The sequence below is a fragment of the Diceros bicornis genome, unplaced genomic scaffold (genome assembly GCF_020826845.1).
Source record: "Diceros bicornis minor isolate mBicDic1 unplaced genomic scaffold, mDicBic1.mat.cur scaffold_451_ctg1, whole genome shotgun sequence".
Taxonomy (NCBI): domain Eukaryota; kingdom Metazoa; phylum Chordata; class Mammalia; order Perissodactyla; family Rhinocerotidae; genus Diceros; species Diceros bicornis.
Genome location: NW_026691319.1, coordinates 98,533 through 160,670, shown reverse-complemented (window position 1 = coordinate 160,670; position 62,138 = coordinate 98,533). Strand labels below are relative to the sequence as shown.

At 40.3% G+C, this 62,138-nt stretch overlaps 1 protein-coding gene and 1 long non-coding RNA gene across 2 annotated transcripts; both read left to right on the top strand.

The window, feature by feature from the left end:
- The first annotated feature begins 3,067 nt into the window (after nucleotides 1–3,067).
- LOC131402990 (uncharacterized) lies at nucleotides 3,068–19,227 on the top strand. Its single transcript, XR_009219121.1, has 3 exons — nucleotides 3,068–3,217; nucleotides 10,924–11,071; nucleotides 19,170–19,227. It is a non-coding gene; the product is annotated as an uncharacterized LOC131402990 (long non-coding RNA).
- A 6-nt stretch (nucleotides 19,228–19,233) lies between these two features.
- LOC131402989 (centrosomal protein kizuna-like) lies at nucleotides 19,234–38,459 on the top strand. Its single transcript, XM_058537428.1, has 5 exons — nucleotides 19,234–19,328; nucleotides 20,455–20,520; nucleotides 35,168–35,272; nucleotides 36,458–36,548; nucleotides 38,364–38,459. The coding sequence occupies exons 2-5, from the start codon at nucleotides 20,496–20,498 to the stop codon at nucleotides 38,404–38,406; spliced, it is 264 nt and encodes an 87-aa protein (XP_058393411.1). The 5' UTR covers nucleotides 19,234–19,328; nucleotides 20,455–20,495; the 3' UTR covers nucleotides 38,407–38,459.
- The last annotated feature ends 23,679 nt before the right edge of the window (nucleotides 38,460–62,138 follow it).

Sequence of the window (62,138 nt, the reverse complement as noted above, 5' to 3'; positions counted from 1 at the left end):
GAGATGTCACGTAAAAATAAAACTAGCAATTGTGAATTTCCAGCTTCTCTTGAAAACTAGGAAGATCGACGTCACTGAGACACATTCCACTGCGGGAGCTGGGAGTGACTGGCCCTTTGAGTGAGGCACACACCCCAGTTTTTCGCGAGCCCACCCCACCAGCTGTAGGCACTTGACTTCCCCCCAGCTGAGCCGTGAATGACTGTTCTCCCTCTCTGCCACCCCCACCACTGCTCTCCCACTTACACACTCTTCCCCTGCCGTCTAGAGCACAAGTTCAGTCTCCTGGCTGTGGTCTGGGTCTCGTGTCTGTCCCCTCACCAACTGCATCTGTGCACGGCTGCCAGGCTAACCCTCTCAAAAACACTGCTTTCAAGAAACCAGCCATAGCTCAGAAATCCGCAAGATTTATTACTATTTTCTCACCCGAGTTTCATATTGAATTTTATTTCCCATTACTATCTTATCACCACAAACAGCAACCCCCACCTGGCCAGACTTGTGTCCTTGCTGGTCCCGACACCCCTCCTACCATGGCATTTCCTCTCACCTTTGCCTGTGCCGCCCCTTAGCTTAAAGGGTCATCTCCCCTTCTGTCTAAATCTTGCCCAGCTGAAGTTCCTCCTCCATAGTCAAGCCCTTGTGATGCCAAGGAGCTCTCTGTCTCTCTACTGCCTCACAACTCCTGATTGCCTTCCCAGTGATTATGTGCTCTCCTTTGCTGCTCTGAAATTGGCTTACCTCCGATGGGCCTGTCTTCCTTTTCTTAAGGGCAGGTGTTATTTTGTGAATTGAGTGGTGACGAGATAAAGCCTTCCAGGAAGAATTAGGAACCAGATTTTGCCAAAGGAAAAAGAAGTATTATAGGTACTGTAAGTCATATAGGCCAGGAGTCTGGAAGGATTTTTGTTTGTTTGTTTTTTAATTTATTTTTTAAATTATTTTATTGAGGTCATATTGGCATATAACATTGTATAAATTTCAGGTACACAATATCATATATCAGTTTCTGTATAGATTGCTTTGTGTTCACCACCAATAGTCTAGTTTTTATCTGTGACCATACATATGTGTCCCTTTACTCCTTTCACTCTCCGCCTACTCCCTTCCCCTCTGGTAACCAGTAATCTGTTCTCCGTATCCACGTGTTTATCTTCCACATATGAGTGAAATCATACGGTGTTTATCTTTCTCTGTCTGGCTTATTTTGCCTGGTATAATACCCTCAAGGTCCATCTATTTTGTCACAAATGGCATGATTTTGTCTTTTTTTATGGCTGAGTAGTATTCCACTGTATCTATATACCATGTCTTCTTTATCCATTCATCCGTTGATGGGCACTTGGGTTGCTTCCATGTCTTGGCTGTTGTGAATATTGCTGTGATGAACATAGGGATGCATAAATCTCTTTGAATTGTTGCTTTCATGTTTTTGGATGAACACTCAGTAGTGGGATATATGGATCATATGGTATTTCTATTTTTAATTTTATAAGAAATCTCCATACTGTTTTCCATAGTGGCTGCACCAGTTTGCATTTGCACCAGTTATGTATGAGGGTTCCCTTTTCTCCACATCCTCTCCAATATTTGTTATTTCTTGTCTTGTTAATTATAGCCATTCTGATGGATGTAAGGTGAAATCGCATTGTAGTTTTGATTTGCATTTCCCTGATAATTAGTGATGTTGAACATCTTGTCATATGCCTGTTGGCCATTCATGAACAAAATGAAAAAACAACCCACCAACTAGGAGAAAATATTTGCAAATCATATATCCAACAGGGGGTTAATTTCCAAAATATATAAAGAACTCATACAACTCAACAACAAAAAACAAAACAACCCGATCAAAAAATGGAAGGTTTTTGGCAGCAGAGCTCAGAGGTGAAGGATCCAACACAGGATGTGGCCCAGAAGGACTAAGAATCTTAGGCTTAGAGTTTAGACAAGAGCTTGAGACACGGCAAGGAACTGGAGCGCCCATAGGGTGGCCTAGGGTCCAGAATAGGGCTTGAATGGGGGGTGGGGGGGGGTGGGGGTGGGGGACGGACATGACACGACATTTGTATTTCCTGCCCAGGATAAAAGCCTGCTTCAGAGTGAGGGTGCCGAGCCTACACTTGTCACTCACCCTCTAATAGACAAACAGAGCACATCTCTTTCATCCTTTTGATATTAGGCACATGGCCATCAAGTGGATCCAGTAACTTAACCCACTGTTGTACTAACTACAAGTTAGTAAGATGTTGCTAATTAACACATTGCTTTACAAGTTGCTTCATTTTCTTTTTGGAGTACATGTTGAATATTCCCAACTACGTATGTCATCAGCTTCTTTAAAGTAGAAATACTGTTTTGTCTTTGATGTCTTCTCCTATAGCTTTTTAGAATCATGCTTTCCCCCAAATAGACATGTTTTTAAAGGAAGTTTCTAATCAGTCTCTTTGGAAGCTACTATGATACCGTGACAGACCTAACCTAAAACAGTGGCCAAATTGTTAGACTAGACCAGTCCCCCAGTAGACTGGAAATAGATAATGAAGGCTAAATCCCTCTTTCCCTCCCTTCCTCTTCTTACTAAAAATAAAGAAAATTGTATTGCAGTGGGATCTGAATGGAGAAATAATAGTCATTTTTCTGCGTTCAGAAATAGAGGACATAACCAGTATCCAGCCAGCAGTTTTCAATTTCTTAGCAGTGACGATTTAAGTAAATTTCACATGAGTTGTGGAGATCTAACTTTGTTATGATTGACAATAGAAAATTAGCCTTTTCTGCTGTTAAGATTATCTAGCATTCCTATCAGTCAGGTGGAATGTGGAATGAGATTGCATAGCTGTCGATTTGAAGGTCATTAAAGTCTTCAAAGGGTTAAAAGTTACTTCCACTGATGGATTTAAAACTGCCACATACACACAAACAAGGTTTTCAAAATGCCCCATTTTACATCTTTGTCGAGAGATAGTCTGGTTGCTGCATTTTTGTGTCTAGATTATATTACAGATATGTCAATAAACCACGAAGAACCTCCATAGATTCTAGAAGCTGGGCCATCTGTGCTTAAATAAACATCTCATGCAGCACCTGTTTTATTTTATAGGCTCTATAATCACAGTGACATTCTGAAAGAAGACCTTGAAGCCTGTGGAACAGCTGTCCTTCACCAGCCTCCGAGACTCTTACCTGGAGGTGGCAGCCATGAAAAGCAAGTCAGGTATTATTGGGATGAAATTGCTGCTGTGGAAGGATGGCCATTCTTGTTCCCAGATGCTTCCAAATGAAAACAAAACACTAGTCCACACGGTCACCACTGGGATAGACACTTGTAGTTGTCAGTTTAACTGTTTTATGGACTTGACCATTAACTTCTTTGTAAATGTATTTGTTTCTAATTGTTAATTGGATATATCCACTCAATCCCTACTCATAACAACGTTTTAAGGGCTTACTTGGGGGGAGGGAGCACAGGTAGCCTTCATCTGGTATATTAGCATACCTTCGTGAACAACCCAGGATATAATCTAGTCTAGCCACCACCCTAGAGGGATGTCATTGGCAAGTCCAAACCCCAGATGGATTCCTCAATTTCCAAGGTCATGCTGGTGATACAGGCCCCCAATCTAGAAGATACAGGCCCCCAATCTGCAAGTATGGTCTCTGGACCAGCAGCATCAACAAGACCTGGGAACACGTTTTCCCCACCCAGGCCTCACTGAATCAGGAATCTGGGGGTAAGACCCAGCCATCTGGGTTTTAATGAGCCCTTAAGGGAACTACCCTCACTCAGGTTTGAGAGCCACCACTTCAAGGATATCCCTTAAAGGCCATAAAGCTAGGATGAGAGAGAGAGGGGGTTAATTATTTGCAGGGTAGTTGGCACATGTGAACCATGATTCTTGTACATCCTTCCTGAGTCAATCAGAAATCTGTTCTCTACCCTCTACCCACCTTTTAGGTAGTGTGGGTTTCTTTTCATGGCCTCAGAAGCTTTGTGGCATCTGAGTGACTTATTGAGGTCATAGAATTACATATGTGTAATTTGTGTAATGGTTTGTCCAGCGTTGGCACCTGGTCGGTGCCTAATTCATGTTGCATAATTGTTGCCAGTGACCTAACTCTGATTTTTATTTTGGGGACTGACTATATTTCCTTTTATTAAAATATATCCCCACTATTTACTAGCAGAGAACAAATTATTTCTCGAGCATGGTCAGCAGATGAGTGTCTGTGAAAGCCCACCTGAAAGGACCTTGTTTCGCTGAGAGTGAGAGGGGCTTTGGGTCTGGTTATCTTATATCAAACATCATTTTCTCTACCTTCAGTGTGCCACATAGGCTGTTTTATGTTAATGATTTTCTTCAGAGTAGAATTCAGCATAAATCCCATGAAGGCGTGAGAAGTCAAGATGATGGTTTCTAAAAGGGCCTTGTCACAAGAAGACTTGGCCAATCATATGTTCCATTTAACAGAGCACAAGATGAGGTTCACAAGTCCTGAATGTGTATACATTACCTTCTGCATCTGTACTAGTGATCTCCAAACTGTGGAAAATGCTGGAAATGACCTTCCTGGTCAGTAACTTTTCAACCTGAAGCAGTAAAGGGCAATGCAAGAAAATCCTCTTTCCTGTTTTTTTTTTTTTTTTTTTTTTGTGAGGAAGATCAGCCCTGAGCTAACATTCATGCCAATCCTCCTCTTTTTGCTGAGGAAGACCAGCTCTGAGCTAACATGTATTGCCAATCCTCCTCCTTTTTTTCCCCAAAGCCCCAGTAGATAGTTGTATGTCATAGTTGCACATCCTTCTAGTTGCTGTATGTGGGACAAGGCCTCAGCATGGCCGTTCAAGCGGTACGTCAGTGGGCGCCGGGATCCGAACCTGGGCCGCCAGTAGCGGAGCGCGCGCACTTAACCACTAACCCAGGGGGCCGGCTCCCCCTCTTTCCTGTTGTTTTATCATGCAAAATAAAAAACAGCAGTCTCAAATACTCCTTTACAAGGCGGTGGAAGAAGCTGTCTGGGGTGGAGTCTTTCTGCACTCTGTAGGTCATTTGGTGATTATGTGTTGTGAGGCTCTGTAACCAGGCCCCTGTTTCTTTCTCACTGCTTTTTGTATCTGTTGATATACTATTTTGCATAAACCACAGTTGTGGTATGTGGCGTAGAAAGCATATATGCATTTGTAATTCTCTGTGCAAACTGACTTGTTAGACTAAATGATTCATTGTGTGACTCTCTTAACCTACGCTGCCAAACTGTGATTGTGGGTGATGAGATAAAATATCTACATCTACTAGACTAGACATTTGTATAGTTTCTCAACATGCATAAGAGAGCATTGATTTCCATTATGAAAGATTGCATTTTGCATGACTGTTGGTCTACAGTTATGTATAAATCAGCTTTCCCTAAGAAATGATCCTTCTTTATGACCAACACAAATTTTAAAATTAATATCTGGAGGCTGCAAGACTGCTTCTTTACCACAATCATTTTTTTAAGCCAGATAAAGAAGTCAGGAATGGTTACTAATGTCAGTGTTATGTTCTGTTACGATTAGGATTGCCCTTTTATGCCACATTGTGTGTTGTGACTGGGGGTGCTGTTTAATGCACACTGATTGTCACTGGTTCACTGTCTAGCCTTGGAAAAAGTGCCAAGTGTTTATATGACCTTTGAGAGATAAGCAGTCAGGTCTTTAAATACAGATTCTTTCTAACGAGTTTTATTTATTTATTTATTTTTGCTGAAGAAGATTAGCCCTGAGCTAACATCTGTTGCCAGTCTTCCTCTTTTTTTGCTTGAGGAAGTTTAGCCCTGAGCTAACATCTGTGCTAATCCTCCTCTATTTTGTATGTGGGTCACTGCCACAGCATGGCTGATGAGTGAGTGGTGTGGATTCACACCTGGGATCCGAACCCGTGAAGCAGGGCTGCCAAAGTGGAGCACGCCAAACTCAACCACTAGGTCACCAGGCCAGCCCCTCTAACAAGTTTTAATCATGGCATCGGGCTCCTTGCTGCTCTTCTTGCTCTAGCCACCCTCTGTGCCCCTCAGCACCCAGGAATTATTTTGGGCACTCCCCTAAGTGATATATTCCCATCTGCTTTGAGATCTCCCCTGGACCAAAGCAGTCAACTGGTCAACTTGATAAACTATTTCAGAAACACAGATTTGGAGAGAATGATCTACTTTTGTTCCTTAATTGTTAATGACACTGATGTCATTAGAATTCTAAGCCAGGCAGAGTAGGAAGGCTCTAATGGGTTATGAACTCCTTAAAGCCTGTTGAAGAGAACTGTGTTTGGTGTGGCGGCAGCCCTGCTTGTGCCCCTGACCCAACCATGGCTGTCGAGGTCTATCTCTTTACTATAATCTCATCTGCAAAATGGGATACCTGCCCCACAGCGTACTCTAAAAGATAGTGAGAAGACTTCTGAATTCCTGCTCACAAAGTGAAGCATCTTAAAAGGAAAAAGAACAAAACCGTTCCTATCATCATTATTGATTTTTGTTATATCAGGGATTAAGTGTTCAAAGACCTTCATATGAAAAGTTTACTGTTATTAGGTGGAAGACCAAGTTGTTATTTTAGACAATCGTGAATTATTAAAATATAATTCATGTCATTTGGGGTAATTGATAAAAAATTTGTTCATTATTGCCTTCTGGAAAACATATTTTAACATAAAAATGATTACTTAAGTAATTTTATCGTATATGAAATCCATATTGAGAGTACTCATTATTTTATTTTTTTTCCAGGTGCAACTAATTAATTGTCTCTTGTTAGTGGCTACTTTCAGATACAGTTGCCCAATTGTGCTCTCAAACTCATGCTGAAAAATTGAGTCAGCTTTATATTATTTGGATTACAGTATGTAAAAACCTCTTTATTTTATTCTGCCTATTATGTTCAGAATAAAATTCAGGGTACTTACTATTTTGTCTGCATTTAAAACTTTGGTCAAGTTACCAATCTGTTGTAAATCAGTTGTAATTAGGAAATGTTGGTACATTTACTTAAATTGCAGTTTTCTGATTGGAAGCCATTCCAAGTGTATGAAGTTAATTATAGACTGTTTAAAGTCTATTCTTTTATTATCTTTTTAATTAAAGGAGTATATCATTTAGCTGACATTGAACTTTGTTTTTTCTCTGTGGCATTGATGTTATAAATTTTCCAATGTAAAGTAGACAAAAGAGAAAAAAAAAACTCCTTTAAATCCTTTGTACCTTGGGCCGGCCCAGTGGCACAAGCGGTTAAGTGCTCGCGCTCCTCTGTGGCAGCCCGGGGTTCGCTGGCCAGGATCCCGGGCGCACACCAGCGCACCGCTTGTCGGGCCATGCTGTGGCGGCGTCCCATATAAAGTAGAGGAAGATGGGCACGGGTGTTAGCCCAGGGCCAGTCTTCCTCAGCAAAAAAGAGGAGGATTGGCATTGGATGTTAGCTCAGGGCTGGTCTTCCTCACACACACACAAAAAAATCCTTTGTACCACTTTGCAAATTTTCTGATTTGGTGTGTTTATGTAGAAACATGGGCAAGACTCCATGCAAGGAGAGCCATGGCTGTTGTACTCCTCACCCAATTTGTCCTGAAATCAATCTGCACGAAAGCCTGGTTTTGTGCTGTAAGTGTTGGCTTAACTGTTCAGAAGTCACAGACTCTAGATGCTGTACCTCCTTCCATAGCTCATTTGCTATTTGACCCCATGCAAGTCAATTAATGGGTTTTGTCCTTTTGTGAGGTATGTATAATAATTATAGGAAACCTTAGCTAGTTCTTTCATACCAGAGCCCAAAGGATGGTTACAGTTGGTGGGGACATTAGTAGCCTCTTGCCTTGGCTTTGCCTCTGCAGAAGTCACGTGTATCAGTCACCAGCGAGACGGTCTCTGATAATTCAGTCCATCCCAACTACTTGAACTAACTTAATTCACCCTACTTCAACTTGTTTCCAAGTTTAACTCAACCTAAGTAAGCATCTTTTCAGACCAGAAGCACAATTGATTTACTCATTATGAGAAATGTAACGGCTGAATGGACTAGAATTTGCTGGTAGCCTGTGATTGCATTTTCCCGGTAGGGAAATCTCTTGTGAAACCAAATGTAGAAAAAGGTTGCTTCATTTACATAGAAACAGAACAAAGGAATTGGGTGGCATTATGACATTGGTGAGGTCTAGACAGAACCAAGAAAGGCAAGTTGCTGAAGGGGCTTTCTACCAAACCAGCCAGAAACCTTAGAATCATTCTGGGAAGTTTTTAAATAAGTTCAAGGATTCCGATGACCCATCCCACTTTATTCAACTCTTGGGAAAAACTAGAGTTAGGTCAGGCAAAGATTATAACAATTAAGATTTATTAAAGAAGGTTCTGAATTGTACCTAGACTTACTTTTTTTCCAAATATTTTCTTATGAAAATTCCAAACATACAGAAAAGTAAAAGGAACTGTGTAATGAGCATTCATATACCCACCACCCAGAATCTACCATTGACATTTGATTGCACTCCCATATGTCTGTCTCTTCATATTTCCATCCATCCATCAGTCACAATCTCTTATTTTTATGCATTTCCAAGTAAGTTGCAGACATTAGTACACTGTTTTTTAACTTTTTACTTTGAAATTTTTAAAACATTCACAAAAGCCACTATAATAACATAATGAAGTCCCATGTACCCCTCACCCAGATCCACCAGTTGTCAACATTTTGCTAGTCTTGTTTTATCTTTCCCTCATCCACACTTTTTTCTTTGAGTAGTTTAAAAGAGACAACATATTTTACTTATAAATACTCACAAATACTTATATCTCTAACATATAAGGATATAATACATTACCATTTAACAAGATTCTTTACTTTATCTGATACCTATTTCTTGTGAGTTTGTCTTGATTATCTCAAAAAAGTCATTTTACATTTGCTTTGTTTGTATCAGGATCGAAATGCTATCACCTGTAAACTGCTGGTTCAATCCAGATACATGATTATACTCCAGCCCAGTTATTTTGGCAAGACAACGTCATAGGTGGTGCTTGTACTTCTTCTTTTTTTTTTTTTGTGAGGAAGATCAGCCCTGAGCTAACATCCGATGCCAATCCTCCTCCTTTTTTTTTTTTTTTTTTGCTGAGGAAGATTGGCCTTGAGCTAACATCCATGCCCATCTTCCTCTACTTTATATGGGATGCCGCCACAGCATGGCTTGACAAGCGGTGCGTTGGTGCACGCTCGGGATCCGAACCTGCGAACCCCAGGCCACCAAAGCGGAGTGCGCGCATTTAACTGCTGCGCCACCGGGCTGCCCCAGTGCTTGTACTTCTTATTACACCCCCTCAGGCCGCATGTGATATCTGGTTGTCATGTTGTTAGGAAGACTGCTCTGTGGGTTTGAACATTGATAGACTGATGCTTCAGTATAAAGTTTACTGTTATGCAGTTTCCACAAAATTATGATCATTTCCTAGATGCATTCATTAATTTGGACTTACAAAATGGTGACTTTTCTAATTTGTTAATTTCTTCTGCATTTATTAGTTGGAAGAACTTTTCCCATCAACTACTTGTTAATTGTAAAATGCATTTTTTGACCACAAAGGCAGGATAAATGCTTGATTCTATCCCTTTACTTACCAATTTTCAGAATATCAAGTTGTTGCCCTAGCAGTCTCCAAAGGTTTGTTTATTTGTTTATATTTTTAATTTTGGTGAAACACACATAACATAAAATTTACCATCTTAACCATTTTTGAGTGTACAGCTCAGTACTGTTAAGTACATTCACATTGTTCTGCAACAGATCTCTAGAACTTTTTCATCTTACAAAACTGAAACTCTGTATCCATTAAATAGCTCTCCATTTCTCCCTCACCCAGCACCTAGCATCACCATTCTGCTTTCTGTTTCTGTGAATGTGACTGCTCTAGGTGTCTTATGTAAGTGGAATCATAAAGTATTTGTCTTTTTGTGACTAGCTTATTTTACTTAGCATAGTGTCCTTAAGATTCATCCATGTTGTAGAATGTGACGGGATTTCCTTCCTTTTTGAGGCTGAATCCAAAGACTTTTTATTATTTTTAAAACTTTTTATTATTTATTTTTTAAATGAACTTGTAGATTTTTATATATTTGCTGTGTTTAAGTCCATTGCACTCATTGTTCTTTTTGGTGCTCAAATTGTCCCATCTTTGGCCAGCAGGAACCCTTTCAAGATGGCCTCTGAGGCCTTTTGACATGACTCAGTAGTCTTTGATAGCTTCCATGCTTTCTGGTATGACAAGGTTTTCCAGGCTCATCTTGTACATTTCCTGCCCCAGAACTAGAACAGGGCATTTCCCTAAGGGAACCTGGTTCCTTTTAGTATCTAAATACCGTAGTCTAGGCAGCAATATAGGCTTCCTTTTAACTCTTTCCTAATAATATCTTAATTTTTAAAAAATTTCATAGTAAGTATATAACAGGAATCAACTGTTGTTGAGATGGAAATGTGATTTGTTTCTCTTAACTACACTTAAGAGGAGGCTGACTATCTGTGCAGTGATTTGAAACCATGGCCGCGCATTAGAATCGCTCTGTGAGCCTTAAAAAATCCAAATGGCTGGACCACACCTCAGGCCAATTTTACTAGACTCTGTAGGGGTGGTATTAGGCACCTGAATTTTGCAAACCTCCCCAGGTAGTTCCAGTATGCAGCCAAAGTTGAGAATGCTCATCTAGCAATGAAATCATAACCAAAATAAAATTAAAAAAGAAATACCAAGACTCTGGAAATTCCCTTAGTCCAGAATATATTAGGTTCTAGACTTTTCTGGATGAACTGTCTTTAACCAACTTGATTAAGGGGCCTTTGAAAATATGGGAATCTCATAAGTAACCCAATACTACAAATTTCTAATGTGTCTCCTATTTCTGTGTTATAGATCTGAACAAGCGTCAGCCTCAGGCTTGTTGAGGGCACAGTTGGGTCAGCACATGGCCACCTTGAAAGAACGTGATAATTCTATCACAGAAGAGGTAGCTAAGAAGTCTGAAGTTTTCCTAGTCAAAAACGTGGACCAGAGGACAGGGGTTAGTAATTTTTATTTTTTTTAATAAGTTTCAAGATGTACAAATTATTCATTTAAGGAAATAGTCATGTTCTTAACAATGGTTAACATATTTGAAAAAAGATTAAATAATAGTGAGGTTTTATGGTTGGTTTTAACTTTCTGCTCTCAGGCCTTTTGCATAGTGTTTTATGTAGGAATCTCAACTCCTTACATAAAGTTGATTCAGGTTTTGGAGCTAACCTAATTAAGCATATCTACCCCAGCATTTTCCAAGGAACTTAGAAGCCTCTTGTAGCATCCTGGTTTTCTTTCTCCACTCCATCGAGACCCGGGAAACAGAGCCGTCTTCTGTGGCTGGTGTGTGGGCTGGTGGGCGAGAAGGTCCAAGGGAGTGGAGCCTTGTTGTGCCGGGTCCAGCCTAGGCTAAGGAGTTTGTGTTTAATTGAGTAGATCTTGAAAAGCCGGTAGAGCTTTTCGAGCGGGGCTATAATAAGATCTCTGCTGCGCCTTGGGGAGTTCTGTCTGCTTGGAGTGGGACTGAGACGGAGAGGAGCGAGCCCTGCTGTGGGTCAGACAAGACAGCAAGGGGCCTGACTCAGGAGCTGGCACAGAGGGGAGTGTGAGCTGCTGAAGAGACAAGGGAACCGATGGAGCAGATTCCCAAGGAAGGCAGGATGGGCTCCCACCCAGGAGCCCAGATTTAGAGCGTTTCCGTCGTAGTCCTTGTCATTCCCTGGAAAAGCCATATGTTCAGAGAGATGGCCTTTCCTTTCCTAAATTTAATGTCTTGTGAACGTGTCTAGTTTCATGTATGGTTTCTCATCCTTATATGTAATATAGGGTTTTCTGGCTTTGATCCTTTTTATTTTTATCATGCACAAAGTTCGAGGATTCTGCATGTGCCCCTCCCGGAGGCGCGGCTTGCCATCTCTGCACTGAAGTGACACACCTGTGTGGCTGTGCGGTCCAGAGCCTCGGCCATCACCCCTCAAGCCTCTCAGAGCACCTTCAGTCCTTCTCAAGCCCCCCTTTCTTTGCCCCTTTGATTAAAAGAGAGTAGAAGTGCTTTTTTAAGCATTTCAAACATACAAACAGAGAGTGATAAAATGAACCCAGGAATCCCATGCCTACCAGCCCAGACTCACATGTGTCGTTACCATTGCACCCTATTTATTTCAGACCTGCTCCTCATCTTCCTTCTCCTCATCTTCCTACCCGTCCTCCTTTTCCCCCTCCCTCTTGGCTTCTCTCTCTCCCCCTTTCACGCACCTTCCCTCCCTTCTTCTGCTCTTTCTCTCCTCTTCTTCTCCCCTCCTTTTCTCCTTCTCCTCCTCTCCCTCCTCTAACCTCCTTCCTCCCCAATTTCTTTCTCCTGAAATAAATTATTATGGAGATACAGCCCCTGTGCGCTTCTCCTCAAGCCCATGCCCCTTTTCAGAGGTAATCTTGTGCTATCCTTCCCACACATATTTTCATTTCACTGCACTTCCTGTGACTCAATAAATAACCTATAGTTTTGTTTTGTTTGAGGTATGATACCACTTGTGTGAATGTTCTTTGAGAAAGAACCATGTTCTTGAGGAAAAACAGAACCTGTGTTTTTTAGATCCGTTCCACACCTATTGATAAATGTAGATCTTTTTTTTTTTTAGGTCAGGAAGGTTAGCCCTGAGCTAACATCTGTTGCCAATCCTCCTCTTTTTACTGAGGAAGATTGGCCCTGGGCTAACATCCATGCCCATCTTCCTCTACTTTATATGTGGGATGCCTGCCACAGTATGGCTTGATGCACCTGCCATGCATCTGTCCACGCCTGGGATCCCAACTTGTGAACCCTGGGCCGCTGAAGCGGAGCAGGGAAACTTAACCACTATGCCACTGGGCTGGCCCAATAAATGTAGATCTTAAGAAGGATTTGTTTTCCGGTTTTGTTGTCCATTTTATCTAGTACCATTTTGTAACAACATTGTATTCCATTCTTGTTCACTCAAGTAGGTCACATTTCAGCCGTGTCAAGGCTGAAATAAGCAGTGGTCTACTGCCCTTTCCTATCTAGTCATCTTTTTTTAAAAAGGTGTTGTTTATATTAGAAAACGTATTCCCAGTTCCAGACAACCAATCCACTCATAATTTTTCAAATAATAACTCCATTATTTTTTTTTTTAAAGGATCTCTCAGTGTTGCTTGGTTTTTGTTTTTGTTTTTTTAATTTTATTTATTTATTTTTTCCCCCAAAGCCCCAGTAGATAGTTGTGTCATAGTTGCACATCCTTCTAGTTGCTGTATGTGGGATGCAGCCTCAGCGTGGCCGGAGAAGCAGTGCGTCGGTGCGCGCCCGGGATCTGAACCCGGGCCGCCAGCAGCGGAGCGCGCGCACCCAACCGCCAAGCCACGGGGCTGGCCCAATAACTCCATTATTAATGAGAAGGGGCTGCCCAATTAATAACTTATGAATCAAGTGCTATTCTGCCTCCCCTCGTAGGTTTTTTGTTCCCTTTTAAATCATCCTGATCTCATCTTAGTGACAATCATAAAAATTACCAATAAATTAATCACAAAATCTGTCCTTAAAAATCGAAGTAAGCAGGCAGTTTCTGAAACTGTTAGGTTGTGACTGAAGAAATGCACAGCCGTAAAGAACAATGTTACCAAAATGACGTGGGCAGGGCAAGCCTTGCAAACTTTAGAACAAAATGCTTTTGTGAGTTCTAGGACTGTTTTGATTTACATGTCATGCTTTTACTATTAGCAAAATCAAGTATCTTTGGTTGTTTCCCTGTATTGAAACAATATACACCTTTAGTAAATAGCATGAGTTACATATTTCTCTGTAGATAAAAATCTTAAAAATAAGAGATTTTCAAAATTTAAGAAAGTTCTACTAAAAATTACTTGGCTAAGAGTCTAATGAAGCTCAGAAATATTTACTTTGATCTCTTGGGTAAATGGCTAAGTAAACAGTCACATGTAAATGATGTTTACCTGTGGGTCCCCTTGCTGTCAGCTAGAGTCAATCCTGTCTCTTGAGTAAATACATCATTAAAGCCGCTGCAACTCGGATTATGTCCCCTTGAGACCAGATAAGATCCACAGCACCCGCATACCCTATTAGGCAATTACATAATTGAGCTGCAGGCTTTTAAATCAGAAAAATTTATAATTACTTGATGTGGGAAAAAAAATGAGTTGGGTGCTTCATTAAAACACAAAGTGACTTAATACTCCTTCTCTCCTAAGTGATGTCTGTTTCCACCCAGGAGAACTTCTCCAGGGAAAGCAGAGTGGCTTACTGGTGGCACTCATAGAGTGCCCCCACCACACATACCAGCAAGACACATGACTAGTCACAGAAATCCCTTCATCTCTCCCTAAGGATCGACTGTTCTCTTGATCTTCTCTCTTGAATACTCATTTGCTGGCTCATATGAATACTTTCCGCTTTCTTTTAATTGCTGCACAGATAAAATCCCCTTCCTATAACTTAGACATACCTTAGGTGATGATGCTTGCATTTCTCTTTAAACATTGAAAAATTACTTCTGGTGTGCAAGAGGAAGGTTCTTGAGGAAAAAGTCAGTTAAATCTGTGTATTAGGGGAAATTGTCATCTACTGTCTACATCCGTGGTTTTTAATTCTCTTGCTTTTCTGTATCTGCATTAATAGCACTGATTTACATATAGAAGGAAATGTAATTTTATTAAATGCTTTCACATTCGCTTTCTGTTTGTATTTGTACCATGCATCGCAGAAATCAGATTCCTTTGGAGCTAGCATGTGTTTTTCTTAAAAAACTAGCAGGAAAAAAAGAAAACCAAACTTGGAATATTAAGGTAAACAAAAAGGAGAAAATAAAATTGCCCGTTGACGTTGTGGTGTATGGTTTTTAATATTTAATATATTGGCAAACATGGGTTGTACTGTTTGTGTCCATAGCTTCTTTTTTTCCCACTTGTCACAAGTGAACTTCCTTTCATACCCATCACATGTTCTTCTACATCATTTCCAACAGCTGTGCAGAAACCCCTGCGTGGATATTCCACTGTCCCTTTAACCAGCCTCTTGTTCAACATTTAAGTTGTTTTTAATTTTTCCTGTAGTAAAAAAATTTCAAAGAACATCTGAGCAATTCAGTTTGTACAAATATCCATGCTATTTCCTTAGAATGAATTCCTAGATGTAGAGTTGTTAGGTCAAAGGGAATGTGTGTCTTTCAGCCTTTTGCTCTGCACTGCCAGATCTCACTCTGGAGGGGTCATCAAAGTCACAAGGAATGGAGGAAAATATATATATATATAATCTGAGCTCTTTATGAAACTGGGTGCTATCAACTTTTTTTTTTGGAGCACCAAATTGAGAAGTGCAAATGACATCCAATTTTTTTGTTCATTTGACCTTTGTATTACCATTGAGGTCAAACTTTTCCCCTACCTGTTTGTGAGCCATTTGTGTTTCTTCTTTTATAATTTGCCAGTTCATGTCCTTTGCTCATTTTTCTATTAGGTTAGTAATGTTTTTTCTTGTTGACTCGTAAGAATTGTTTTTATATAAATTCGTACAATTTGTTGCAATATTTTGAGCAGTTTGATTTTTGCCTTTCATTTTTCTTAATGATATTTTGGACACAAAGTCTTTTCCGTTATTATCTTCATCTGTCTATTTATGCATTTGAATATCACAGTTAAGTTTCTGGATATAAATTAAGAGGCAGCCTAGATGACTCTTGGGGTTCTAGACCTAGCAGGAACCGTAACGGACCTTTGAGAAAAATTCTGGTAGAACTGAGCCAGTAATTCTAAGTGTCCTGCTAAGTGTAAATCATAGGACGATTTGTCTTTCTAAGATGTGAAATATGACCATCAGTCATTCTACAAATAGTGTGTGCCTTGGCATTGAATTTCTAAGCCTTTTCTCCTGGCTTCTGGGAAGGCAGAAAAGTGAGGAACTAGTTTGTTCTATTGACTTAGGCTTCAGACTGCTGAGAACAGTGAGACAGTCCCCAGTCTCCCTCCTGGGCTCCAAATGTATGAAATCAAAGAGAGCCTTTATTAGCTAACAGATAAGTTGAAACCCAAGCATAGTCTATTCATAAGCACCATCAGGAGGCCCATGGTAAAACTGTTGTCTGGTGGCATTTTTCAGATAGAGAGCTCCAATTTGCAGAGCCCATTCAGTCCCAGCATGAGCTGTGTAAAGCAGCTTGTTTCCTCTTCTCTGGGCTTTTGTTTCTTTGTAGGTATGGGTTAGTGTTGTCAGTTTCAGACTGCAAGCTCCTTCAAATTGGGGGCTTCCTTAGAAATATGCCTGGCTAAAGCATCTGCAAACAGTACATCCTGAGAATGTATTACAGATGTTTTTCCTGACTCTGCAGAAGTTGTTTTTGACTAGAAACCTCTAACCATTCCTTGTCTGAGATTGACTTTTGTTTCTGTCCCTGCTTATCATTATTACCTGCTTATTAGGGATTTATATTGTGGGTTCCCTTATGAATGACCCATTGGGCAGATCTGCTGCTCTCTTTGTTGGCTCTGTGGTCCAGTAAAGTGAAGCCAACCATTCTCATGTAATTTGACCATCCATCAAAATCCTTATAAAATAAAAGACTCATCTTTGAGAAATTATCTCTAGGATTATCTTAAAAGATGAGTCCTTTTATAAACATCTCTATCAAAAAAGTAAGAGAAATCCTAGAGATAAGAGTATTGAGTAGTGAAGATAAATGGGATAAAATATATGAAATAAATGAAAACCTGCAGTATGCCCACTACTTTATTTACCTCACCATGGTAAAAAAAAAAAAAAAAGAGGGCAGAGTGTAGAACTAGTAGCAGTGGTGGTATTCTTATCAAGCATACAAGGACTTATTAGAAAGACATTTGGAGGATTATTATAGCATTTTATTCTGTGTTCTTTTGAAACCCAGTTGGAACCCAGCTAAAGCAAAAGAGGGTCTTAATATGAAAGGGGTGCACAAAACAGTGAGATAAATTGTGTGTCATCATTGAGGGCCCAGTTACAAGTAATCTGAGTCATTGACAATCCAAAACAGTTTCCATTATCTGCAAATTCTACAGTAAAAAGTGTAGAAAGTCCTTTAACAATTTTATTCTTAAAATAGGTGTTAAAACAGTGGCTATTATGAAGTCATGCCAAGAAATTATTAGTTACAGCTATTGCATAAGGTAATACGACGAAGAAATGCATATTTGAGGCTCTCTCAGAATGTTTGAATTATTTTAGGAAAAGAAAATTATAACTTTCACTTCAGAATTTGGGTCAGTTCTTTTTGTTCATATTCTAAAATGCTTTTCATAGATCCAGGATGATTGGGCACACAAAATAGGAGCTTTTCTCTCTGTGGAAACAGACAGACTAGAGCAGGAGAGGTGGAGATCTGGAAATGAGACAGGCCACAGTGGTCCAGCTTGCGTACTGACAACTGAGAGATGGCAGATCAAGGAGGTGACACTCTTCTTCACACCTGTCTTCCTGGACAGATTCTGGAAGCAGATGTAGTACAGTGGTCCATGTAGGCAGCTGGAATTGAGGCATTATGGCAGCCAGTGATGGGAACCAGCCCTGGCCTGAGCTTCGAGGGCAGGACTCTACACCTGAACCCCAGTGTGCAGAAACAGGGATACAATGCAGGTCATCCCAACAGAGAATTATCACAACTCGAGTAAAAGTCAGGGACTACTTTATGTAAATAGAGGAAGAGCTCCTGGTTACTAGAACTGGACCACAGACAGGTGCTGGCTACAAGGCTAACTTGACACCAAGTCCTTCGGCCGAGGAGACTAGAATTCCTTAAATCCCCTGAAATCAGCTGCTCCGGCCCCTAGGATAGGCCGTGGATCCAGGTGGCCAGCTGGTCCAGGGGAGGGCAGAGGGCAGGAGCCTTGCAGGGATATCAAGGCCGATGGCAGTGGCCTTGTATGTTCAAAGCCAAACTTACAAGGCAAGATCTTCCATATTCTGCCTCTGTGATTCTTCCTGTCAGGGCATCTTCATGAGGAGAGATGATTAATCTTCCCCCTTGTTCACTAGAGAATTATGTTGTTACCCCTTCGCTCTCAAACTAAAGATGACCTATGAGGCTTTGTCCAGTTTTGCTCTTCATATTAACTTGTAGAGTCTCGTGTCCATTCTACAGGTTGAGTTGGACATTTCCTTGTATTTACTACTGTTGCCAGAGACCAGGGAAAGGTCAGCACCACCACCGCGATTTCCTCTCCCAGCTGCCTGGGCAAATCACCACTTCCAAGTAGGAAATGAGAGAGAAACACACTCTGGCAGTGGGACAATGTCATCATTGGTTGTTTAACTCTTGTTACCAGTACAGTTTTATTTCTTGGGGGAAGAGTGTTGACCTAGAAATTAAGAGACATGGGTATTTACCTGTCCTGTTAATTTTTACTTTTTCTCTGCCTCTCAAGTTGGCTGTGATAAAATCTGTGCCCACCTCCCTGCCCAGGACACATGAGGCGATATGGGTAAGACAGTTTGGTGCCCTTTGAAAACAGATAGGCAGTGTGGCTAGTAAGTTTCCTGAGCTCCCCAGCAGACTTAGCAGCAAAGTGCAGAGTGCGTTTATCCTTGATTGACAATTATGCTTTAAAATAAGGGCAATTCTCTTTTTGCTTAGTGTCTCCTTCTCAGCCACCAAGTTTTTCTACAGTCTTCTCATTTGGGGGAAGTTCAGGGGTCATTTCTGGAAGGATGGGGATACTGCAAGGTCACATTTTTCCAGATCTCTTTCTCAATCCAAACCAACAGCATTCATGCAATGAGAGAGTCGATCTTGGATAAACCAGCCCAGGTTCACAAGAGTGGTCACATTTCACATACGTACTTCACAAGTAGAACACTTCAGCATGACATAAGATTCAGGCCACAAAAAAATGTATTATTACAAGTGTAAGTTGTTGTAAAGAATTAAATTATGCTGCAAAATAATCAGATGTTATTTTATCTTGAAGACATTTTAATTTCAGTTAAATGTCAGGAAGCAAATTAAATCCAAAGTAAAGCTTAACCTAAAGTTATGTCTGAAGGCTGGGTCTTTGAGACCAACGGGAATGTGGCTAGAGTTTATTTTTATTTCTTTTAAACACTGTAGGCAGCAGCGTTATTGAAAAAAGCCCCTACAGAAGAGTGTGACGATAGTTCGGCCGTTCTGAATCATCTTGCAGCTTGCCATCTATTCTGAATGACAGTAGTGGAATAAAGGAAGCGAAACCCACTCTATGGCTCAACAGTGTTCTTACAAGGGAACAAGGTAACTGTTGTTAAAGGGTCTGTCCACAGCAAAAACGCATTCAGAGTCAACGCAAACACCCTTTCTCAAGGTGTACCTATAAAATAAAGCAGACTCAAGAACACTTCTAATTTTAATATGTATAATATGTTATTTGTTTTATACCACCTTCCAATAAATATATGTTTTCATTTAGTCTAACAGGAATAGGAAACCTAATTGTAGATCTGCTGTCCTGCTGAATTTCCAATAAAATAAGTTTTTATAAATTGAAATCTTAACAGAACTAACAGCACTTGGCAGTAGATAATTATTATCATCCCACAAAGATGAAGATGATTCTATGAAAATGAGTCCATCAAGTACTTCACATAGAGTACTGTGATGTTTTTGATATCACTTAATAGAATTTACTCATAATTGGTAAACATTCTTTTTAATTATATTAGAACCTTTTACAAGTTTAAACAGATGATCAAGAATCAGAGTTTATGCCCCCCAAAACTTAATAACCAATTTTTAGTATCCAGAAATTGTGATGATTATTTTTTTTTAAAGATTTTATTTATTTATTTTCTTCCCCCCAAAGCCCCAGTAGATAGTTGTCTGTCATAGCTGCACATCCTTCTAGTTGCTGTATGTGGGACGCGGCCTCAGCATGGCCGGAGAAGCGGTGCGTCGGTGCGCGCCCAGAATCCGAACCCGGGCCGCCAGCAGCGGAGCGCGCGCACTTAACCGCTAAGCCACCAGGCCGGCCCGAAAATTGTGATTATTTTAACGTTATTGTTAAGACATGCCAATAAACCGCTATAATGTATTCCCAGGAGAGCTATGAGTTGCTCAGGATATTCAGAAGTTAATACACATGCACAGGATTTGAGGCTCGCTTGTTTTAAGCCCCAGTCAAATTTGGTAGATGTCAGGCTAAATCATTTTGCATGAAAGCAACATAGAGATACCTTAGTTTTAGAATAGGTTTCTTTTTAGGAACAGTACTATTTCAGACAAGAAATAAACTAAGCAAAGAAAGGAGGTGGGGAAGCAGTGAAAATAAAAGGAATGGCAGTTAAGAAAAAAAAAAAGCAAAGGCCTATTCCGTAAATATAACCTTGAAATACACTTTTATTATCGTGTGTTTGATTTTTAGACGTTTCAAGTGGCTGCGGAGACGAGAGCAAGGAAGAGAGCATGGCAGCAAAGATTCCAATCACAGGTAAAGTTATGGTTGCCTAAGAGTTTCAAACACAGGATTCAACCTTGTTTTATAATCAGAACATTCTAGGTTAGTGGTGTGTGGACTCTGCTAAGAGCAAGTATATTCAACTACTACGTGCTGGAGGGGACGATTAATTGTAAGAGCATGACATGTGCGCTTACATTAACATAAACTGAGGTGGAAAATAACCATGCCTATTGAATTCTTCAGATCATGTTACACAGTTACACGTGTGAGCACCCCATCACATAGCCTTTCAGCACCTGCGTCTGTGTGACAAGGTCAGTCTCCATGGGGAACACCAGTCATTGTGTGGCCAACTACAGCTGTTTCTGATTTTACTCTTTTCTTTCCTGTGATAATTGAATGTGTCTCATTAAAATAAGAGCAGGAAAAAAAAAAATGCCAGACAAGAAGCTTGCTTGTGCCTCAGTTACAAAGCCCATGTGATAATTTAAAAATTTTAGCAGTAACGTTTCATCAAGACCTATTAAGATTTCTGCACATGTATTACGCTTGTTTAGCTGGAATCTGAATATCATTACGTTTTTAGTTTTAGAATATCAACAGCAGCAATGAGTATTCTGAACAGAGTTCTATTTGTCATACATCTAAATTTACTAGGATCTCATTTTGTAAAGTGGTACACTACTTCATTATAAATTCAAAGGTCTGACTTTAAATATTTATACAAGTAACCGCACCACTGCAGTGCGGTACTGAGGCACGCATCTGCACATGTGGTCGTTTTGTTGTTTATAAGCGGAAAAGAATGGCTTTCTTTTATGACAATACAATTCATAGCCTGATGATTAATTTTTTAAACTCATGTTTCTGTGATGAACTCTGGTTTTGAAAAAAGAGTTTATAGTAGAGCAATTATTGTATATGTTCTGCATCAGATAATATTTCATTCCGAAATACAGAGGTTTTCTTTTCTTTTAAACATTTTCCCAGTGATATGTTTATTGCATTTTTATTCTTCATTTTGAGAAAACTCTGGTAGCGTTCCCTCTTTATTTTTTTGTTAGTAGAAGTGTAGATGATCCCAAATTGCAGATAATCAAGAAGTCATTTGGAGACTTTTCTCTTGCATTTACCTTTGAATGCAGAAGTATCTAATGACCTCTGAATTTATTTCAGTTAAAATTATAAAGACTTATTGGAGAGAAACCAGGAAGTGATCTCGTTGCCCATTCTTGCTTCTCTTTTCAGTATTCTTTCCAGTCATTCCTTGCTGTGAGCAGATGACTGCCCTCAAAATTAGTGCAAACGTTATTTTCTCATAGACTTTCTTTATAAGAGAAGAGACAGTCAAGTACTGGAGTTTCAAATCTTTCTTTTTTTCTTGCAGAAAGAGGTGTGATGTGCCTAGAAATAATAAGGGCTATTTACCATTAAGATTTTTAAAGAAATTTTAATTCCAACAACCTGCCATCAGTCAATTAATAGTTGGCAGTTTTAAAAAAATGCTTTGTGGGGCCAGCTCGGTGGCGTAGTGGTTAAGTTTGCACGCTCTGCTTTGACGGCCCGGGGTTCATGGGTTCAGATCCTGGGCGCGGACCTACACCCTGCTCATCAAGCCATGCTATGGAGGCATCCTACATGCAAAATAGAGGAAGATTGAGAAAGATGTTAGCTCAGAGACAATCTTCCTCAAACAAAAAGAGGAATATTGGCAACAGATGTTAGCTCAGGGCCAATCTTCCTCACCAAAAAAAAAAGAAAAGAAATAAAGAAAAAAATGCTTTGTGCCTGTTGCATGCCAAAGTTTTAGACATATAAAATAACTTGGGAGATATAAAAATAAACTTTCAAAGCCATTTACTTTGAGCATTTCCATTCTGTCCTCGCCACCATACTCTCTTTCTTCTTTGCTCCCCACCCACGGGACTTCCCATGAAATTAATGTTTGAGGGCCTCATGTGCCTTGACTCTTTAATGCTGTTGTCATGTCTGTCATTGAAACTACTTTGATCTCTAAGTTCTTTTTTCCCCAGTTTTTTAAATTGAGATATAATTGACATATAACATTGTATTAGTTTAATCTCTAAGTTCTTGACCATTATCTCTTTATTAAATCTTTGTGTCTTTGGCATAATTATTTGGAGATTTGGCCTTGGTAGAGTAAAGCAGGTATATAGTTTGATTTAAGATAGAGTCTGGAGCCAGCCCGGTGGCGCAAGTGGTTAAGTATGCGCGCTCCGCTGTGGCAGCCCAGGGTTCTCAGGTTCAGATCCCGGGAGTGTACCGATGCACTGCTTGTCAAGCCATGCTGTGGCAGCATCCCATATAAAGTAGAGGAAGATGGGCACGGATGTTAGCTCAGGGCCAATCTTCCTCAGCAAAAAAAAGAGGAGGATTGGCATGGGATGTTAGCTCAGGGCTGAGCTTCCTCACAAAGAAAAAAAAAAGGGATAGACTCTGCCTCCCCCTTTATAATAGTTTTATTGAGACTTTCCTGTTTTATGGGCTGCATTCCTTCTAGAATATTCCAAAGAAAAGGAATATTCCAGAGGCTGTTCTCAGGGTTGAGGGGATGTTGCAATTGAGCCTGGGCTTTGGCATCAGCCGTCAGTGTCAGCATTTTACTCCCTGCTCTATTTCTCCACCTCTCTGAGCCTCTGTACTGGGAAGGCAGACATACCACCTGGCAAGATGGTCTTAAAGTTTACATGAGATCGTGTGTGTGCAAGTGCCAGGCGTGTACTAGACACTCAATACATGTAAGCTGCGATTCATAATAATAATATTCATGTGAATGTTAGTAGTAGTATTGATCTTCTGCACTGGCCCCACAGTCCCCAGTTTTTCAAGCCAATGCCATCTAGTTAAAAGGAATCTCACAAAGCAAACTCAAAGAGGAAAAGAAGCAGGGGGCTGGGGGTGCAGTGCCATAGAAAGCATAATCCTGAGACGAGTCTTGGAAAGGCATCTGAACACCACCTCCTGAATTGCGGTAGCCACTTGGGACCAAGACTCGCCCAAGCCCTGTGCTGCCATAATTCCTCCTAGACAGTGCTTCCCAGTGGTACCGCTAAATTAGTTTCTGCAAGAAATTTCCGCTTAAGAACTCAATTGATGATTTGAATCCAGAAGGATATTTACCCCATCAAAAAGGAATCTTGAGGAGAGTTGCATGATATTTTTGGAACTTCTAATTAGTCCCGTGGAGAAACCCTTAGAGAAGAATCACAACAACGTGGTGCAGTGGCTCCTGGGGATCTCACTGGTCAAGGCCCAGCATCTCTGCCTGTGAGTGACTATATGCCATAACTCTTACAGGCTCACAGGTGAGGGCATTGCAGGGCACATGGTTCCCAGGCGACAGTCCTCCCCTGCTGTGCCGCCTCACCGTGTGGATGGGCGGATGCAGCGTTTCCCCAAGCGTGTTCTGTGCAGGCTCCACCCCGAAAATGCTTCAGGGAATACACATTCTCTGACCAAATCCCGCATAATCGCTCTCTCCCTCTGCAACATGCACAGTGCAGGGAGCACGTTGAAAACTTTTAGACTTTCAGTAAATGACCCATTTAAAGGTGGGAACTTAAAGTTTCAAATAATTATCTTCTATTTGAAAATGGAATCCTTCCTATGAACAGCCAACAGAATTAATATTCTGTGGAACGTGTTTTGGGAAATATACACAGATATACACAGAATGTTTTTTAAAACCTTGAGTCTAATGAGGGCACCAGTATTCTTAATACACTAAAATTATCGTCAACATTTTCCCATGAGTCCTTTTTGTGGGAATCTCCCTTGTGGATGAGATTGCTTTATAATGAAGCTTTGGCTACTTTAGTGTAACTAAACCCAGTTGATGTTATGATTGAAAGTTATTTGTTAAAGCTGCTTTCTGAATTGATGTATTGACGACCAGCATGTTCCAGTAGTGAGTTTGGACAGTCCAGAAGTGCTCTTCTTTAGTGTGTGTCCTTCTGCGTGACTATTTGCTTTACAGCCGTCTCAGAGGAGATGTAGTAGAGAAAGACACCGAAGTGAACCCAGGCAGGCACCAGGAGTTTGGGCAGAATGGAGGGGAAGCTCTGAAGTTAGACTACTTTCAGAATGATGAGGGCCCTGGGGAAGTTTAACCTGAGAAGGGTACAAAAGCTATCTTTAAATATTTGCGAGGCCTCCACGTACAAGACAGAACGTTGATCAAGCGTAATTTTAGATTCTAACTCAGGGGGCTCTGTGTGTGAGTGGTGCAGGGAAAGAATTCACAGCTCAGTAATGGAAGAACTTTCTAGCTCTTCTTTGAGGCAAAACCAAGCTGAGTGTCTTCCAGGTATAAGATTCTGTGCTGGGTGCTTGAACCATGGCAGGAACCTACTCTCTAGAGGGACACTGTGGAAAGAATTCTTGTTTCTGGAACTGACATTCCTTCTAATGCTAAGAGACTGTGATTCTCATTCCATATGAAAGAAATCAAATGTGCCAATATTCTCATTTCTTTATTTCCCTTTCTTATTTGCTTATCACTTCCAAATATAGGTCTCCGTGGCAGAGGGGCTCATCCTTAAAGAGTTTGCTGTCACTCTGAAGGCATCTGCTTTGTTAATCATTTGCAGAGTGTTGGTTTCATAAGTTGAGCTCCTGCAGTCTGTGCTAAGATTTACATAGAAACCCTCCCGTACACAGACCCACACACACAACCAGAATAAGTATTCCCACAGCCTGTATGATCTGTTGTTGTTAACACAATCTACCCCTTTTATTAGTCTGGTTGTTCACACTGAAGAATTAAGGTAGAAATGAAAGAATAATTTTGATGTCTATGAATGTGTGGTTTTCTCCCTATAATAGATAGTATATCATTTGCATGTATATTACACCTTTACTTTGGCTAAGTCCTGGGAATAAGACTGGGTCCTTGCCCCTCCTAAGTCTTCATCATCTCTGATCCTCACAACAGTCCTGTGGGGTAAACATTAGGGACCCATTCTACAGTCAGTCCAACAGAAACTTAGGAAGGTTGAGTCCTGCTCAAGGCCATATAGCTAGTGTGTTGGATCTTGAATCGAACTCAAACTTCAGGATTTAATCCCTGAACTCCTTCTGTTCCACCAGCCTGCTGCTTTCGTTTTACGAGAGGCGACTGCATCAAGGTGTCTGGATTAATTAAACATCAGTGTATATCATCACAAAAGATGAGCTCCACAAGGATGCTTTGCGAGTGACAATGAGCGAAGCTATACCTTTCCTTCCTCTTGTGTTAGGCCTAGAGAGGTGGGCACTTGCAAGGATTTCCGAGTATGGATTTTGCCAAGAGGTGTGTGTGCCCTTTATAAAGCGGGGCGAGCCTGAGAACACGCGCAGGACTAGAATACTCAGGCCAGTGCTTCCCTGGAACACTTAGACCAGGATTAAAGCCATGCTTGTCTAGACTATGAGAGAAAATCTCATCTGAACTACTTATACCCCCAAGTGAAATTTCCCACGTTGGCAATTTTATTTGTATTCATACTGAGTTTACCTCTGAGAGTGAAGTGAGTTTTAGTTTTAGCAAGTGACACAGGTTATGCTAAATGTCATAGAAACCCATCACCTGACACGGTATCTGGCACACAACACAGTGGGCACTCAGTTTGTCAAACGAATGAGTAAAAACGAGTTGGAATCCAAAGATTAAGGAGTTTCCTTAAATGCTTGTTGATTCAGGCCAGAACGCTGTCTCTTTCACTCAGTCACTCTACCAATGCTTTCCCCACCCCACGTGCCCATCCTGGCAAAACTCATCTCCTTAAGCTCCATGTGAAAAGGGCTCTCAGCTTTTATCTGAAGAGGATTAAGCCTCTAAGAATGTCCATTCAGCCTCTCATTCTTTTGACTCCTATTCTCTCGGTCAAGCTGTGTTGAAAGTGGTTGCCTGACAGTGCCATTTCTCACTGATATTCTTTGGCAAGCTGAAATATTCAATGTCATACTAAGGTATGTCCATTTAGAAGCTGTGAGGGAGGTCAGCCACTTGGGGTTCTGGGCAGTGCTTCTCAAAACGTTATTGCTTGAGTTTTACATCAAATTGGAAAAGGCTGGGAACATACAATAGCCAGGTTGTCATTGGTGACTGGATTTACCCTGGGAGAGAAGACTGTGGTGACAACGTTGGACGCCAGAGTACCGTGGCGTAACACTGCACTAAGGAGACTTTACTAAGAATGGGTCTCACCTGTCCTGTCCCAGAAATGCATGAGAATCAGGAAAGACGTGTTACCTGCCAAGCCTGGGAGCCCCAACTCGTGCAAAACCAGGGGAACCATCTCATGCTGCTGGATTGTCCACTGCAGTCCCTGTGGCCCTGTCTCTGTGGTAGATGTCAGGCTGCTGGGGCTTCCCCTTTGCTGCTACAGCAAAGCGTCTTCACTCATGACATTGCAGGGCGGTGGTGTTTGTTTAACATGGTCAGTAAAGAATGAAAGGCACCTTTCTGAAGAGTGTTTTCGATTGGTTGCTCCTGCATTCAAGGAAATTAATTCATAAACGACTAGAGAAATTCTCCTTGGTCGTTGACAGTAGAATCCTGGGTGGATACCTATGCCCCAGCCACACCCTTGACCAGTTACATCAGAACCTCTAGGGGTGGGGCTCAGGCATCAGTCTTTTATAACACCCCCAGGTGACTCCCCAGGTTTGAGAACCATGGAGCAGGGGGTCTCAAAGCTGAAAGAGCCTTTGTAGGTCATGTTGTGAAACACCTTCATTTTATACAAGAGACTCAAGTGGGGAGAGAAGAGGTTGGGCTTCAGATATTTTAATAAAATCGAGGATCAGGAAGTGTATTATTTTCCTAGGGCTGTTGTAACAAAGTACCACAAACTTAAAACAACAGAAATGTATTCTCTCCCAGTTCTGGATGCCAGAAGTCTAAACCAAAGGCCAGCAGTGCCGTGCTCCTGAAGGCTCTAGGGGAGAAGCCTTCCTTGCCTGTTGCAGCTTCTGGTGGCTCTCAGTTTGTGACAGCTTGACTTCAGTCTCTGCCTCCATCTTCACATCACCTTCTTTCCTGTCTCTGTGTCCACTCTTCCTGTCAGGATACCTGTCATTGGATTTAGGGCCCACCACAAATCTAGGATGATTTCATCTTGAGATCCTTAACTAATTACATCTGCAAAGAACCTATTTCCAAATAAGGTCACATTCTGAGGTTCTGAGTGGACATGAATTTTAGGGGAGACATCATTCAACCCACTGTAGGGGGTGAAGAGAGATTTCTTCATATTTTACATTTCTAACATCTAGTTCATCTTATACATTGATTATTCCTGACCCTACTATAATGCTAATGATAATATTATTGTCTTTATTTCTGATTCTTCTCATTATATAAATCATTGAATGCAAATTGCTAAAAATATTGTTTTTAAAAATATTTAATTATGCCAATAAAATATAGCTTCCTGATCAAGATTACTCAGTCTTTGAAAAGTTCAAGATTGCATGACTTGGAGAGTTAAAAATTCCCCTCCCATGGCTGAACAATGTTAAGTGGCAGGCACTATGGTTATAAATTTACATATGAAGTAATACCGGCAGGACTGTTCAGTTCAGTTTTGGAACATTCGTTAAAGTTCAGTTACAAGCCTGACATTTATCTTCAAGTGTAATTGTTGAATTACTCCGTAGAAATTAAGAATGTGATGTAAATATTTTTTTTTTAACTGAGGAAGATTCACCCTGAGCTAACATCTGTTGCCAATCTTCCTCTTGTTTTTGCTTGAGGAAGGCTAGCCTTAGGCTAACATCTGTGCCAGTCTTCCTCTATTTTGCATGTGGGTCGCCGCCACAGCATGGCTGACAAGTTGTATAGGTTGGTACCCAGGATCCGAGCCTGCGAACCCAGGCTGCCGAAGCGGAGCATGCCGAACTTAACCACTATGCCATAGGGCTGGCCCCTAAATATTTATTTTCTGAAGCAGCTCCAGGCAACTCATGTGAAGTAGGAGTTTCTCTTCTCTGTACATCAGCAATCTCTGAGAGCACAGAGAAACCTTGGCAATAGATTTACAGGCCCACGACACTGGGGGAGTGGAGTTTATTGCAGAAAGTCTGGACATGAAAAGTGATTCTGGTCATGGATCCAACCTATGTATCTCAGGTTCACATTGACTTATGGCCTTTGAAAAAAATCCTAAATATAGATGAGTTTTCTGTATTTTCAGAATTGTGAAGGCACCCATATCCTAATATTTTCTTGTTTTCATTTGAGCAGATTACTAGACAAATGACTTCTGGATTTTCAGTGATAATATTTATCTTTAGAATTAATTTTAGAAATATATGTCACAATTTTTATTTTATTTTACAAAAATGACTATGTTTGCTGCATCAGCAACACATCTAGTAACAGTGTGGAAAAAAATTTGCATGGGTGTAGAAATATGTGAAAAGTAACAGCACTGGGAAACTCAGTGGACAGAAAATACTTTTCAAATTTAATTTTTAAATTTCTACATACTTCCTATAGGAATAGTAATTCCCCTTCCTTACTCAAAGATGCCCAGTTCTTTGTTGGTTCAAGGTTTTTCTATTTGTAGTGATGGTATTGTTTGCATCTCCCTTTGTTACTCCTTTTCCGGGCCCAACTTTTCTTTCTTTCATTAGGGATTTCTGCGCAAGCCAGGGGCAGATTCTCTGCCTGGAGACACCCCTAGGGGCTGGTGAACCCTGTCTCTCTCTGGTTCTTGTAATGAGTTGTTAAAAGCACTTGTTCATCAGATATTTTCTTTTTCTTTTTATTTCTAGATTTAGAAGTATTTTAGCAGGTGTACATTTGCATATAAAAGAGAATAAAAGATAAGAAGTTGAGGCTTTTTCTTTCTTCCCTCCTCAACATCATCTCTCTCCTACCTCCCTTTATTCAGCATGTTTTCACTTTCCTTCTCTGGCTGTTTCCGTTTTCTAGACACGAAATGCATATCAAAAAAAAAAAAAAAACAATCTCAGTGATTCTTCACCACTTTGTAGGAAGATAGATGATTGGGTTTGGCTGGCTTATGTAACAAAGTAGGGAAAAACATATTTATCTCTTTGTGTCATCAGTCTGGAATTAATAGCCAAGGATGGATTTTAACCCCCTGGACTCCTTTATTTTATGTTTTAAATTGCAATATTTTCTACTTTTTAAATTAAATCTTGACACAGATTTGAGTGTATAATAGATGCTTGACTGAGAGATCCAGAACTGAAAGCTTGAGCATGCAGATATATTTGTTTCTGTGTGTACCAGAACATTCTAATTGACAATGATTGTATTCTTTAGAAATATTTGTTTTATCTAATTATATGCACTTCTCAATAATTTTCTGGGAGTTTGACATGACTAATGAGCGGAAATGTTGCTCTGGAGTTCTCAGTCACAGGCTGGAAAGTAAAGCCTTAAGGGGCTACCTAGTCCTCGAATTTGCAGACTTAGGGTTTACTTGCAGTTGAGAAGACTCAAGTCTTTTCTCCTTGGAACTGGAGGAACTCGGCCCCCACTTGTCTATAGCAGGCTGATTTGAACTCTAGACTTGTTACTTTTGCTCTTTTGTTCGTTCATTCATTTCGTAACTATAAATCTGCAGGGCAATACAGTGCAGCTTTGAACTGCGTGATTCTTCACTATCCTTCTTCCTTCTAGGAAAGCCTGGGCCTGAGTTACCAGAAACTTCACGCCCATAGCTTTGCCTCCTTGACTTATGAAGTTGGCGTCCTGGCCAAGACCTCTAGGCTTTTCCAGGAGGAGGTCTGAATTGTTTGAGTGCCCCTAGCAAGACGTAGACTCTTGCCTCCAAAGAGTCTGAAACCTGGTCTATTTGATACAAACAGCTGCTTAAAAACCTCCACACAGCTGTTGCAGCCTGCCTTAGATAGTGTGTTCCCGGGTCTCTCAGCTCTGTCAACTACGAAAGCTTTTGCTAACATCTAGCTTCTAGCCCTTGGCTGAAGTTTTTCTCCGAGTGTTCTTGTGCCACTTTTAGGGAACACAGAAAAAATTGCTCACCACCATCTAGTTTCGAGGTTTCCAGTGTGTTCTGTTTGGCCTGTGCAGTGTTGTATTTTTTTTTTTAAGAAAGGCAGGAGTCTGGCAAGACTAGGCCCACTTTCCCACCTGGCAGCAGTTGGCTGTAGCCGGAGAACAGCTGTCCCCCTGGCCAGGCATGTGCTCTCCAGCTGGCCAGACTCACTTCTCTCTGCTACCTGCTTGGCCCCAGAGCATCTGCATTTATAATCCTGCCCTGTCCAATCTATGCAATTTCTGTTCTTAAACCCTCTTCCCTTGTTTCTACGCAGGCTATGTAGCCTTTATCCTCTCATTGTTATTTTTTAACCAAACCTTAATTTTGTTTTTCCTTTTTGGGTTGTTTCCCAGTCCTTCAAATGTTTTGTGCAGCTCTTCTGACTAAAACAGGGGTGACTGAGGGTGTGATACATGCCATGGGAGAATGACCACAGCTCTGAGCATCTGCTGCCCGACACAGACCTCCTGTTAGACAGCAGCACCTGCCGCCTGCTCCAACCCCTCTGGCTGGTTTGGTGTCTTGGTCCTGCCTCAGTTAGTGTTTCTTCCTCCAAGTGAATACACTTAATCCTTTCACCTTTTAAACTTCACTTTGCCCTTAAACCACACGAGGAAGCATGCATCGGGGATGGGAGCAGGCCATGTGCCCAGCAGTCCTCAGCTTGATTTTGCCAACCCTCTATTACTTAGGTCAGGGCGGCTATGTCCCAGATAAAAATTGTCCAGGTGAGCTTCACTGACTTTCCGCTTAGAGAAGGGCTACAGAAGGTTTAAAGATCAAATACCAGTAAGGAGCTATGGCTGGGAAGCGGGGTGGGCTCTGGGAGAACGAGACTGGAGAGACAAGCTACATCCCTCCAAAACTGTGTACGGTTGAAAGCAGACTCAGGGCAGCCTTGAAGGGAAAGGCCAGTTACAGAGTCCAAGTCCTTCAAGAAGCAAGGGAAGGGTAGATCCTACAATTCCTCACCCACAAGAAAAGAAACTTTGTAACTATGTATGGTGACTGATGTTAACTAACTGTGGTGATCATTTCACAATATGTACAAATATTGGATCATTATGTTGCATACCTGAAACTAATATAATGCTGTATGTCGATTATACTTCAATTAAAAAAAAAGAATAAGAGGAAGGAAGAGAAGGAAACCAGAATGGAAAGTGTGTGGAACATGGAAACGGCCTTTCTTTTCCAGAGTGGTAAAATGGTCCCTTGCTGCTAATGTGAATTCACTTCACATTCCTCCCTTGCTAGACTCAGACCAGTGATAATATCCGTACTGTCCTATATTTGGACAGAATACTTAATCCTCCCAAATGTGAAATTAACTCACAACTACTAGCTTTATATTTTTCACGAAAATCTTCTCCTAAAAATAAAAGGCACGTGTTTTCTGAGGAGCAGGAGAGCCAGCTCACTGGAGTCAGATGATTTACCTCACAACAATAGATGAGAGGAAAGCCTAACTCCAGCTTCCAGCTGCCAGGAGCCTTTGTTTACCAAGAAGCTACTCTTTTTTTCTTTTCCTATTCTTTTTTTTTTTTAACTTTTATCTTTGCTCTCTTTTCCTTGACCAAGTCAGTATAATTGAGTGCAGAAATAGCATATGGTCATTATGATCTGGACTTGTATCCTAAAAGCTGAAAAACTTTTTGGTTGATCTTTTAGAATAAAAACAAAACAGAATATTTTTACCTCTTTTACAGTGATTCCTTACCTTTTTAGAATTCTTTGATTTTATTGATACTTCTCCTCTCCCAAAAGTACCTTACCACAAATCTGAAGTAATATAGGTAGTAGGACTGACAGGAGAGTGTTATGATGCTGTCCTAGGACAGTGGGACTAATCTACAGCAAGAAACACTTTCTGTCCCAGGCCAGTACCCAACACATTTACAGAAGTTATGCAAAACAGTACTTTCCCCTTCTGCATGCATGACATCTGGTGTTTTCTTTATTAAATTTGTCAAAATACTAGTTCAGGTTTGCCCAACTAATATCACAATCCAGCAATGTTAAAAAGTGTTGCCTTAGGATTTATTATTTTCAGAGTTGAGTCCCTGATCTGTACATATTTTAACTATATAGCATTTAATATTTCAAAATATGATGCTCATTTTAAGTACTTATTTTTATCTTGATTGATTCTCAGTAGGGCAAGATAAGTTACATTTTTATTCGTCAGCGTGACGGTAGTTTTAATCCAGTAATAAGGGGCTCATGGTTAAGTTCTTAAATTGAACCAGCAAAAGCAGGAAAGCAGTGATTGCCAGCCTCTGGTGCTGACAGCAGGAGTCCTTTTGTTTGTGGCCACGTTGGAGATGTGGACGTGGATGCTGTTTTGTTATGTCTGTGCTAAAACTCTATTTCTCCAGCCTCTGTTTCATCCAGGCATCCTTGAGACTTGAGGTAATGGGAAAGTTGTGTCTCTCAGGTTCTTTACGTGATCATTATTTATTGTTTTTCCCAACAGTCTTCCCCACTTTAACTTACAGCAGACACTGTTAACAGTCCTGCAGGGTAAGGGTGTCCTGTGGGTGCCCAGGCTGCTGCTGACCCCTCTGGGGCACCTGGCTTTGCTCCCTGCAGATGCTCTTCTCTGTCCCTACCATGAGCCTGGTTAGATTTTCTCAGCGGTGGGTCCCCCAGCTCATCCTGCTGCCGCCTCCCCTTCCTGACCTTCCCGCCCCTCACTCAGCCCAGAGACCCCACACTCAAATGTGCAAGCCTGAGGGCCAGGGCAGCGCGTGCTGCAGAGGACCAGCTGCCCAACCAAGGCAGTCAGTTACGTGTCCTCTGATTCATTCCTGTAGCCGCTTCTGCAAGGCCTGGACTGGAGAGAAACCATTTTACTGTGAGGTGAACCTATCCACAGACCCACTCAAAATAATGACTGGAATTTGGCCACCTCAAATAAATTCATACAACTTGACTTCGAGTCTTGAAACCTGGGTTCAACTAAATTGTTTTTTGTTTGTTTGTTTTCAGAGTTTCTAAAAAGGGACAGTTCAAAAAACTAATTTGCATGCATTTGAAAAGTGTTAACGTCGTAGGAGGAATTCAAGAAACTTGTTTCTAGGTAGTAGAAAATTCAGTATTTCTGTGTATTTTTTTCACACCTAAAGCAGTTAATAACAATTTAGCAATATCATATATCCAATCAGTGTTCAGTCAGGAGCCAAGCAAATATCTTTTCAGTTGATTTTTTTTGATGAGTAGCCCAACTGTGCCATTGCATTGCATTTGCTTCATATGTCTCTTAAGTAGCGTCACCATATAATTTATTGTCTAAATTAGGAAACTTTTGATTAACAAAAGACAACTCTATTAATTATTATGCTGGGACAACAGGCAGAAACCTGAATTGTCATGGACAAATTCTACTTTTTATTTTAATTGTGGTAAAAAAATACATAACTTTAAATTTACCATCTTAACTGTTTTTAAGTGTGCAGCTCAGTAGTGTTAAGTATATTCACATTGTTGTGCAACAGATCTCTAGAACTTTTTCATCTTGCAGTACTGAAACACTATACCCACTAAACACTAATACTCCCTCCCCCTTCTTCCCAGCCCTTAATAACCACCTTTCCACTTTCTGTTTCTATGATTTTGACCACTTTTGTTACTTCATATGAGTGGAATCATACAGTACTTGGCCTCTTGTGACTGGCTTATTTCGCTTAGTATAAGGTCCTCAGGGTTCATCCACACTGTAGTATGTGACAGGATTTCCTTCTTTTTAAAGGCTGCATAATATTCCATTGTATGTACATGCCACATTTTCTTTATCCATTCAACTATTGATGGACATTTGGGTTGCTTCCATCTCTTGGCCATTGTGGAAAATGCTGTGATGAACAAAGGTGTGCCAATAACTCTTTGAGATCCTGTTTTTAGTTCTTTTGGATATATACCCAGAGTGGATTGCTGGATCATATAGTAATTCTATTTTTAATTTGTTGAGGAAGCTCCATACTGTTTTCCCTAATAGCTACACCCACCAGCAGTGCACAAGAGTTCTGATTTGTCCACATCCTCCACAACGCTGATTTTCTGTTCTTTTGATAGTGGTCATCCTGATGGGTGTGAGGTGATATCTCATTGTGGTTTTGATTTACATTTCCCTGGTGATTAGTGATTTTGAGCATCTTTTCATGTGCTTATTGACCATTTGTATATGGAGAAATGTCTATTCAAGCACTTTGCCCATTTTTAATTGGGTTATTTGATTTTTGTTATTGTTGTCAAGTGGTAGAAGTTCCTTATATATTCTGGATATTAACCCCTTTTCCAAATATATGATTTCAGTTATTTTCTCCCATTGTGTAGGTTGCCTTTTCACTCTGTTGATTGTTTCCTTTGACATGCAAAAGTTAAGTTTGAGATAGTCCTGTGTGTCTATTTTTAATTTTGTTGACTGTGCTTTTGGTGTCATATCCAAGAAATCGTTGCCAAAACCAATGTCCTGAAGCTTTTCTCCTATGTTTTCTTCTGGGAATTTAATAGTTTTCAGTCTTATGTTTAAGTCTTTAACCCTTTTTGAGTTGATTTTGTGTATGGTATAAGGTAAGGGTCCAACTTCATTCTTTTGCATGTGGATATCCAGTTATCTGTGCCTTTTTTTAAATCTGTAGAAACAAAAGCCTACCAGTTGCTGAAGTGGTCTACCCTTCAGGATAATACAAATCAAACTGAAGACAGGTTCCAAAAGGCAGATGCTTCTGCATCACAACTGTCAGGTAAGTGAGCAGATTCAGCACTCACAGCCAGTGTCTAGGTGATCCAAGGCAGCAGCTAGTGCTGTGCTCAGGGAAGGGTGGTCATTCTTTGAAAGTTTCTGGAGTTTGCTTTGTAATAAGCTATCACTGGATCAGAATCAGCCAGTACTTTTTCAGTCCTTAACAAACAAGAGTTTGGAAGAGTCTTCCCTCCGGGATATGTGCCAGCCCTGGCATGGCGATGGTCCTTACAGGCCCTTGGATTATACCTGGCATGTCATGATAGTAACTTGTCGCTAAGTACCACAGGAGACACCCCAAGTTCTTTCTTTGCCCACATCTTCCAGTTTCTTAATCATCAATGGGGAACATCATCCTGGGCTATTTTCCCTCACCAGAATGTTGGAAAACTTTGGGTTTTTTAAATGAAAAGACTGTAAATCCCAGTAAAGCTAAATTTTAAGCTTAAGTGTAGTTCCTTCAATCTAGGATTTTTGTTTTAATTGTAATTTTCTTTGTTTTCGTATACTTTATTGCATTTTTATTATTTTCATTGGTTTTTATTTTATTACACCTTTTTTTAGTATGTCACTTCAGCTCCCTTTGTGAAAGTAAATGGATTCATACAGAAGGAAGTACACCTTAGTCACTTCCTTATCCTTACATAAACCACCATTCCATAATTTCGCCCATCAGAATGAACAGTGATCTCTTAACATCACATAATTCCCAGGCCATATCCAGATTTCCCAATTGTCTCAAAGATGTCTATATCAGACAGGCATTTTTTCGAGGGACATGTGGTGCATTAGACTTAGCTGTCTGTCTTCAGAGAGCTATTTCCTAGATAATATTAGTGTTAGAATTGGTTGCTGCAAAATTCTGTTATTTTGGTTGTTTTGAGGATTCAGTGAGCCACTGCAGGCGAAATGCCCAGCACAGGGCCTGTTAGAGAGCAGCCCTCGGCAACTGCTGGCCGCGGTGGTGCTGGGTGTTATGTGAACTCCGCAAATGTGAGACATTGTAGTTGGCTGAGGTATGAAGCAGGGCCTCTGCCCCAATGGAGGGCTTCATCACTTTGGAAAGATGTAGCACTCGTGAGCCCTTAACCGTTTGCTTTTCACCACTTTCTTCACATTTGAGTCACAGAATTAGAATCCAGAGAGATTTAGAAAGTATTTATCCAACCCCCTCATTTTACAAAAGGAGGCGACAAGAGAGTAGCACCTCCCTCGGAGCCTTACAGCCAGTTAGCAGACACACGTGGTTGGAAGGTGACTCCACAAATCTGTGTTTGGTAAGTTTATTTTATATGGATAGTTAATTGGACAAGTTCAAAGGATGAGTAAATTTGACATAAGTTGTAGTCCCTTGGATGTATATCAAAAATGTTGGGGGCCAGCCTCATGGCTTAGCGGTTAAGTGCGCGCGCTCCGCTACTGACGGCCTGGTTCGCATCCCGGGCACACACCGACGCACAACTTCTCCAGCCATGCTGAGGCCGCATCCCACATACAGCAACTAGAAGGATGCGCAACTATGACATACAACTATCTACTGGGGCTTTGGGGAAAAAAAAAGGAGGAGGATTGGCAATAGATGTTAGCTCAGAGCTGGTTTTCCTCAGCAAAAAGAGGAGGATTAGCATGGATGTTAGCTCAGGGCTCATCTTCCTCACAAAAAAAAAAAAAATGGTACTATTAATATACTAATGATTAATGTATTTGTTTATTAATTTATTCATAAGTGAAGTGATACTTTATAGGTTGTATAATCAAGCACCCCTAGATTCAGTTCCCTCACTCCACACTCAAATTTACACTATGTGCTTTGCAAGATTCCACATTTTCCTGCGTTGGGATCACAGAAGTCCTTCTGGTGGTGTCAGCCATCTCTGAGGTCAGATACGGCCTCTGGCGTTTAGTTTACGTGTGGTCACACAATACTTTTCACTCTCACTCTCACTCTCTCGCTCTCACTCTGATCCTGGGGACTTCTCTGAGCTCCAAAGAGAAGCAGGAGGCAGGCTGGCAGGGTGGAGGGAAATGGAAGCCACGTACCCTGTGGTTAGCGTACCCCGCTACTGCTGTTACAGGTAGTGGTGAGGATGGGCACCCTGAACTCAGGAGCCACCCCAAATCTGACTATTGAAGAAGCAGTGCATGTTTCAGTTACTTTCTGCATCAGATGTGTTAGGTCTCTGCCTCTGGACCTGTCACTAAGGAAAGCCACTGCCACCTTGCGCCTTCCTTTCCATGTCTGAAAAGGCCTTATGCTGTTAAGCACATGGAAGCCCTCTTCAGGCTGAGCACGGACACATTGTTAAGAGAATGGCTTGGCTGCAGAGGTTACATGCAGGCAAGCAGGTTACAGGATAGAAACTCAGCAAATGCCTTTTGCAGAGACACCCATGCACTCTCTATCCGTGATCTCAGGTGAATGCCAGTTAAGAATCAGACTTGAAGCAGAAACATCCAAGGCTGAAGTCACCCAGCAGGCAGAGGTCAAGGATTGCCCTGCACGCTGATAGCATCATGGGAACAGTCTGGTTCCCCTGGCTCCAGGAAAGAGGTGGATTGTGCATCTTCCCCATCAACTTTTTCAGGCTGGTTAAAGAGTGGCCTTGATGGTTTTCAATGGAGATTCAGTCTCTCCTGGGAGATGGAAAAACAGAGGATTTGGCAGAGGGCTTAAGGGTGGGTGGGGTGGGTAACTGTCATCCAGCGGTGTCAGTTATTTCTGAGACCTGGTTCCCAGCACCCATTATTTTGATGATCCCTTGCTGCCCATGTGTTATAACAAGGTGAATTATCCAGTGCATGGTGCTGTAGTAGAGACCCATGTGCTCACATGTGCATCGTGGTCATTTGGAATAGAGCTCTTCGAATGATTTTATTTTTTATTTTTTGTGGCTTCTAAGTATCACCGGAAAACACTCCACTTCCTTTCAGAGTTCTATCAACATGTTCCTTGCCTCAGAAGCTCCCTGCCTTCTGTGGCTTGAGCAGCATCTTCCCCTGTTGACATTTGTTTCACCAAAGTTATTGTGAGCCCTCTTCTTCACTCGTTGCTGCGTGGTGGCTGACACTCTCCATGTTTGTGCTTCTCACAGGTTTGAATATTGGCAGCGGTACATTCAAGACAAAGACAACTAACAAAATCGCTTCGGAAGCTAGTTTTTCATCTAGTGAAGGAAGTCGTTTGTCAAGGTAAAGTCCTGAAAGCCTGTCTAAATAGTGGCAACAAGATGAGAAATGTCGCTACGCAATGAATTAAACTCCGGCCGCGTGTTCTTTTGTTTTGTGACTTGATGGAAGGTTATGGTTTGGGGTTTTGTTTATCTAAAATAACAGTTGAAACTTTAGTCTACCTTTGAAAATATTTGCACCAGAGCCAAGTATTGTTTTGCAGCTGTTGTTTCCTTGGTTTAAGACTCAATTGACACCTCAGTGAACCACGAATTAGCGTCTACAGCTGCTCGCAGTAGGGCTGCTTAGAGACCACACAATGGAGGGTGTCGGAAAAGGGCAGAGAGAAAAATGTCAGGCCTTAAAGGAAATAAAGTGGCCTGTTTCTTCTTTCTGAAGTGGCTGATACATATACTAGCAATTTCTGGTTATTTGTTTTTGTATTCCTGTTTCTTACCGAGTATTTGGCCTAAATTATTCTTTCCTTTCCTGATACTTTCTTCCTTATTTTCCATAAAGGACAAAATGTATTTTTTCAGTTTTGTTAAACAGTAGCACTTCTTGTAAGTTTTTCAAGCAATGATAAGTGAGTTGTGTGCGAGATTTGTCATCAACATAAAATACTGATCAGGCAAGGGCACTGAGTCACTGGGGAAGAATTTATAGATGGGAATGGAAGCAGTCACCTGCTGAAATACCTCCCTTGTTGCTTTGGGCTAAATATCATTTAAAACAGCCCAAGTCTCCTTTAGTAATAGCATTGCTCATTAAAAAGATGTCCTTTAGATGACTGCATTCCATTTGAATTAGTTGCTTGCCCCTGATGAAATTTTAAAGCAGGAACTTTACATTTCTCATATTCCTTAATTTTGATGATGAAGTTTAACTTATTTATTCATTTATTTAGTTGCTTCTGCTTTTGGTGTCAGATCTGAGTCCATTGCCAAATACAAGGTCATGAAGATTTATGCCTGTGTGTTCTTCTAAGTGTTTTATAGTTCTAGCTCTTAAATTTAAGTGTATGATCCATTTTGAGTAAACTTTTGCTTATGGGATAAGGTTAGGGTCTAACTTCATTCTTTTGCATATAGCTATTCAATTGTCACAGCACCATTGGCACCCTTGTGCAAAATCAGTTGACCATAGGTGTATAGGTTTATTTCTGGTCTTTCAGTTCCGTTCCATTGATCTGTATGTTTGTCCTTGTACTAGTACCACACTGTCTTGACAACTGTTGCTTTGTAGTAACTTTTGAAATTGGGAAGTATGAGTCTTACACTATTTATTCTTCTTTTTCAGAATTGTTTTGTTAGCTGTAGCTTGTTGCCTTAGAATTCCGTATGAATTTAGAATCAACTTCAGAGTATGAGTTTTGCATTTCTTTGGTTAATTTATTCCTGGTTTTGGATACTATTGTGAATGGAATTGTTTTCTTAATTTTACTTTTGGGTTTTTCAATGCAAATGTATAGAAATTAAATTGGGTTTTGTATATTGATCTTGTATCCTGCAACCTTGCTGAACTCATTTATTACTTCTAATAGTTTTTTGGTAGATTCCTTAGGATTTTCTATATACAGGATCACTTCATGCAAATAGAGATAGTTTTACCTCCTCCTTTCCGATATAGATGCCTTTTATTTCTTTTTCTTGCCTAATTGCCCTGGTTAGAACCTCCGCTACAATTTAGAATAGAAATGGCAAGAGTGGAAATCTTTGTCTTGTTCCTAATCTTAAAGGGAAACCATTCAGTATGTCACCATTAAGTATGATGTTAACTGGAGATTTTTTGTAGATGGCCTTTATATTGAGGAACTTCCCTTCTGTTCCTAGTTTATTGAGTTTTTTTTTAAATCATGAAAGCGTGTTAGATTTTGTCAAATGCTTTTTCCTACATCTGCTGAGATGGTCTTGTGATTTTTTGTTTTTCATTCTATTTGTATGATGTATTACATTAATTATTTTTGGATGTTAAACCAACTTTGCATCCCTAGGATAAATCCCACTTGGTCATGGTGTATAATTCTTTTTATATCTTGCTAGATTCAGTTTGCTAGTATTTTGTTGAGGACTTTTACATCCATGTTCGTAAGAGATATTAGTCTGTAGTTTTGTTTTCTTTTTTTTTTGGTGAGGAAGATTAGCCCTGAGCTAACATCCGTTGCCAATCTTCCTCTTCTTGCGGAGGAAGATTGGCCCTGGGGTAACATCCGTGCCCATCTTCCTCTATTTATTTTTTTTTATATGGGACACCGCCATAGCATGGCTTGACAAGCAGTACATCAGTCCATACCCGGGATCCAAACCTGTGAACCCTGGGCCGCCACAGTGGAGCGTGCAAACTTAATCTCTACGCCACCAGGCTGACCCCTGTAGTTTTGCTTTCTTGTGACATCTTTGTCTGATTTTGGTATCGGGGTAATATTAGCCCCATAAAATGTGTTGGAAAGTGTTTCTTCCTCTTCTTTTTTTTTTTGGAAGAATTGGTATTAATTCTTCCGTTAGTGTTTGGCAGATTTCAGCAGTGAAACCATTTAGGCCTGGGCTTTTCTTTGTGCATAGTTTGTGGATTACTGATTCAATCTCTTCACTTATTATAGGTTTATTCAGATTATCTTGAGTCATTTTTGTAGTTTGTGTTTTTCTAGTAATTTGTGTATTTCATCTAAGTTATCTAATTTGTGTACTATTATTCATAGTATTTGTTTACAATCCTTTTTGTTTCTGTAAGGTTGGTAATCTTGTCCTCTCTTTTTTTTTTTTTCCCTCCAGTTTTGTCTTTTTATTTTATTGATGTTTTAATAGTTTTTAACATTGTGAAATTTTGGGTTGTACGTTTTTGTTTGTCCATCACCATATATATGTCTCCCTTCACCCCTTGTGCCCACCCCCCACCCCCATTGCCCCTGGTAACCACAATACAGTTTTCTCTGTCCATGTGTTGGTTTATATTCCACATATGAGTGAGATCACACAGTGTTTGTCTTTCTCTTTCTGGCTTCCTTCATTTAACATAATACCCTCCAGGCCCATCCATGTTGTTGCAAACGGGACGATTTTGTCTTTTTTTATGGCTGAGTAGTATTCCATTGTATATATATACCACCTTTTCTTGATCCAGTCATCAGTCGAGGGACACTTAGGTTGCTTCCACTTCTTGGCTATGGTGAATAATGCTGCAATGAACATAGGGGTGCATAAGGCCCTTTGGATTGTTGATTTCAGGTTTGTTGGATAGATTCCCAGTAGTGGGACAGCTGGATCATAGGGCATCTCTATTTTTAATTCTTTGAGGAATCTCCATACCGTTTTCCATAGAGGCTGCACCAGTTTGCATTCCCACCAGCTGTGTACGAGGGTTCCTGTTTCTCCACATCCTCTCCGGTGTTGGTTGTTTTTTGGCTTGGTGATTATAGCCATTCTAATGGGCGTGAGGTGATATCTTAGTGTTGTTTTCTCTCTTTTGTTTTTGATTCAAGTAATTTGAATCTTCTCTCTTTTTCTTGGTCAGACTGGACAGAGGTTTGTCAATTGTGTTGATCTCTTCAAAGAACCAGCGTTTTCTGATTTCCCTTTAGATTTCTTCTTCGACTCGTTGGTTATTCATGAATGTGTTGTTTAATTCCCACATATTTATGAATTTGCCAAATTTATTCCTACTATTGATTTCTAATTTTATTTTATTATCGTTGGAGAACATACTTTGTATTATTTTTATGCTTTTAAATTTATTGGGGTTTGTTCTATAGCCCAACATTTGATCTGTTCTGGAGAATGTTCCCTGTGTACTTGAGAATGTATATTCTGTTGTTGGATGGAGTGCTCTGTAGAAGTCTGTTAGATCTGGTTGGTTTGTAGTGTTGTTCAAGTCGTCTATTTCCGTGTTGATCTTCTGTCTAATTGTTCTATACATTATTGAAAGTGGGGTATTGAAGTCTCCAACTATTGTTGAATTGTCTGTTTTCATTTCTATTAAAAGTTTCATGTATTTCAATGCTCCATTAATAGATGCATATATGTTTTTAATTGTTATGTCTTGAACTATTGACCGTTTCATCATTATAAAATGTCACTGTCTCTAGTATTCTTGTTTTAAAGTCTGTGTTGTCTGATGTTAGTGCAGCCACTCCAGCTTTCTTGTGGTTGCTGTTTGCATGATATTCTTCCCCATCCATTTACTTTCAGTGTTTTTGTCTCTGTGACTCTCGTGTGTCTCCTGTAGACAACATATAGTTGGATCATGTTTTTTTTAAATCCAATCTAACAATCTTTCCCTTTTGATTGTTCAATCTATTCACATTTAATGTTACTGATAGAGTTGGATTTACATCTGCCATTTTAGTTTTTGTTTTCTATATGTATTTTCTAATGTAGCATTTTAATTTCATTAGTGATCTGTTTTTTAGTTTTTTTTTTTTTTGAATTTTTTTAAGTAATTGCTCTAGGGTTTACTATACACGTCTTATCAGCTTTAGATTTGTACTAGCTGAATTTCGGTAATATGTAGAACCTTTACTGCTATGCAGCTTGATTCCCATTTTCCCTTTTTTTTTTTTTTGGTATTGTTGTTATATGTATTATATCTGTTAATGTTACAAACTCAACATTGCATTGTTATAATTATCATTTTACCATCTGCAGTCATTTCCTTAGCTCATTGCAACTTTGCTTCCATCCACCTCCTTTTGGGCTGTTACTAGGAAATATATTACACTTATATTAAATTGTGCGTTTGAAGCCATGATACGTTGTGTGATATTATTTTATACAATTGGTTTTTAAATCAGTTAAGAATAGAAAGGATAAAAAATATGTATAATTACCTTTACTGGGGTCACTTGTTTTCAGCCTGAAGAACTTTCTTTAGTATTTCTTGTAAATCAGGTCTACTAGCAATGAATTCTCTTAATTTTTGTTTATCTGGCAAAGTCTTTATTTTTTCTTCATTTTTGAACAGTACCTTTCCTGAATATAGAATTCTTAGTTAACAGTTTTTTCCTTCAGCACTTTATATGTGCTATCCCACTGCCTTCTGGCCTCCATTGTTTTGTCCCAAACTAGCGTGGGACAAAAGGAGAATTTACTGGCTCATAGAATTAAAGAATAGGTTTACCAACCAAACTGCAGGAAGAGGGATTTAGCTGTACTCAAAAACCACTGGAACCAGGGACTTAAATCTGCTTCTCTCATTGCGGACTGGCAGCAAGTCCCATTCTCTTTCAGCTTTCAGCTATCTGGGAGGGACTGCCTTACCACCTTCCTATGGTTCTCAGTTCAAAAATGCTGGGCAAGGACTCTCAATGGCCCAATTTGCCCAGCTGTTCAATCACCTACCTTGTGTGTGGTCTTACAAGAACACAGCACCTCCTAGGGGAACCAAATACTTGATGAGGAGGGCCTGTTTCCAGAAGAAATGAGGGACTTCACAATAGACACAATACTCCGGAATAGTTCTGGCTGTCCTTAAGTAAAACATGGGCTAACCATTTCTCTTAATTTCCACACCAGCAGTTTAAACAGTTTAAAGAAGTTTAAAGTGGCATCAGACCACAGAGGAAGGGGCAGTAAATATTTGCACACCAGGTAGCACGGAGAAATACTTTCATAAAGGCCTCTTGAGGTGAGCCTTTAGGACTGAGCGTGATTTGTCAAGCCAAGAGGGGATTCCATGGAGAAACGCTTCCAGGCTTGAACAAATGGACATAAATCTCTCTTCTTCCAGATCTCTTTGTATATGCTTAACAAAAGGATTTGAAGCCATCAGAAAATAAAGGATAAAAGCATCCTGTTAGTGTAAGGACAGAGCATTAAATGATCTTTACTTGGACTAAAACACAGCAGTATGAATAAGCAAGTAACTTAACCCCTTTACAGCTCGGCTTTCTCATCTGTTCCATGAAGATGATAATATGTAACACTCTCAGAAGGTTCACGTGACAATTAAATGAGATAATCCCTTAGCCAAAGCTTTAGTATGTGGTAAGCGCTCAAGTAAATGCTGGAGAGTGATATCAGCAATTATTTTATACTCATAAACGTAGCTGGAAGGTTCAATTAGATGCTAAATGCCGGCTAGATCCCATTTTATAACTAAAGGGAGTTCCGCAAACCAGCCATCATTGGTGTAAAATACCTAAAAATATTCCTTTTCATAGTCCAAGTACGTACTGTGGCACAAAACCGGGAGAAACCAGGACATAGAAATAATGAGTGTGTTTAGATGCTTTGATTCTACTCTGAATTGAGATGGGTGAGAAAAAGGAGGTGATCAAACCGGCAAGGAAGACCTACCTCCCCAGGCGCCTGCGGAGCACGGGGATCCCGGCCCAGTGGAACCCGAGGGCTGGGGAAGCAAGACGCCGGCGCAGCCCGGGATTCCCCGCGACTCACATGAGGTCGACCTCGGGCTTCAGGGCTGGCACCACTGAAAGCTAACGCCGCAAGCGAGGCCAGCCGCAGCCCCCACCACCCGGTCAGCCGTAGAACCGCGAATCCGACAACCAGCCCGGTCCCGAGCCTCCTTCCCGGCTTCCCCTGCGGCGGCGGCGGCGCCGTGACATCACTTCCCATTGACGGCGCGCACGTGGGAGGAAGTCCCAGTGCCGCGGCTGCCGCTCCCGCCTGTCTGTCTGGTTACGTTCGTCGGGGGCCGCGCCGCTGCTGTAGGAGGCCCGGCTTTCTCTCGCTGGCTCAGCCGCAGGTCCCCGTCCATCATTGTCGACTGCGTGGAAGAGAAGGTGAGGAGGCGCCTGGCGGCAAGCCCGGAGCCCCAGCGCGTCTCGGCCGCGGCCCTCGGGACCCGCCGCCTGTCCCCGGGGTGCCGCGCCGGGGCCCGCGCTGCTCTGTGGGCCCCGCGGGCGGCCGCGGCCCGACACGCGGTTGGTCGCCGACACTCGTTGTCGGGGCCCTGGGAGAGCGGCCTCGGCGGGGCGAGGGCCGAGCGGGGTCTGTGCTCGCTGGAGGGCGGCTCCTCCCTGCCCGCTGTTTCCGGCCCGGAAGGCCCCGCCCGAGGCTGTTTCCTCTCGGCGCAGCGCGTTTCGGGTTTCAGAACAGGCTCGAAGGTGTTGGGCTGCGCACGCCTGGTCCGCTGAGTTAGCTGGAGAGCGAGGCGCACGTGTTGAGCCCAGCCTCTCACAGCCTTGTAAAGTCACCCCCCGCGGCGAGCTTTTTGTTGTTTACTGCCCGTGCTCGAAAGGTTTTCTCCTGGTGTGAAAGGACTGTTGTTGCTGTTTTAGATCCTACGGTGAAAGCAGCATCTTAGAAACGTCTAGGACGAGACAGAAGTCTCATAAGTGCCCCCTTCTCTAGGTGCCGCGACTGCTGGCCAGAAGGCTTGTTGAAATTTTCAGAATTCCTGGATGCACTTAAATACTTGGTTGTTTGTTTGTTAATGTATGTGTCGACTTCTGGCCATGATTGAGTTTTCTCTTTATCGTTCCCGTGATCCCGTCCGAGTTCGATTTTGTGCTTGGAATTTCTGGATTGGGAAGGTTCAGCGGCGCTTCATGCCCCTCGCCCCTTCGTTTTTGAAGGAAGTGCCCGTCAGTCACAGTGAACTGCATTCTTTTGCTGAGGTTGGTGAGATCTTGATTTTTACTTAGCTCCTATCCAGGAGGAACCGAAAGGCTGGTTTTGACGGCAGTTTCAGTATTCCTTGTGTTTTTCCCAAAGAGAAACTGTTAAACTGAATGCTGGTTTCCTTTGTTTTTAAAACTTCCATCAAACTTGACTTGCATCTCATCCCATTTCTACTCTGTAGAGATAACCATTTTTAACTGTTTTGGTTCTGTCCTTAGATATCATGATTATGGCTGATTTATTGGTTTTGGATCTATCTATTGAATTCTAGCTATGATAGAAGAGGATTTCGTCACTTATGCGGCATCCCCTGCCCCATTCCTAATAGTAAATCACTGTCTTTATTTCTTCTCTTGGTAAGCTTTATAACTTTGAGTAATGTGTCTTTTTTATTACATCTTCTATTTAAAGTATCCCTTGACTTCTCACTTTCTAAGGTTAGGTATTAGCTTTTCTACCTCTGCTGCTCTTACTCTTCACCCCAAACTTGCCAGCTGTCCTTTTGCCTTGTTGGCATCCCAAATTAAATTGTCAGGGCTTTGGCTATATATGGGATTGTTTTAAAAGCTGAAAAATCAAATAGTATTGTAAATTCTTGTCACTTTCCAGATTCAAGTTATGCTGTGATACTGTTTCTTTTCTTGTGCTACTTTTGTCTTTTTCTTGGTGTTCTCTTTCTGTTTTCCTCTTTATATGGTTCCACATCCAAACTCCCTGTTTTATTAGGTATTCTATCAAGTCCTCTTTCTTCTTGGAGACTCCTTCTTGAGGTCTTTATTTCTGTTGCTGTCACACCTGGTTCTTTAGGCTTGCTGGAAAGCTGCTTCCTGAGATTTTTAAAAATTCCTTTCTTCAGTTGAGGGTACTATTTTCTGATCATCTTTCTTGCCCTAAATCCTTCCTTGGTTTTTATTCTCAATTGAATTCTTAAGAAATGCCGTGCGGGGTGTGAGTTTTCTGAATCTGTTCTACCCTTGTACACATGAGTGGTCATTAGCTAGGCATCAAGTTCGAGTTTGCAAATTAGTTTCCCTCAAATCTTTGAAAGTGCTGTTCTTTTGACTTACGTCATCCAGTATTTTTGATGAGTTTTTTTTTTTTTTGGTGAGGAAGATCGGCCCTGAGCTAACATCTACCAATCCTCCCCTTTTTGCTAAGAAAGACTGGCCCTGGGCTAACATCCGTGCCCATCTTCCTCCACTTTATATGGGACGCTGCCACAGCATGGCTTGCCAAGCGGTGCGTTGGTGCCCGCCCGGGATCCAAACCGGCGAACCCCGGGCCGCCGCAGCGGAGTGCTAGCACTTAACTGGTTGCACCACCGGGCCGGCCCTTTGATGAGAAGTTGAATGTTAATGTGATTTATTTATTTAACCGATACTTATGTAGTATTTAACACATACCAGGCACTGTTCTAGGCACTTTATAGATTAATTTATTAAATTCTCATAACAACCACATGACTGTTACTCCTTACTATTATTACTATTACAGATGAGAAAACTGAAGCACAGAGGGGTTAAGTAATGTACTCAGGGTCACTTGGCTAATACATGGCAGAGCCATCGTCAAAATCAGGAAGGTCATGCGCTTAATTTTTATGTTCTGCTTTCGTTCTTTTGTAGTTGATCTATTTTTCTTTCTGAATTTTTTCAAGATCTTTATCCTTGGTAGTGTAAGTGTTCATGATTATGTACTTAGGTATAGATTCTTTTAAAATTTCAGTTTATTTTGATCGGTGCTTGGCTGACTCTGAGGCTGAGGACTTGTGTTCTTCAGTTCTAGGGAATGCTCCTTGATTGTTTCTTGACCTCTTTTTTCACTGCCCTCTCTGAACTCTGGATCCTGGTCCTCCTAGACTGATTTATTTTTCTTTTGTCTCTCTGTTCTCCCCCTCCTCTCGCAGCTTTATTGAGGTATTATTGACCTACAACAAACTGCACATATTTAAAGTGTACAGTTTAATACATTTTGAGATATGTGTACATCCATGAAACCGTCACCATAATCAAGATAATGAGCGTCACCTCTAAAACATTCCTTCTGGCCCTTTGTTATTCCTCCCTGCAACTGTGTGCTGCCTGTCGTTAGTCAACCACTGATTTGTTTCTGACTCTGTAGATAAGTTTTCATTTTCTACAATTTTATATACATGGAATTATATAATATGTACTCTTTGTTTTACCTGGCTCAGTTACTTTCATTCAGAATAATTATTTTGAAATTCGCCCATGTTCTTACATATATCAATAGTTCATTTCTTGTTATTTTTGAGTAGTATTCTGTGTTGTGCATGTATCACATTTTGTTTGTTCCTTCACCTGATTGAGGAACATTTGGATTGTTTCCAGTTTTGGGCTATTAAACAAAACACTTCTGTGAACATTGGTGTACAAGTCTTTGTGTGGACATGTGCTTTCATTTCTTTAGAGAAAATACTCAGGAGTGAAATGGTTGAATTGTGTGGTAGGTGTGTGATTATTTAAAAACTTGCCAAGCTGTTTTCCAAAGTGGTTGTACGATTTTACATTGCCGCCAGCATGTGTGCAGGTTCTGGTTGCTCCACTCCCTCTCCAGCACTTAGTCTGGTTAGTCTTTTTTAGTTTTAGCCGTTCTAGTCTAGTGTTATCTCGTTGTCGTTTTAATTTTCATTTGCCTGATGACAGATGATGTTGACCATCTTTTCAGGTGCTTATTTGCGTGCTGTATATCTTCTCGAGCAAGGTGTCTATTCAGATCTTTTGCTCATTTTTAAGTTGGGTTGTTTGTCTTATTGAATTGTAGAGTTTCTTACGTGTTGATATATCTTTTGCAGGTATTTTCTCCTACTCTGTGGCTTACCTTTTTACTTCTTACCAGTGCAAAGAACAGAAGTTTTTAATTTTCATGAAGTCTGTTTTATATATATTTTTTTATATTTCCTCTCTTTGTATTGTATTTAACAATCTTTGCCAAAGCCAAGGTCACTAAGATTCTAATCTCTTGTGTTTTCTTAGAGATGTTTATATTATAGTTTTAATTCATCCCATGGTTTCTGTTTTTAGTTTTTTAATATGATGAATTACATTGATTTTGAAATGTTAAACTCGCCTTGCATTCCTTGGGTAAATCCCACTTGGTCATGGTATATTATTTTTATATACTGTTGGATTCAATTTGCTAAAGATTTCTTCATTTACATTTTTACATTTATGTTCAAAAAGGATATTTGTCTGTAGTGTTCTTGAAATGTCTTTGTCTAGTTTTAGTTTTTGAGTAACCTTGGCCTCAGATTGAGCTGCGCGGTATATACCCTCCCCAGTTTTCTGGAAGGGTGTGTCTAGAATTGGTGTTATTTCTTGCTTAAATATTTGGTAGAATTCACCAGTGAAGCTTTCTGGGCCTGAAGTTTTGGGGGAAGGTTTTTGTCTACAAATTCAATTTCTTTAGTAGATATAGAGCTATTCAGATTATCTATTTCTTTTTGAATGAGCTGTTGTAATTTTTAACTTTCACAGGTTTTGTCCATTTCATCTGAGTAGTCAAATGTGTTGACAAAAGTTGTTCATAGTATTCCTTATTATCCTTTTACTATTGATAGAAAATGTGGTGATGTCACCTCTCTTATTTCTGATACTAATTTTGTCTTTTCTCTTTTGTTCCGTTAATAGTCTGGTTAGACTGATCTCAGAGAACTATCTTTTGGTTTCATTGATTTTTCTCTGTTGTTTCTCTGTTTTCTTTTTCATCACCTTCTGCTCTTATTTGTTTCTTATGCTCACTTTGTGTTTAGCTTGCGTTTCTTGTCCTTATTTCTTAAGGTGGAAACTTAGGTCATTGCTTTGGTACATTGCATTTTCTATAATAAAGGTGTTGAGTGCCATAAACAGCCTTCTAGATACTGTTTCAACTCTATGCCACAAATAATGACATGTTGTGTTTTCATTTTCATTCAGTAACCAATATTTTCTGATATCCTCTTTGACTTCTTCTTTGGCCCATTGCTTATTTAGAAGAGTATTATTTAATTTTCAAATATTTGGGGGATTTTCCAGACTTTTTTTCTGTTATTGATTTCTAGTTTAGTTCCCCTGTCAGAGAACATGCTTTGCATAATTTGAATCTTTTAAAAGCTTATCTGATTTGTTGTATGTCCCAGGATATGGTCTCGGTAGATGTTTCATTTTGACTTTAAAAAGATATATGTGCTGCTGGTATTGGGTGGAGTGTTCTATAAATGTTATCACGTTTGTTGATAGGATATGAAAGACTTGAACAACATTTACTGATTTTCTGTCTCCTTGTTCTGTCAATTATTGGTAGGGGTGTGGAAATCTCCTATTATAATTTTTTGGATTTGTCTGTTTCTTCTTTTAGTTCCATTGTTTTTTGCTCCTTGCATTTTGAAGCTCTTTTATTAGGTACATAAATGCTTAGGATTGTTATGTCTTCTTGATGAATGTACTCCTTTATCGTTATAAAGTGGCCCTCTTTATCCCTGGTAATATTCTTTGCTCTGAAGTCTACTTTGTCCAATATTAATGTAGCCAGATCTTTTGACTAGTGCTAGCGTGGTCTATTTCCATCCTTTTACTTTTAGCCTGTTTGTGTCTTTATACTTAAAGTGTTTGTTTTTGTAGGCAAAATACACTTGGGTCCTGCTTTTTTATAGTTTGATGATCTCTGCCCTTTTTTTTTTATTGTGGCAAAATATACGCAACATAAAAATTGCCATTTTAACCATTATAAGGTTTAGAATTCAGTGACATTAAGTACATTTACAATATTGTGAAACCATTGTGACTCTTCATTTCTGTAAGTTTTTCATCATCCTAAACAGAAACTCTATACCCATTACACAATAATTCCCCGTTCTCCCTTCTCCCCTACCTTCTGTCTTATGAATTTGCCTATTCTAGGTACCTGAGATGAGTGGAGTCATATAGTATTTGGCATTTTGTGTCTGGCTTATTTCACTTAGCATATTTTCTAGTTTCATCCATGTTTAGCATATATCAGAGTTTCATTCATCTTTAAGGTTGACTAATATCCCATTGTATGTGTTTATCACATTTTGTTTGGACACTTGGGTTATTTTTACCTTTTGACTATTGTGAATAATGCTGCTGTGATCATTGGTGGACAAGTATCTGTATGCCACATCAATGCTTTGGGTGTATACCTGTGAGTGATTCCTGCTTTCATTTCTTTGGGTATGTACCTATGAGTGGAATTGCAACATCATATGGTAATTCCGTGTTTATCTTTTTGAGGAACTGCCACACTGTTTTCACAATCTCTGCCTTGTAATTGGGGCATTTAGAACATTTACGTTGAATGTAATTATTGATATGGTTAGATTTAAATCTATCATCTTACTGTTTGTTTTCTGTCTCATCTGTTTTTTGTTTCCCTTCTCCATTTCTTCTTCTTTTGGTTTAAGTATTTTTTATGATCTCGTTTTATCTCTTTTTTTAGCCTTTTAACTATTAATTCATTCAACCATCAATTTCTTCACTTTGTGTCCTTGGCTCATACAGTCCTCCATTCGTTAGCTTTCTGATCTAGGGAAAATGACTTAAACTCTCCTGAACTCTAAAGAACTGGAGCTTCTTGCATTACACCACACTGCTCCCTACCATCTCTATTCTCTGGTCATTTCTGTATGAGAGCTGAAGTAAGGCAGAGTGTCACCTTGTTTGACCTCAACTGGAACGTGTGTGTTGATAGACTGAAATTTTTCACTGCTCTGCTCATGTTTACGAATGACCATGAGAATGCTGCAAATACTGATTTGGGATTCCAAAAAAATTTTAGTGAGTAGGTGAATTCACAAATATGGAACTTGTAAATAATGAAGATCAGCTATGTATGTACCACATAGGGTGGTTGTGTGGGTTAAGTCAATTAATACAAGTTAAGTTCTTCAAACAATGCCTTACACAGACTCATTTGATGTTTCAGAAATTTATTTGGTAAGTTAGTTTTTAGTAGTTTGTATGTCCAGGTATAAGTGAGGATTTTTTTTGTGTGTGTGTGTGTGTGTGTTTTGAGTTAAATTTAATATAAATTTTGAGTAAAGTTTTTTCCTCACCCTTTGGATTGCAAAGTAGCAGTTAGACTTCTTTTTTTTTTTATTGATGTTTTAATGGTTTCTAACATTGTGAAATTTTGGGTTGTACATTTTTCTTTGTCCATCACCCCATATATGACTCCCTTCACCCCTTGTGCCCACCCCCCACCCCCACTGCCCGGGTAACCACAGTCCAGTTTTCTCTGTCCATGTGTTGGTTTATATTCCACATATGAGTGAGGTCATACAGTGTTTGTCTTTCTCTTTCTGGCTTATTTCACTTAACATAATACGCTCCAGGCCCATCCATGTTGTTGCAAATGGGACGATTTTGTCTTTTTTTATGGCTGAGTAGTATTCCATTGTATATATATATACCACATTTTCTTAATCCAATCGTCAGTCGAGGGACACTTAGGTTGCTTCCACTTCTTGGCTATGGTGAATAATGCTGCAGTGAACATAGGGGTGCATAAGCCTCTTTGGATTGTTGATTTCAGGTGCGTTGGATAGATTCCCAGTAGTGGGATGGCTGGATCATAGGGCATCTCTATTTTTAATTCTTTGAGGAATCTCCATACCGTTTTCCATAGAGGCTGCACCAATTTGCATTCCCACCAGCTGTGTATGAGGGTTCCTGTTTCTCCACATCCTCTCCAACATTTGTTGTTTTTTGTCTTAGTGATTACAGCCATTCTAACGGGCGTGAGGTGGTATCTTAGTGTTGTTTTGATTTGCATTTCCCTGATGATTAGTGATGTTGAGCATCTTTTCATGTGCCTATTGGCCATCTGTATATCTTCCTTGGAGAAGTGTCTCTTCATTTCCTCTGCCCATTTTTTGATCGGGTTGTTTGTTTTTTTGTTGTTCAATTGTGTGAGTTCTTTATATATTATGGAGATCAACCCCTTGTCAGATGTATGTTTTGCAAATATTCTCTCCCAGCTGGTTGGTTGGTTGTTCATCTTGATTCTGGTTTCATTTGTCTTATAAAAGCTCTTTAATCTGATAAAGTCCCACTTGTTTATTTTTTCTTTAGTTTCCCTAGTCTGGGTAGGCATGTCATCCGAAAAGATTCCTTTAAAACCAATGTCAAATAGTGTGTTGCCTATATTTTCTTCTATGAGTTTTATAGTTTCAGGTCTCACCTTCAGGTCTTTGATCCATTTTGAGTTAATTTTTGTGAATGGCGATAGCACATGGTCCACTTTCATTCTTTTGCATGTGGCTGTCCAGTTTTCCCAACACCATTTATTGAAGAGACTTTCCTTTCTCCATTGCATGTTCTTAGCACCTTTGTCGAAAATTAGCTGTCCGTATATGTGTGGTTTTATTTCTGGGCTTTCAATTCTGTTCCATTGATCTGTGTGTCTGTTTTTGTACCAGTACCATGCTGTTTTGATTACTATTGCTTTGTAGTATGTTTTGAAGTCAGGAATTGTGATGCCTCCTGCTTTGTTCTTTTTCTTTAGGATTTCTTTAGCTATTCGGGGTCTTTTGTTGCCCCATATAAATTTTAGTATTCTTTTTTCTATTTCTGTGAAGAATGTCATTGGGATTCTGATTGGGATTGCATTGAATCTGTAGATTGCTTTAGGTAATATAGACATTTTAACTATGTTTATTCTTCCAATCCACGTGCATGGGATATCTTTCCATTTCTTTATGTCATCGTGGATTTCCCTCAATAATGTCTTGTAGTTCTCATTGTATAGGTCCTTCACTTCCTTGGTAAGATTTATTCCTGGGTATTTTATTCTTTTTGATGCAATTGTAAATGGTATTATGTTTTTGAGCTCTCTTTCTGTTAGTTCATTATTAGCATATAGAAATGCAACTGATTTTTGTAGATTGATTTTGTACCCTGCAACTTTGCTGTAGTTGTTGATTGTTTCTAACAGTTTTCCAACAGATTCTTTAGGGTTTTCTATATATACAATCATGTCATCTGCAAATAGTGAGAGTTTCACTTCTTTGTTGCCTATTTGGATTCCTTTTATTCCTTTTTCTTGCCTAATTGCTCTGGCCAAAACCTCCAGTACTATGTTGAACAAGAGTGGTGAGAGTGGGCAGCCCTGCCTCGTTCCTGTTCTCAGAGGAATGGCTTTCAGTCTTTCCCCGTTGAGTATGATGTTAGCTGTGGGTTTGTCATATATGGCCTTTATTATGTTGAGGTACTTTCCTTCTATTCCCATTTTATTGAGAGTTTTTATCATAAATGGATGTTGTATCTTGTCAAATGCCTTCTCTGCGTCTATTGAGACGATCATGTGGTTTTTATTCTTTGTTTTGTTGATGTGATGTATCACGTTGATTGATTTGCGGATGTTGAACCATCCCTGCGTCTCTGGTATAAATCCCACTTGATCATGGTGTATGATCTTTTTAATATATTGTTGTATTCGGTTTGCCAATATTTCGTTGAGGATTTTTGCATCAGTGTTCATCAGCGATATTGGCCTGTAATTTTCTTTCTTTGTATTGTCTCTGTCTGGTTTTGGTATCAGGGTGATGTTGGCCTCATAGAATGATTCAGGACGTGTTCCATCTTCCTCTATTTTTTGGAATAGTTTGAGGAGGATGGGTATTAAATCTTCTTTGAATGTTTGGAAAAATTCACTGGAGAAGCCATCTGGTCCTGGACTTTTATTTTTTGGGAGGTTTTTGATTACTGTTTCAATCTCTTTACTTGTTATTGGTCTATTCAGATTCTCCATTTCTTCTTGGTTCAATTTTGGGAGGTTGTATAAGGCTAAGAATTTATCCATTTCTTCTAGATTGTCCAATTTGTTGGCATATAATTTCTCATAGTATTCTCTTATAATCCTCTGTATTTCCATGGTATCCATTGTAATTTCTCCTCTTTCATTTCTAATTTTATTTACTTGAGCCTTTTCTCTTTTTTTCTTAGTAAGCCTGGCTAAGGGTTTGTCTATTTTGTTTATCTTCTCGAAGAACCAACTCTTTGTTTCATTAATCCTTTCTACTGTTTTTTTGGTCTCAATATCATTTATTTCTGCTCTGATTTTTATTATTTCTCTCCTTCTGCTGGCTTTGGGCTTTGTTCTTCTTTTTCTAGTTCTGTTAGGTGTAATTTAAGGTTGCCTATTAGGGCTTTTTCTTGTTTGTTAAGGTGGGCTTGTATCGCTATGAGTTTCCCTCTCAGGACCGCTTTTGCTGCATCCCATATGGTTTGATATGGCATGTTATCATTTTCGTTTATTTCCAGATAGTTTTTGATTTCTCCTTTAATTTCATCAATGATCCATTGGTTGTTCAGTAGCATGTTGTTTAATCTCCACATTTTTGTCACTTTCCCAGTTTTTTTTTCCTGGTTCATTTCCAGTTTCATAGCCTTATGGTCTGAAAAGATGCTTGTTATGATTTCAATCTTCTTAAATTTATTGAGGCTTGCTCTGTTTCCCAACATATGGTCTATCCTAGAGAATGTTCCATGCGCGCTTGAGAAGAATGTGTAGTCAGCTGTTTTTGGGTGGTGTGCTCTGTATATGTCTACTAGGTCCATCTCGTCCAGTTTTTCATTTAAGTCTACTATTTCTTTATTAACTTTTTGTCTGGATGATCTATCCATTGCTGTAAGTGGGGTGTTAAGATCCCCTACTATTATTGTTTGTTTTTGATTTCTCCTTTTAGGTTTGTTAATAGTTGTTTTATATACATTGGTGCTCCTATGTTGGGTGCATATATATTTATAAGTGATATGTCTTCTTGATGGAGTGTCCCTTTTATCATTATATATTTCCCTTCTTTGTCTTTCTTAATCTGTTTTATCTTGAAGTCTACTTTGTCTGATATGAGTATGGCAACACCTGCTTTCTTTTGTGTGCCATTAGCTTGGAGTATTGTCTTCCATCCTTTCACTCTGAGCCTGTGCTTGTCTTTAGTGCTAAGATGTGTTTCCTGAAGGCAGCATATTGTTGGGTCTTGCTTTTTAATCCATCCTGCCACTCTGTATCTTTTGATTGAACTCTCCAATCCATTTACATTTAGGGTAATTATTGAAATATGAGGGCTGAATGTTGCTGTTTTGTCACTTATTTTCCGGTTCTTTTGCATTTCCTTTGTTTCTTGTCCCATTTGTTTTGGACTGCCAATTCAGTTTGGTTGTTCTGTCTTATGATTCTTCTAGTTTTCTCTTTGTTTATCATATGTGGTTTTGATTATTTGTTTAGTGGTTACCTTGAGGTTTGGGCAAAAAATCTTGTGTATGAGATAGTCCATTATCTGATAGCTTCCTATTTCCTTATACTAAGTCAATTCAGTCACTTTCCTCTTCCCCTTCTAAGTTGCTCTTGTTATACCTTACTCTATCTTGTGTTGTGGTTGTGTGTTTACAGTGATGAGGTTAAATTTATTTTTGGTGAATTTCTTCCTTTGATCTTTGAGTTTAGTATTTAAGTGGTTGCTAACCTATTCCGGTAAAGATCTACTATTTCTCTGATTTTGTCTACCTACTTTTCTCCTTACTCCAAGCTTTGTGTTCCCTTTCTCTTCTTTTTTTTAGGCCTGAGGGCCTTCTTGAGTATTTCTTGTAGTGGGGGTCTCGTGGCCATGAACTCCCTTAGCTTTTGTTTATCTGGGAGAGTTACTATTTCTCCATCATATTTGAGGGATATTTTTGCTGGATAGAGTATTCTTGGCTGAAAGTTTTTGTCTTTTAGTATTTTGAATATATCATTCCAGTCTCTTCTAGCCTGAAAAGTTGCTGTTGAGAAATCCGCTGAGAGCCTGATGGGAGTTCCTTTGTACGTTATTTTTTGTTTTTGTCTAGCTGCCCTTAATATTGTTTCTTTGTCGTTGACCCTGGCTAGCCTTACCAGTAGGTGTCGTGGTGAAGGCCTTTGTCTGTTAATATATATAGGCGTCCTGTTGGCTTCGCTTACTGGTATTTCCTGCTCCTTCCCCAGATTTGGGAAATTTTCAGCTATTATTTCCTTGAATAGGCTCTCTGTTCCTCTTTCTCTCTCCTCTCCCTCAGGAATACCTATAATTCTTATGTTACATTTTCTAATAGAGTCAGATATTTCTCAGAGTCTTTCTTCGTTTCTTTTTAGTCTTAGTTCTCTCTCTTCTTCCATCTGGAGTATATCTGTATTCCTATCCTCTAAAGTACTAATTCTTTCCTCCATATTGTCAGCTCTGTTCTTTAAAGATTCCAGATTCTCCTTTATCTCTTCCATTGTGTTCTTCATCTCCATCAGCACTGATTGGTTTTTCTTTATGATTTCAATCTCTTTTGTGAAGAAACTCCTAATCTCATTTAATTGTTTGTGTTGTCTCGTATTTCATTGAGTGTTTTTATGATAGCTATTTTGAAATGTCTGTCATTTAGTTTATGGATTTCTGTGTCTTCGGGGTTGATTTCTGGGTGCTTGTCATTTTGTTTCTGGTCTGGTGATTTCATATATTTTTGCATTGTCGTTCCTGTGTTGGTTTTGATTTTCCTCATCCTGGAAGTCTCTGGTTGCAATTTCCACCTGCCGCCACTGTCTGGTGGTAAAGGGCTGTGTAGTCTAAGCCCCCTGTGCTCTGCCCCAGTTTTTCTGCAGCGACCCGCAGTTTTTTTTGTTTTTTTTTTCCCCCCCACTGCGATCCACGGGTCCAGTCCAGTTTGTTCAGGTCTGCCTCGGATCGCTAGGTCTGGTCGAGCTGCAGACCACGGGTTGCGGGGAGGGGGGAGCTCTCTCTTTTGCCCTCTGGGTCCCTGACGTGGGAGGCTTCTCGTTTGCCCCTCTTTATCCGCTCTCTGGGGTGCTCAGATGTTGATGGTAGCCCTGTGGCTCCTCTGAGCCCTCTGTGCGGGAGTTTCCCACTGGCTGAGAGAGCCCGAAGAGCTACAGTTTCCCGCCGAGGGCCGCCCCTCCCCCCTCTCTGGGAGCCGCGCGGACCGGATCGCTGATCTGATGGGGAGGGAGCGGAGTTCTCCTTACCTCTCCCCACTTCCTCCGGGGGCCCAGCACGTTCCGCTCTCAGATGTGCGGCAGTGTGGATCCCTCCGCTCCAGCTTTTCACTGTCTGGGATTCCGTTGTTGGTCTGTGGCTGTTGCTTTTGTTGTATCTTGTGGGGGAAGAATTCACGGGAAAGCTCACTCCGCCATGATGCTGACGTCACCCCTCTAAGTGAGAATATTTTTATGTCTAATTTTTGGTGACATTGCATAGTGTAGAATTGTGCTCTTTTCATGTGGTGAAATCCAGGTTTCCTACCCTGCTTTTTTCCTGTCACTCGTCTACTTCATTTAGTCCTTTTTTTTTTTTGCAAACATGCAGGCATGGCTTTAAGGTCAGGAAGGATTAATAATGAACAAAAGCGATGTTGCTCCCTGACCCTACATTCTGCTTTCTTCACTATGATGCTTTTTTTTTGGAGCTGGCTACTACATTTTTTAGGCAGCTTTATTGAGATATGATTCACATACCATACAATTCACCCATTTAAAGTTTATAATTCAGTGGTTTTTTTTTTTATATATTCACAGATGTGTGTAACCATCACCACAGTAAATTTTAGAATATTTTCATCACCTCAAAAAGAAGCCTGAACCCTTCAGCTACCATCCCTTTATCCCCTGACCCTGTTTACCCCATCCCTAAGCAACCACTAAGCTACTTTTTGTCTCTATAGATTTCCCTATTCTGACTTTCCTATGAATAGAATCATATAGTATATGGTTTTTTTTTTTTTTTTGGTTGGCTTCTTTCACTTAGCATTATATTTTCAAGGTACAGTTATGTTGTAGCATATGTCAGTATCTCATTCTTTTTTATGACCAAATAATGTTTCATTGTGTGGATATACCACATTTTGTTTATCTGTTTGTGTGTCAGTGGACATTTGGGTTGTTTCCACCTTTTGACTATTATGAGTGATGCTGTTACATTCATGTACAAGTTTCTGTGTGGACACGTTTCCATTTGTTGGATATATACCTAGGAGTAGAATTGCTGGGTTACATGGTAGCTCTATGTTTAATTATTTGAGAAACTGCCAGACTATTTTCCAAAGTGGCTGCAACATCTTACATTCCTGTGGCAGTGTTTGAGGGTTCCAGTTTCTCCACATTCTCACTAACACTTGTTATCTAACTTTTTTAATTTTAGCCATTCTAGTGGGTATGAAGTGGTATCTTATTGTGGTTTTGATTTGCGTTTCCCTTATTACTAATGATACTGAGCATCTTTTCATGTGCTTATTGGCCATTTGTATATCTTCTTTGGAGAAATATCTGTTCAGATTCTTTGCCTATTTTTTTTTTTTTTTTTTTGTGAGGAGATCAGCCCTGAGCTAACATCCGCCAATCCTCCTCCTTTTTTTTTTTTTTTTTTTTGCTGAGGAAGACGGCCCTGGGCTAACATCGGTGCCCATCTTCCTCCACTTTATATGGGACGCCGCCACAGCATGGCTTACCAAGCAGTGCGTCGGTGCGCGCCCGGGATCCGAACCAGCGAACCCCGGGCCGCCGCAGCGGAGCGCGCGCACTTAACCGCTTGCGCCACCGGGCCGGCCCCTCTTTGCCTATTTTTAAATTGGGTTGTCTTTTTATTACTGAATTGTAAGAAGTTTTTTTGGGGGAGGAGGTGGGGAAGATCAGCCCTGAGCTAACTTCTGTTGCCAATCCTTCTCTTCTTGCTGAGGAAGATTGGCCCTGGGCTAACATCCGTGCCCGTCTTCCTCTACTTTATATGGACGCAGCCACAGCATGACTTGATACGCGGTACGTTGGTCTGTGCCTGGGATCAGAACCCATGAACCCTGGGCCGCCAAAGTGGAGCGCGCGAACTTAACCGCTACACCACCGGGCTGGCCCCAAGAGCTTTTTAATATGTGTTCCGAATACAAGGTCCTCATTAGATATATGATTTGCAGATATTTTTTCCCATTCTAGATTGTCTTTCCACTTTCTTGATAGTGTCTTTTGAAGCATAAAAGTTCTTAATTTTGATGATGAAGTTTAACTTATTTATTCATTTATTTAGTTGCTCCTGCTTTTGGTGTCAGATCTAAGAGTCCATTGCCAAATACAAGGTCATGAAGATTTATGCCTGTGTGTTCTTCTAAGTGTTTTATAGTTTTAGCTCTTCAATTTAAGTGTATGATGCATTTTGAGTAAACTTTTGCTTATGGGATAAGGTTAGGGTCTAACTTCATTCTTTTGCGTATAGCTATTCAATTGTCACAGCACCATTGGCACCCTTGTGAAAAATCAGTTGACCATAGGTGTATAGGTTTATTTCTGGTCTTTCAGTTCTGTTCCATTGATCTGTATGTTTGTCCTTGTACTAGTACCACACTGTCTTGACAACTGTTGCTTTGTAGTATCTTTTGAAATTGGGAAGTATGAGTCTTACACTATTTATTCTTCTTTTTCAGAATTGTTTTGTTAGCTGTAGCTTGTTGCCTTAGAATTCCGTATGAATTTAGAATCAACTTCAGAGTATGAGTTTTGCATTTCTTTGGTTAATTTATTCCTGGTTTTGGATACTATTGTGAATGGAATTGTTTTCTTAATTTTACTTTTGGGTTTTTCAATGCAAATGTATAGAAATTAAATTGGGTTTTGTATATTGATCTTGTATCCTGCAACCTTGCTGAACTCATTTATTACTTCTAATAGTTTTTTGGTAGATTCCTTAGGATTTTCTATATACAGGATCACTTCATGCAAATAGAGATAGTTTTACCTCCTGCTTTCCGATATAGATGCCTTTTATTTCTTTTTCTTGCCTAATTGCCCTGGTTAGAACCTCCGCTACAATTTAGAATAGAAATGGCAAGAGTGGAAATCTTTGTCTTGTTCCTAATCTTAAGGGGAAACCATCCAGTATGTCACCATTAAGTATGATGTTAACTGGAGATTTTTTGTAGATGGCCTTTATATTGAGGAACTTCCCTTCTGTTCCTAGTTTATTGAGTGTTTTTTTAAATTGTGAAAGCATGTTGGATTTTGTCAAATGCTTTTTCCTACATCTGCTGAGATGGTCTTGTGATTTTTTGTTTTTCATTCTATTTGTATGATGTATTACATTAATTATTTTTGGATGTTAAACCAACTTTGCATCCCTAGGGTAAATCCCACTTGGTCATGGTGTATAATTCTTTTTATATCTTGCTAGATTCAGTTTGCTAGTATTTTGTTGAGGATTTTTACATCCATGTTCGTAAGAGATATTAGTCTGTAGTTTTGTTTTCTTTTTTTTTTTGGTGAGGAAGATTAGCCCTGAGCTAACATCCGTTGCCAATCTTCCTCTTCTTGCGGGGGACGATTGGCCCTGGGGTAACATCCGTGCCCATCTTCCTCTATTTATTTTTTTTTATATGGGACACTGCCATAGCATGGCTTGACAAGTGGTACATCAGTCCATACCCAGGATCCAAACCTGTGAACCCTGGGCCGCCACAGTGGAGCGTGCAAACTTAATCTCTACGCCACCATGTTTAGCTTTAGTAGAAACTGCACAATAGCTTTTATGAGTTATTTATTTTCAATAACATGTGAATACGAGTTTATACTAATCAGTTTAATGGAAATCAAACAGACACCTGTGCTGTATTGCAGCTGTTTTTATGTTGTGATGGTGAGAGGTGACCTGAGTCCCAGAGTTTTTTCCTTTGAGGTGGTGATCTTGGAGCAGAGTCCTCCGGGAACAGAGCCTTGGGTTGCCTTGGGACCTTGCCCTGGGCAGCGCAGAGAGTCTTCCTCAAGAAGACAGGAATCAGAGAAGAGGCCATAGTTGGCAATCCAATTGGTAATCCTCCATTGGCCACAGCTGCCAGACTTGAATCTTTGGGCAAATTAGAAAAGTCATCCCTGTGGGGATATAACTGGTGGCCCCTCTGGATGCATCAATTAGCAAAAAGCTCCCCTTCCTCTGCTGCCCCAGCCCCATGCCTTGGGACAGGGGGTCTCAGTCTCCACTGGTCCCTCTCTTGAGTGGTGCCCTGTGCTTCACTGCACTCAGGAACCTACGGGAGACTGTCTTGCTTTGGCTGTGGTGGTTGTAAATGAGGGGAAAGAACCAAATTAAAATGGGAAGGGACCTGGTAAACA

Bases quoted from the DNA above. Each gene is read 5' to 3' on its own strand.
- LOC131402989 (XM_058537428.1), top strand. From the start codon at position 20,496: ATGGCAGCAAAGATTCCAATCACAG. The intron at 20,521-35,167 runs GTAAAGTTATGG...TTAAATCTGTAG, and splicing joins AGCAAAGATTCCAATCACAG to AAACAAAAGCCTACCAGTTG. The intron at 35,273-36,457 runs GTAAGTGAGCAG...ATTTTACAAAAG, and splicing joins TTCTGCATCACAACTGTCAG to GAGGCGACAAGAGAGTAGCA.